Source organism: Mesoplodon bidens (genome assembly GCF_964165515.1).
Source record: "Mesoplodon bidens genome assembly, chromosome: 2".
NCBI classification, from domain to species: domain Eukaryota; kingdom Metazoa; phylum Chordata; class Mammalia; order Artiodactyla; family Ziphiidae; genus Mesoplodon; species Mesoplodon bidens.
The window spans coordinates 23,435,730-23,504,423 of NC_138177.1; the positions used below are offsets into that span (position 1 = coordinate 23,435,730).

Genomic DNA, 68,694 nt, shown 5'->3' on the forward strand with positions numbered 1-68,694 from the left:
CTTTTAAAAGCACTTCTAAATGATTAAGTCAGGCCCAGCCAGGACACGCATAGATTAACTTAAGGTTGACTGATTAAGGACTTCAATCACATATGCAGAGTTGCTTTGCCACAGCACCTAGATTAGTATTTGATTAAATGCCTCAGAGAAGGTGCACGTATGGTATAAAGTGGCCACCGCCTCCATCTGTCCTTCAGCTCTTGAGAGCGATCATCATCTGTAGCCCATGCTAAATGGAAACAAATTAGAAAGGGAATTCTGGGAACTGTAATTCAGCTTTGCCACATTCATACATCAAAAAGCCATCACATCCATAAATTCCTTTTTTCCCCCTCTAAGCTACATTGGAGTTGGGTTTTTCTATCACTTGGGGTGAAAAGGCTCCTGACTCAGTTGCCATTTATTGAGTATCTTGCACATATTTTCTCCCTTAATCCCGACACATACACAAATGAGATAAGTATTATTTACAGTTTTGGAAACTGAGGCTCAGAGAAGTTAAGAGATTGTTTAAATACAGGGAGCTCCAAATAAAGTCTGTCTTTCTACTGTCAAGGCTACGGTGTAGTCTTTTCCAAAAGGAGCCATCCTGGTTGATATATGAATTCCTTGTACAGTTTGGAAGCTGACTTAAGCAAAAAAAAAAAAATTTCAGCTAAAAAGAGGTTCAAAGCTGAGGGACTTTATTCAGCTGATGACAGAACAGGCCAAACAACAGATTTTATCTTCATGACCCAATGCATGGCCTAGATGTATTTGGCTGATGTAATCAACTGTTTGATTTGTTTCCTCTGCTGTATTTGTGTCTGATTTGGGGGGGAGATTATTTTTTAAGGTTTCAACTTTTTTGGAGACCTCTTACTACCTGAAATAGCTTAGATCTTAAACTCACCTTCAAACATCAGTCATGGTCACAATGTCAAATAGATATAAACCCCTTGCAAGAAGGATTAAGAAAAAAGAGAAAGCACAAATGACCAATATCAGGACTGAAAGAGGAGACATCATTACAGATTTCACAGACATTAAAAAGATAATAAAAGGATATTATGAATAACTTTATGCTAACAAATTCAACAATTTAGGTGAAATGGGACAAATTCCTTGAAAATGGGCACAGTAGGTGAGATTTTTGAGCTGGGATTCCAGTGAGCTGAACCTCCTAACAGCCAAATCCAATAGGCACTTTCGGGGTCTTACTCGATCTTTCTATGGCATTTGACACGGCTGACCACTCCTCCTTAAAAATCTTCCTCTTTGGCTCCCATGAAACACTCTTAGTGTTTCTCCTTTAAAACCTCCTTCTCCCTCCTCCTTTCTTTCTGCTTAGTTTCAGTAGCTTCTGGTGAGTTTCCTGGAAACTCTAGTCTTCTTATTACACATTTGCGTTACTCCACAGGGCTTTAAGTATTATTTGTATGCTGAGGGCTCCAAAATCTGCAGCCAAAATAGCTTTACTGAGACTCACACTGACTAACCGACAGTCAAGACAGCTGGTTATAAAATCAACAAGCGCCCACCACCCCTTGGCTGTCCTCAGTCCCTCAAACTCAACTTTTCCACTTTGTCTGCTAATAATATCATTATTATTTGTTCATTTGGGAACTATCCCTTCCCTATTCCCCATCCATGGAGGTCAGGAAGAGTCCTCTCTCTCATGAGCCCTAATTTTACACTGTCAACTGAAGAACAAAAACAAACAAACAAAAAAACCCACAAAAAATGCACAACCTAAAAGTTGTTGGTTATGTTTTATTAGGGGACCTTACCGATGGCTATAGCCTGGGAAATAGCCTCTCAGATAGCTCTGAAGGACTCTTTTAAGTTTTTTTGTTTGTTTGTTTTGTTTTGTTCTTTGCGGTATGCGGGCCTCCCACTGTTGCAGCCTCTCCCGTTGCGGAGCACAGGCTCTGGACGCGCAGGCTCAGCAGCCATGGCTCACGGGCTCCGCGGAATGTGGGATCCTCCCGCACCGGGGCATGAACCCGTGTCCCCTGCATCGGCAGGCCGACTCTCAACCACTGCGCCGCCAGGGAAGCCCTTGAAGGACTCTTTTAAAGAGGTAAGGGAGGAGCTGGGATGTATAGGAATTTTCATTGAAAAACAAACAAACATGGAGTCCAGCATCAAAAGATTACTGCTACTCACAAAAAACAGACATCTCAAGTTAATAATTTTTTTTTTTTTTTTTTTTTTTTTTTTGCGGGACGCGGGCCTCTCGCTGTTGTGGCCTCTCCCGTTGCGGAGCACAGGCTCCGGACGCGCAGGCTCAGCGGCCATGGCTCACGGGCCCAGCCGCTCCACGGCACGTGGGATCTTCCCGGACCGGGGCACAAACCCGTGTCCCCTTCATCGGCAGGCGGACTCTCAACCACTGCGCCACCAGGGAAGCCCTCAAGTTAATAATTTTAGTGCTTTTCTATGTCTGGGAAGATGCAAGAGTCTGGGCTCATTGAAATTATACCTTTGATATACATCTTAACTACCTAGGGCCAGTATCCCGTTTCCCTCCATTCTGAATTCCCCTCAGGGCGCACCGTCACCGTCACTGTGGCTACAGTAATGATGGCCTGATGGAGGGCAACATTCGTTGTTTACTGATATAACGGCAACATTTTTTTTTTTTTGTCTACAACCCCCTCGAATCCATCCTCCACACTGTTGACTGAGTGGTCCTTCCCCCAAACCGTATCTCATTAGGGTAGTTTTAAAACCAGGGCTCAAATTCTTTGACATTACTCCATTGAGAGGTATGGTGTCCTCCATTTGAATCTAAGCAGGTTTGTGACTGCTTCGACCAACAGAGCCCGCAGAACTGACACTGTGTGACTTCTGAGGTTAGGGCAGAAGGTCCACACAGCTTCCACTGGTCCTGCGCTGCCCCCTCTGGGGAAGTTTCTCCCAGAACCCAGCCACCACACTGTGAAAAGTCCACGTCACGTGGAACAACCATGTGTAGATGCTCTACGGAACAGTCCCAGCTGAGCCAGCTGTCAAGTTATCCCAGTCAAGGTATCAGAGTTGAGAATCCTTTTGGAAGTGGACCCTCTAGCCACAGCTCTTCCAGCTGCCACCGTTTGAGTCCTCTCAGCTCCAGACATAATAAAGCAAAGAAGACCTGTCTGAGCTGCACTCTGTCCAATTTCCTGATCCACAGAATTTGTGATCATAACAAAATAGCTGTGTCTGGGGGTAGTTTGTTACATAGTAATAGTGACTGGAATATTCAAGTCATGCCACATGCCTGCGTAAAATGTTGCAGTGGGGCTTCCCTGGTGGCGCAGTGGTTGAGAATCTGCCTGCTAATGCAGGAGACACGGTTTCGAGCCCTGGGCTGGGAGGATCCCACATGCCGCGGAGCAACTAGGCCCGTGAGCCACAACTACTGAGCCTGCGCGTCTGGAGCCTGTGCTCCGCAACAAGAGAGGCCGCGATAGTGAGAGGCCCGCGCACTGCTATGAAGAGTGGCCCCCGCTTGCCACAAGTAGAGAAAGCCCTTGCACAGAAACGAAGACCCAACACAGCAAAAATACATAAATTAAATAATAAACTCCTACCCCCAACATCTTCTTTAAAAAAAAAATGTTGCAGTGATTCCATATAATCCAAATTCCTTTGCCAGTCGTTACTTGGTTCCTGCCCACCCCACCAGAGCCATCTTTAGCCCCTGCCCATACCAGCTTTAGTCCTGCCGCACTTGAATTCCTGAAATGTTCCTACTTTTCTACGTTTCCATGCCTTCATACATGCTGTTGCTCTGCCTAGATGTCTTTCTGACATCCATTCTAGATATTAAGCAAATCCTCTAGAAAACTGGAGGATGTAAATCCATTTCCCTCCCTGAAACCGTTTTAGTGGCCCTAAAACCATTCAGGTGCTTTGAAAAAGAATGTTCAAAGAATATTTACTTAACCTCTCTATGCTCCAATTTTCCCATTGGTAAAATGGGGTAATAAATAATACTTACTTCACAGAGTGTGGTAAGGATTAAATGAGGTAAAATATGTAAAGTGCTTAGCGCCCGGCAGAGTGCTTGGATAAATAAATGTTTGTTTAAAATAAAATAAATCTCCTGCAAGTAGTTAACTGTAGTCTTTGCTCAAATCTCATCCACTATCACCTTCTTTGGGAAAACTCCTGACGCCTCCCCTCTGTAGCTGTTTTCACAGATGGTTCCATGTTTTCTCAGCACCTTCAGCTTACCCAGCTACAGCATTCATCACTGTCTGTAATTCTGTCCCTTGTAGTTGTTAGTATCTATCAGTTCATCTATTAGACTCTTGAAGTCAGGGGCTGGGTTTTACTCCTTTCCCTCTCCCCAGAATCCAAGTCATATTAGGTCTTCCATAAGTAAGTATTAAACTGAATATTGCTTTGATTTTACAATCACAGTAACTCAAGCCCATAAGAGGTTAAATGAGTTCCTTTAAGTCACACAGGAAATCAGCGGCCGAATAGAGACAAACATTTTGGTCCTGCTCACTTCTGACTGCCAGGCCTAACTAGTTACTGTGTGTGTGCGCACCAGTATCACCACTACCCCCTGCTGACCATCTGCTTTTAAAATTATTTTATTCAGAAACCCATAAAATAATACCCATGGTTCTTTTTAGCATCCTTCCTCGGAGTCCCTGGGCTGTTTGGGGATTATTCAATCACCATTTTTCCTGGAGAAACAGGGTTGCTGAAAAGGAAGGGGATTTATGCAGACAATTTGCTGAACATCTGGATAATTCTGATGCCTTGAATCCCTCCCTAACATAAGAGGCGGTTGCTTTCGTTCACTTTTTTCAGGTGTGGAGGTGAAGGTGGCGTTATTCAGGAAATCTGATTACATATGGGGCCTCCTGCTGCCGGCTTGGACACAGCCCGGCCACATCCTTCTGCTTCTACCAATTGCTGCATTATCAACACCAGACGGCGCTGTGTCTTCGCTGGCTTTTTAAACACCAGGTCCAGCTCACAAAAGCCCCAGGTTTCTCCCAGAACTGTTCAGGAGATGGTCCCCAACACCGCCCCCCCTCCAACACACACACCCAGTTCCGCGCAACAGGCTCATTTCTTTTAGCTTTTCGCATCTGTGTGTGTGTGTGTGTGTGTGTGTGTGTGTGTGTGTGTAAGGAAGGGTCCCATTTAAACTAGTCTCATGGAGACCTGTTTGAAAAGCTGCGTCTCCTGCTTTCAGCTCGTTTATCGATCCTAAAATCGCTTTTTCTCTGGCTCAAGTCCATTTAAATCAGAACGAATTTAAAGCGTACTAGACACCAGGCGCGGCGCGTTCCTTGCCTCCATCTCCCTAGCGTTAAATGCATCCTCCGGAGTAAAGGACTCAACCTCGAAGCCTTTCCCCGCCGTGCCAGCCGAGTGCACACGCCCAATTCGCGGTGTCCTTGGCTGAGGTTCCCTCCCGGTTCACCTGTCTGGAGAGTGAGACGTGTGTCCATTCCTCCCAATACCTGGACACCAGCTCCCTCTGCGTTCCTCTTCTACTTTCTTCCCTCCTCCCTGATTTGTAAGTGGTATTTTGGGGGGTGGGGGCAGCGGAGGGGAGGGCGGGGAAGGGGCCCCGCGGGGAGGGGCGTCGGAGCGCTGTCACCACGTGTCACACCGCCCTCCCCGCCCCTCCGCCGGGGGTGTGGGAGCGCAGCGGAGCGCGCGGCAGAGGGCCGGGCGCTTGGGGACTCGGGAGCGCGGGGTTCTGGGCGAGCCGCGCGGCACACCGAGCACGCTGGACGCCTGAGCTCGGCGCGGAGCCCGGAGCCCGGAGCCGGCCGCCCCCCGCCTCTTGTGCACTGGGCGGCAGTCCCGGCCGCGGCAGCCCGGCTCCCGGGGAGCGCGCCCCGCCATGGAGCCTTCGCACAAAGACGCCGAGACGGCGGCAGCGGCGGCGGCGGTGGCTGCGGTGGCGGCGGCGGACCGGGGGACGTCCTCGTCCAGCGGGGTGGTGGTGCAGGTCCGCGAGAAGAAGGGCCCCCTGCGCGCCGCCATCCCCTACATGCCCTTCCCCGTGGCCGTCATCTGTCTCTTCCTCAACACTTTCGTGCCTGGACTGGGTAAGACGCGGCGGCCGCGACCCCTGCGCCCCGGGCACCGGCGCGGGAGGGCGGCAGGGGAGGCGCCGGGGAGGGACCCTCGGGCGGCGCCCACGGGCGGCATGTGCTGCGCCGGCGCTCCCAGCGCCCTCTGGCAGGTGGCAGAAGCGCCTGGAGTGGGCGCCCGGAGGGAGGCGCGGCGAAGGGCTCCTGACGCACCTTTCACCTTCTCCGACCTGGGAGCCAGGTGATCCGGGCCCAAAGAGCCAGAAACTTTGCCGGGAATGTTGGATCCCGCGGGCGGCGGCCCGGGCGGCTCTCTCGGCCCCGGCTAGGTTCCCCTCCAGGCGCCCGCAAATCCTGTCTTTTCCCTCCGCCGCGCGCGCCCCCCTACGAGCTCCTCTCTCGGAGGGGCGCGGGCCCCCAGCCGGAAGACCGTTGGGGCCGCGGGTGGGGTGTGACCAAGGTCCCGGGCATTCGAGAAGTCGGCCGAGCTGGGGAAAAGCGGGGCGAGCCCGGATAGAAGGCCCCCCGCAGCCCCGCCTGCGTTCGCGCGGTGCTGGGCGTGTGTGGGCGACAGCTCTTTAGCCAGAGTCTCCCCCACCTCCTTCCCGAGTGCCCGCGATTCCGCCGGCAGCCCCGCAGGACGCCGAGGGGAAGGCGGATGCTTTTGTTAGTTTAGATGCCTGTGGGTTTGAACCGCACTTGGCCAGAGGTGACCCCATAACTCCATCCCATCACTTCCGTTCCTGAGAAAGTGGAGAGAGCGCGGTTGTCATTCGGTGTCGGACTTTGGCTGCCTGCAGGGTCCTTGATGGCACCAGTGTCCCAAATTTTAAAACCGAGGCCCATCACAGAGATGGGAGTGCCGAAGAGGGCATAAAGGGAGGAAATGCTAGGTTTTCTTGACCCTCCCTCTCCTAACCACACCCCCAAATCTGTCTGCACGCCCTCCCCCCACTCACAGCTTGCCAGCTTGGCACCGGCTGTTCTTCCGTGCTAAGAGCACCCCACCCCCCAATTCCGTGCGGGACTGGAGAAGGCAGGCACCTCTGTGCCCAGGAGAAAGCTTGCCGCTGTAAGGCTCCAAGTTCCCAAGAACAGAGGTCAGCTAGAAGTGGTTTTCTATTTTGCTTTGGCCTTTCTCACGGCCCAGCTCTCAGCCAGCTCTGCAGGGTCCTCTGCAGCGCTGATAGCGAAGATCACACCCACCCACGCAGGTCGCGTTCACTTTCCCCTTCGTGCTCACCTTTCTGCCCCCTGGGGGGAGGTGGGGGGCTGTGGCCAGAGCAGCGTATCTGTCTGAGCAGGAAGTTAGGTGGTACTTAGTTGGGCGTCTGCCTTGTTGGTGCCTTCAGCAGCCTGGTTGGTGTCATCAGGGCGGCTCTCTTAGTACATTTAGACACGGTGGGGACGCAACCGACGTTAATTTAAGTTGTCAGAAATCCCCACCTGCTGGAGTAAAAACACCCTGCCTGTCCATCTCTCCGGGGATGTGAAGATCATGAGCAGGGATGTGTCTCGATTCCACTTTTCTTAAAGTGGTGAAGTAAATGCCATCTTATGGTCTTTGAGGAAAGAAGCACATTGGGGCCTGGTGGGAGGAGCTACGTCGAGTCCCTGCTGGCTGAGGCCACAGCCTCTGTGCACCTGCGCCCGCCCTGCTGGGTCTGCCTCACTAGGTCCCTTTCTCACCCTTAGCCCTGCTGCCGCGCCCCCTGCCCTGGGCAACCAGCTCTTCCCTCTTCACACTTCCCTTTGTTAGATCAGAATCCTATGGGATTTTTGTAAGAAACCTTTCTAAGAACCCAGAAGAAAATAAAGAGGAAAAAAAAGCAAACTACAGAAGTAATAAAACAGGCTGAGATGAGCCATGGGTATACAGACTTAGGAATTTTCAATGACGAAATCCAGGCATTTTATCGTTTCGTTTTGACTGTCATTGTACAGTGGACTGAGTGCACAGGCCCCTGCCCCTCTCCACCCTGAAGGGGTTCCAGATCCTTGTTGGTGTTTCATATCTGTGAGTCAGGGATGCCTGTCTCTCCAGGTTGCTGGGAGGATGAAATGAGATTACGTAAAGCTCAGGGTCTGGCCATTAGAGAGTGTTCCAGAGACCGTGGGTCCCTGTTGCTCTTTGTCCTTCTACAGAGCTGAGCGCTGCTCCCATCTCTGGTATGTGGGGCCGCCCCCGGGACCTTTCTTCTGAGTACTTATTGATCTATCTGTTCCCCTCGACCTGCAGTAGAGTCCTGGATGGCAAAGCAGCCCAGGCAAAACTTGCAGGCTTTTTTTTTTTTTTTTGCACTGCCCCCTCCCCAGTGGTTTGAATGGTTCCAGCTCTCAGAAATTTTCCCCTCAACCCAGATCCACCTCTCCAGGTCCTCCTGGCTTATCTGATGCTCCTGCAAAAACTGAGTATTCATGTCTGGCTCTGCCCTTTGAGGAAGCGAAGCTTCTTTTAATGCATTCAGTCATTCATTCGACAAACACAGAGCACCCACCACATGGCCGGCACTGGGGATGTGATGATGAATAAATCAGTCAAGATGTCGTAGATAGTTGAGGGAAATTGATGCAAACTTTGTTTAAATTTGAAAGTGCTATGATGGCAGCAGGAAGAGTATTTGAGCAGTAATTGATTCTTCCAGGGTTGGGGTGGGTGTTCAGAGAAAGCCTCCCAGAGGGAGTAGTACTGGGTTAGACTTTGCTGAGTGTATCCATCACGAGGCCCCAAGCCTCCTCTTGCCATCCTCACTTCACTCCCACTCTCTGGAAACTGGTCACAGCATTGGCCCAAAGAGCTCTTCTTTTTTCTGGAAGCTTCCTTACCTGCAAGTCCTCTCCTCATTTGCAAATTGGATGAGAGTGCCCGTGTTGGGCTGAATGAAGGCACGGTTTTTCTCTGGTAGAGTGTCTCAGGTCCATCCAGTCTGCAGGACCTGCCATGGAGAAGCCCGGTCCTTACAGTTCCCTGGTGCCTTCTCCACCCAAGCAACAGTGCTGTGGGGATAACATACATAAGAGGGATGTTTCCTTTCCTGGGGAGTGGATGGCAAGGAGAAGTCATTTATGATCGCTCTGACACCTCATTGGAACAATGCAAAATAAATTTGAAAAATGGATGATGGTAATTTCCTATTCAGTGAAAGTCTACTAATAAAGACCATGGACCTTCATAGTCCAACTGGTAGGGCATTTATAAGTACACACAATTACTCATACATGTAATGGAAGTTCACTGTTATGCCCCCAAATGGCCAGAGGGTTTTATCTATTGGTTAGGATCCAAATTATACTTTCATATTTGAAAACTGTTATTTATCTTGATTGACTTGGTGAAATGAAAATGTTGATAACTCAGATAGTGGCAGGGAAAGTTGGACAGAGGAGAACTTCCAGTGACTGTTAACCATTCCATCAGATTAATGTTGGATATTAATCTACTGTTGAATATTCATAAATATTTAATCTGTCCCTAATATATTGCCTATTCTTTGACACTCAGCTAAGGTCTTGCTTCCCTGGTCAGAGCAGCACAGCCTGGCTCAGCTTCTCTCTCTCTTTCCTTTAAGCCTGAGCCTCTAGTTGATGACGAACCATGCCCTACCCTGTGGCATCTTTTGTATTGTTGCCTTTTTATTATTGTTTCAAGAGTATATTATTTGTCTATCTAGATAGATTGTAAGTTCCTTGAGAGCAGGAACCATTTAAAGTTTCTCCTTGATATACTATCAACATGCTATTTATGGAATGCACACTGACCAGAATTTTACTCCTTGAATAGGCATTAGAGATCATCTCGCCCAATGCCTTTATTTTATATAGAAGTGAGGCAGGCCGGAGGATGAAAGGACCAAGGAAGTTTACATCCTATTCAACCTCTTTTTTTTTTTTTTTTTTTTTTTGCGGTACCCGGGCCTCTCACTGCTGTGGCCTCTCCCATTGCGGAGCACAGGCTCCGGACGCGCAGGCTCAGCGGCCATGGCTCATGGGCCCAGCCGCTCCATGGCACGTGGGATCCTCCTGGACCAGGGCACGAACCCGTGTCCCCTGCATCAGCAGGCAGACTCTCAACCACTGCGCCACCAGGGAAGCCCCTGTTCATAGATTTTATGATGATGGTCATTCTGACTGGTGTGAGGTGATTCCTCATTGTGGTGTTGATTTGCATCTCTCTAATAATTAGTGATGCTAAGCATCTTTTCATGCATTTGTTGGCCATCTGTATGTCTTCTTTGGAGAGATGTCTATTTAGGTCTTTTGCCCATTTTTGGACTGAGCTGTTTGTTTTTGTGATATTGAGCTGCATGAGCTGCTTGTATATTTTGGAGATTAATCATTTGTCAGCTGCTTCACTTGCAAATATTTTCTCCCATTCTGAGTGTTGTCTTTTCATCTTGTTTATGGTTTCCCTTGCTGTGCAAAAGCTTTTAAGTTTCATTAGGTCCCATTTGTTTATTTTTGTTTTTATTTCCCTTACTCTAGGAGTAAGGATCTTACTGTGACTTATGTCACAGAGTGTTCTGCCTATGGTTTCCTCTAAGAGTTTTATAGTGTCTAGCCTTACACTTAGGTCTTTAATCCATTTTGAGTTTATTTTTGTGTACGGTGTTAGGGAGTGTTCTAATTTCATTCTTTTCCATGTAGTTGTCCATTTTTCCCAGCACCACTTATTGAAGAGGCTGTCTTTTCTCCATTGTATATTCTTGCCTCCTTTATCAAAGATAAGGTGACCATATGTGCATGGGTTTATGTCTAGGCTTTCTATCTTGTTCCATTGATCTATATTTCTGTTTTTGTGCCAATACCATACTGTCTTGATTACTGTAGTTTTGTAGTATAGTCTGAAGTCAGGGAGCCTGATTCCTCCAGCTTTGTTTTTCTTTCTCAAGATTGCTTTGGCTATTCGGGGTCTTTTGTGCTTTCATACAAATTGTAAAATTTCTTTTTTTTAATTAATTAATTTTTATTTTTATTTATTTTTGGCTGTTTTGGGTCTTCATCGCCGTGTGCGGGCTTTCTCTAGTTGCAGCGAGTGGGGACTACTCTTCGTTGTGGTGCGTGGGCTTCTCATCTTGGTGGCTTCTCTTGTTGTGGAGCATGGGCTCTAGGCACGTGGGCTTCAGTAGTTGTAGCACATGGGCTCAGTAGTTGTGGCTCACAGGCTCTAGAGCACAGGCTCAGTAGTTGTGGTGCACGGGCTTAGTTGCTCCACGGCAGGTGGGATCTTCCCGGACCAGAGCTCGAACCTGTGTCCCCTGTATTGGCAGGCGGATTCTTAATCACTGTGCCACCAGGGAAGCCCACAAATTGTAAAATTTCTTGTTCTAGTTCTGTGAAAAATGGCTTTGGTAATTTGATGGGGATTGCCTTGAACCTGTAGATTGCTTTGGGTAGTATAGTCATTTTCACAATATTGATTCTTCAAGTCCAGGAGCATGGTCTATCTCTCCCTCTGTTTATGTTAGCTTTGAGTTCTTTCATCAGTGTTTTATAGTTTTCTGTGTACAGGTCTTTTGCCTCCTTGGGTAGATTTATTCCTAGGTATTTTATTCTTTTTGTTGTGATGGTAAATGGGATTGTTTCCTTAATTTTTCTTTCTGATCTTTCATTGTTAGTGTATAGGAATGCAAGAGATTTCTGTTCATTAATTTTGTATCCTGCAACCTTACCAAATTCATTGATTAGTTCTAGTAGTTTTCTGGTGGCATCTTTAGGATTTTCTGTGTATAGTATCATGTCATTGGCAAACAGTGACAGTTTTACTTCTTCTTTTCCAATTTGTATTCCTTTTATTTCTTTTTCTTCTCTGATTGCTGTGGCTAGGACTTCCAATACTATGTTGAATAACAGTGGTGAGAGTGGACATCCTTGTCTTGTTCCTGATCTTAGAGGAAATGCTTTCAATTTTTCACCATTGAGAATGATGTTTGGTGTGGGTTTGTCGTATATGGCTTTTATTATGTTGAGGTAGGTTCCCTCTATGCCCACTTTCTGGAGAGTTTTTATCATAAATGGGTGTTGAATTTTGTCAAAAGCTTTTTCTGCATCTGTTGAGATGACATATGGTTTTTATTCTTTAATTTGTTAATATGGTGTATCACACTGATTGAAGAATCCTTGCATTCCTGGGATAAATCCCACTTGGTCATGGTGTGTCATCCTTTTAATGTGTTGTTGGATTCTGTTTGCTAGTATTCTGTTGAGGATTTTTGCATCTGTGTTTATCAGTGATATTGGTCTATAATTTTCTTTTTTTGTGATATCTTTGTCTGGTATTGGTATCAGGGTGATGGTAGCCTCATAGAACGACTTTGGGAGTGTTCCTCCCTCCACAATTTTTTGGAAGAGTTTGAGAAGGATAAGTGTCACTCTTCTCTAAAAGTTTGATAGGATTCACCTGTGAAGCCATCTGGTCCTGGACTTTTGTTTGTTGGAAGATTTTTAATTACAGTTTCAATTTCATTACCTGTGATTGGTCTGTTTATATTTTCTAATTATTCCTGGTTCAATTTTGGAAGGTTTTACTTTTCCTAGAATTTGTCCATTTCTTTCAGGTTGTCCATTTTATTGGTGTATAGTTGCTTGTAGTAGTCTCTTATGATCTTTTGTATTTCTGTGGTGTCAGTTGTAATCTCTCCTTTTTCATTTCTAATTTTATTGATTTGTGTCCTCTCCCTCTTTTTTTTTTTGATGATTCTGGCTAAAGGTTTATCAATTCTGTTTATCTTCTCAAAGAACAAGCTTTTAGTTTTACTGATCTTTGCTATTTTCTTTGTTTCTATTTCATTTATTTCTACTCTGATATTTATGTTTTCTTTCCTTCCACTAATTTTGGGTTTTCTTTGTTCTTCTTTTTCTAGTTGCTTTAGGTGTAAGGTTAGATTGTTTATTTGAGATTTTTCTTGTTTCTTGAGGTGAGCTTGAATTGCTATGAACTTCCCTCTTAGAACTGCTTTTGCTGCGTCCCATAGGTTTTGGATCATCGTGTTTTTGTTATCATTTGTTTCTAGGTATTTTTTTATTTCCTCTTTGATTTCTTCAGTGATCTCTTGGTTATTTAGCAGTGCACTGTTTAGCCTCCATGTATTTGTGTTTTTTCCTGTTTTTTTCCTGCAATTTATTTCTAATCACATAGCGTTGTGGTCGGAAAAGATGCCTGATACAATTTCAATTTTCTTAAATTTTCCAAGGTTTGATTTGTGACCCAAAATATGATCTATTCTGGAGAACTTTCTGTGTGCACTTGAGAAGAAAGTGTATTCTTCCACTTTCGGGTGGAATGTCCTAAAAATATCAATTAAGTCTATCTGGTCTATTGTGTCATTTAAAGCTTGTGTTTCCTTGTTTATTTTCTGTCTAGATGACCTGTCTATTGGTGTAAGTGAGGTGTTAAAGTCCCCCACTATTATTGTCTTACTGTCAATTTCTCCTTTTATGGCTGTTAGCATTTGCCTTATGTATTGAGGTGGTCCTATGTTAGGTGCATAAAAATTTGTAATTGTTATGTTTTCTTCTTGGATAGATCCCTTGGTCATTATGTACTGTTCTTCCTTATCTCTTGTAACAGTCTTTATTCTAAAGTCTATTTTATCTGATATGAGTATTGCTACTCCAGCTTTCTTGTGATTTTGATTTGCATGGATATCTTTTTCCATCCCCTCACTTTCAGTCTGTATGCGTCCCTAGGTCTGAATTGCGTCTCTTGTAGACAGCATATATAAGGGTCTTGTTTTTGTATCCATTCAGCCAGTCTATGTCTTTTGGTTGGAGCATTTAATCCATTGACATTCAAGGTGATTATCAATGTGTATGTTCTTATTACCATTTTCTTAATTGATTTGGGTTTGTTTTTGTGGGTCCTTTTCTTCTCTGGTGTTTCTTGCTTAGAGAAGTTCCTTTAGCATTTGCTGTAAAGCTGGTTTGGTGGTGCTGAATTCTCATAGCTTTTGCTTTTCTGTAAAGATTTGATTTCTCCATTGAATCTGAATGAGATCCTTGCTGGGTAGAGTAATCTTGGTTGTAGGTTTTTGCCTTTCATCACTTTAAATATGTCCTGCCACTCCCTTCTGGCTTGCAGAGTTTCTGCTGAAAGATCAGCTGTTAACCTTATGGGGATTCCCTTGTGTGTTGTTTGTTACTTTTGCCTTGCTACTTTTTTTTTTTTTTTTTTTTTTTTTGCTGTACGCGGGCCTCTCACTGTTGTGGCCTTCCCGTTGCGGAGCACAGGCTCCGGACACGCAGGCTCAGCGGCCATGGCTCACGGGCCCAGCCGCTCCGCGGCATGTGGGACCCTCCCGGACCGGGGCACGAACCGGCGTCCCCTGCATCGGCAGGCGGACTCTCAACCAGTGCGCCACCAGGGAAGCCCTGCCTTGCTACTTTTAATATTTCTTCTTTGTATTTAATTTTTGATAGTTTGATTAATATGTGTATCAGCATGTTTCTCTTTGGGTTTATCCTGTACGGGACTCTTTGAGCTTCCTGTATTTGATTGACTATTTCCTTTCCCATATTAGGGAAGTTTTTGACTATAATCTCTTCAAATATTTTCTCAGTCCTTTTCTTTTTCTCTTCTTCTTCTGGGACCACTGTAATTTGAATGTTGGTGTGTTTAATGTTGTCCCAGAGGGCTCTGAGACTGTCCTCAATTCTTTTCATTCTTTTTTCTTTATTCTGCTCACTGGCAGTTATTTCCACCATTTTACCTTCCAGCTCACTTATCCGTTCTTCTGCCTCGGTTTCTGCTATTGATTCCTTCCAGAGTATTTTTAATTTCAGTTATTGTGTTGTTCATCACTCTTTGTTTGCTCTTTAGTTCTTCTAGATCAGTGTTGAATGTTTCTTGTATTTTCTCCATTCTGTTTCTGAGATTTTGGATCATCTTTACTATCATTACTCTGAATTCTTTTTCAGGTAGTTTGCCTATTTCATCTTCATTTATTTGGTATTGTAGGTTTTTACCTTGCTTCTTCATCTGTAACATTTTTTTTGTCGTTTCTATGTTTTTTGTTTTTTGTTTTGATGGGTGCGGCTGTATTCCTGTTTTACTGGTTGTTTGGCCTGAGGCGTCCAGCACTGAAGTTTGCAGGCAGTTGGATAGAGCTGGGTCTTGGTGCTGAGATGAGGACCTCCAGGAGGCCTCACTCTGATTAATATTCCCTGGAGTCCGAGGTTCTCTGTTAGTCCAGTGGTTTGGACTTGGAGCTCCCACCACAGGAGTTTAGGCCTGACCTCCGGCCTGGGAACCAAATCCCGCAAGCTGTGTGGCATGGCAAAAAAAAAAAAAAAAGAAAAAAAAAATAGGAGCAATACAATAACAAAGAATAAAAAACAAAATAAAATTAGAAAGATAAAAAATATATTAGGAAAAATAAAAATATAATTGAAACAACTGCAACAAGGTAAAATAAAACCACAACAGAAAAAAAAAAAAAAGCCCTGGCTGTGGAGGCGGAGTTTAGGCAGGGGTGGAACTTAGACAGGGGCGGGGTTAAGGGTGGGGCGGGACCTAGGCGGAGGTGGGGGGTGACGTTTGAGTGTGGGGCAGGGCATCTGCTTAGGACCTGCCTGGAATGGGAGAGGCAGCACTGGAAAGGAGGGTGTCTGGAGTGTGGAGTTCTGGAGTTTGGAGGTAAGGCCCTGGGTGAGGGTGTGTGGGTGGGGTTTAGGCCCAGCGCGATGGAGGGGGTCTCCGAGTGTAGAGGTGGGGCCCTGGGTGGGGGTGTAGTGGTGGGGCTTGGCCCCTGCACGGGAGGAGGGAGGCTCCGAGTGCAGAAGATTGGCCTGGGACCCCAACAGGCTCCCTGGTGCCCAAGTGGACAGGGAAAGCACTGGCCGCTTTCCCTTCTGTTCCTCCATGCCCCCCCCAATGGTCTCCCCCAGGGTCTCCTCTGTCCCTGCTTGACCTCTAATGGTGGGTGGGTCCCACTGGGTGTAGGAACTCCTCCCCTCCCCCAGCCACCCCTCAGGGGTGCTGGTCCTGTAGGTCTGGCCTGTACTTTTGCTCCCCCTTCCCTCCGTCCCACTCCCTCAGGACCCACACAGCTGGAGGGGGGCCTAGGTGGTCAGAGGATCAGGCCCGGGATCTCAGCAGGTTCCTGGGGGTCCAAGTGGGCAGGGGAAACCTGGCCACGCTCCCTTTTGATCCTTCACCCTCCCAATGGTCCCCCAATGTTCCCTTCGGATGTGGGATCCCTTCCCCTCCCCCAGCCATCCCTCGGGGCGCCAGTTCCGTCTGGCCTCCACTACTCCTCCCCCTTCACTCCCCCCATGCCCCACGGCCTACCGGGTCACTGGGGGTTCCTCCCGTCCCCTTAGGTGTCAATGGTCCCCCACAGGTGCCTGGTAGGTGCCCTAGTTGTGCGGAGACGCGAATTCCACGTTCTCCTAGTCCGCCATCTTGACTCCGCCCTCCTCAGTTGTTTTCAACTTTTAAAACCAACCACAGGCAAAACACTGAAGAGTACTTAGTAATAGCTATAAAGGAGTGTGAAAGATTTTTTTTACCTTGGCAATATAAATTTTTTTTAAAAAACAGCTTGTAGAAGTTGGCAGGTAGATTGTGACAGATTAAATTATTGTTCCCACTTATCCACTGAAAGATGATGGCACATCTTCACTTAAAGCCCTATGGCTTGCCACGATTCCTGTGGGAGGGGACTACTTCGTTTCCTGCCCATCGATATCAGGCTTGGCCATGTGACTTGCTCTGGCCAGTTGAGTGAGTGGAAGTGGCATGTGCCATGCCTGAGCTGACATTTTCAGAGGTATTGTAAGGTTCTACCCTTGTTCTTTCCCTCTCTCATGAGAATGGCAGGTCTCAGATGGGGGCTGCTCTTTAACCTGGCTCCCAGAATAAAGAGGATATCAGAAGCAGGGCATGACATGTCACATGAGTGAGTAATAAGCCTGAGTTACTGAGATTTTTCTGTTGTTGTGTTAGTGTTGTTATTGTCTCAGCACAACCTACCAAAGCTGACTAATGTGTGGAGGGTAGAGTAGAGATGTGAATACCCTCCTCATGTGGAATGGATGATCAAGACATACTGTCTGTCTGGGGCTTCCCTGGTGGCGCAGTGGTTGAGAGTCTGCCTGCTAATGCAGGGGACACGGGTTCAAGCCCTGGTCTGGGAGGATCCCACATGCCGCGGAGCAACTAGGCCCGTAAGCCACAACTACTGAGCCTGCGCGTCTGGAGCCTGTGCTCCGCAACAAGAGAGGTCGCGATAGTGAGAGGCCCGCGCACCGCGATGAAGAGTGGCCCCCGCTTGCCACAACTAGAGAAAGCCCTCTCACAGAAATGAAGACCCAACACAGCAAAAATAAATTAATAAACTCTTAAAAAAAATTACCACTCTTGGGGAACAACAGCACAGAATTTCTTTAAAAAAAAAAAAAAAAAGACATACTGTCTGTAGTTGCTAGACCAAGAAATAAAGACTACCAAGGAAATCAACAGATGCACTGAAATACAGTAGCGATGTTTTGGGACAATGGGATAATGTGGGAACAAGAGTAAAAGGGAGATGAGGAATGGTTAAGTAAGCTAACTCTTATGTATCATAGCAGAAAGTCAATAAATGATGTCTAAAGTTGATAAAACAGAAAAAGCAATATAAGCATACTCTGGAGATTAGGAAAACACCAGGAGAATTCCCACTCTTTAAGACATCAATTTTCCTTTGTCTAGTGACTCGTTATTAGCACATATACATACTGAAATTGTCTCCCATCATTTTGAAATAGGATCTCTTGATCCCACACCCACCTCTGCCCATTGCCCGTCTCTCTGTTCCCCTTTGTGGCTCAGTTCCATGAAAGAGTTGTCTAGATTTGTTGTCATCAATCCCTCTTCCCTCATTTTCTCTTGAACCCACACTAAGCATGTTTTTACCTCCATCAGTCACCTAACTTGTACTTATCAGTATCACCAGTCTCCTCCAGATTTCCTGAATCCAGTGGTCAATTCTGCCTTCATCTTCCTGGACCTCTCAGTCACATTGGACACAATTGCTCACTCCCTCCTCCCAACACTGTCTTCACTCGGCTTCTGGAACACCACCCTCTCCTAGTTTTCTTTATACCTCGTGACTCTTTCCTTTGCTCATCTCATCAACTTCTAAACTTGGGAGTTCCCCAGGGCACTTGATCTTCTTGATCTTGATCTTCTCTTTGATCTTGATCTCTTTTCTGCCCATACTCACCCCCTGATATTCATGCTGAGTCTCCTGGCTTTACATTGCATCCTTGTGATGATGACTCCCAGATCCAGATCTCCAGCTCAGACCTCTCCCCTGACCTCCGGAGTTTTATATCCAACTGACTTCTCAATATCTCCCCTTGGAAAACAAAAGGCATCATAGACTTCACTTATCCAAAACCAAACTTCTGATTTTCTTCCCCAAACTTACTTCTCCCTCGTCTTTCCCCATCTCACCAAATGGCATCCTTCCAGTAGCTCAGGCCAAAAGCTGGGATTCATCCTTGACTCCTCTTTTTCTCACACCCCACGCCCAGTCTGTCAGGAAACACTTGGCTCTGCTTTCATAATGTAGTCAGTATCTGACCACTTCTCACCATCTTGCGTCTACTTCACTGGTCCAAGCCTCCATCTTCTCCAGAGTGCAGTGGCCTCTTAATGGGCTGCTTGCCCTTACTGACCTCCCGTATAGTCTGTCCTCGACGTGGCAATAAGAGGGATCCTTTTAAAACACAAGTGAATCAGATAATGTTACTTTTGGGCTGGAAACCCTCCAATGGCTCTCATGTCACTCAAGTAAAAGCTCAAGTCCTCATGATGACCCACGTGGCCCTAGGCCAGAACTGTTAAAAAGAAATATAACATGAGCCACAGGTGTAATCTTAAAATTTCTGGTACCTATATTATAAAAAAAAGTACAAAGGAACAGGTGAAATTAACTTTATTAGTATATTGTACTTAACCCAGTATATCAAAAATTTCATCATTCAATGCATTTTTTTTCTTTTTTTTGCTGCGTTGGGTCTTCATGCGGGCTTTCTCTAGTTGCGGCGAGTGGAGGCTACTCTTGTTTGCGGTGCGTGGGCTTCTCATTGCAGCGGCTTCTCTTGAGAGCCTAGAGCATAGGTTCTAGGCGCACGGGCTTCAGTAGGTGTGGTATGTGGGCTCAGTAGTTGTGGCTCGCGGGCTTAGTTGCTCTGCGGCATGTAGGATCTTCCCGGACCAGGGCTCGAACCCGTGTCCCCTGCATTGGCAGGTGGATTCTTAACCACTGCACCACCAGGAAAGCCCTCAATGCATTTCAATCTGAGAAATTTATTTTCTCACAGTTCTGGAGGCTGGAAGCCCAAGGTCAAGGTATTAGCAGGGTTGGTTTCTCCTGAGTTCTCTCTCCTTGGCTTGTAGACAACCACTTTCCCCCATGTGTCTTTACATGGTCTTCTGTCTGTGTGTCCAGATTTCCTCTTCTTATAAGGACACCAGTCATATGGGGTTAGGGCCCATCCTCAAGACCTCATTTTAAGTTATTTACCTCTTTAAAGACCTTATCTCCAAACACGGTCACATTCTGAAGCACTGGGAGTTAGGACTTCAACATAGGAGTTCTGAGGGGACACAGTTCAGCCCATAACACCTTCCAGACGATCTTACTTAAAATTGTGGCTCTCCTCCTCCTCCCCAGACTCCCTATCTTTCCCTAGTTCATTTTCCTTAAGAGCACTCTCAGTGTCAAACATACGGTATACTGCAGGGACCCTGTCCCCTTTGACCTTGCCTCTCAGCAGGAGCACAGTGCACATCTGGGGAGTGATGTGCTGTGTAGTAGGCCCTCAGTCAACTGTCCTCTGCTCAGCACGCCCCTGGGTCTACACTTGATTGCAGCACAAACTTCCTTAGTATCACCTGCTGACTGACCACGTCCACTCCCCACAGCAGCTCCGTTTCTTGCAACATCTGGGAAGAAATGTGGATGCTATTTACATTATTGAACCTGACCTGGTCACCTCCCAAAGTATCGCTGCCCAGGCTGTGACCCAACTCACTACGGGATACGTCACATGGGAGACTCACTGAGCGAGTGTCGCTTGGCACAGTGACATTTATACATTGGCTTTTAAGTGATGCTGCAATATATAGGTAGGCAGGTAGGGTAAATACAGTGGGGTGACCTGGAGGGCACTGGACTAAATCACATCTCCAGTTGCGCATCAGATTCGTGAAGCCATGAGGTGTCGTGGAAAGGGGATGAACTAGAAGTTAGGAGGCCCCAGAGCTAGTTCTGACTTTTCAGATGCGTGCAGCCCTGAGCCCCTTCACCTCTCTGAGCCCATTTCCCCATCTGTGAAATGGAAATAATCCCTGGTCTGCCACCTCGCAGGGTCGTTTATGTTCTGTTTAACCGTGAAGCACTCCGTGGTCAAAAAGGGGGTTATCACTACCAGTTAACATTAACAAAATGTCCTTTGTTCCCAAGCTCATCCTGGCTTTTCCTCACAGTGGCACGAGGGTGAGTGGGAGAGCTGTAAGCAGGGCAGCTTTTTCAGCATCTGGTCCCATGTGGCTCAGAGCCGAGACCTGGGACCTCCTGCTGGGCACTGCTGGGACCTCCCAGACCCAACACTCTGGGGGCAAGGGGGCAACAGCGCACATTCTCTAGGGCTTGGTTTACCATTTACCAGAAGGTTCTGCCCTTATAATCCCCAAACCCTGGGCCTCTGAGGGGGACGTGTCTCTGAGGCCAACTCTACCATTTGGTAAAAGGCTGTGGGGGCTTCCCTGGTGGCGCAGTGGTTGAGAGTCCGCCTGCCGATGCAGGGGACACGGGTTCGTGCCCCTATCCCGGAAGATCCCACATGCCGCGGAGCGGCTGGGCCCGCGAGCCATGGCCGCGGAGCCTGTGTGTCCGGAGCCTGTGCTCCGCAACGGGAGAGGCCACAGCAGTGAGAGGCCCGCGTACAGCAAAAAAAAAAAAAAAAAAAAAAAAAAAAAAAAAAAAAAAAAGGCTGTGGGAGCATCAAACTGGAGAATGAATGTGTGCGTGTGTATTTGGACACGCAGGCACATGCACAAATGCCCCACAAGCTTTACCTGTAGTTATCTTACTGTAAAAGTTAGACAGGTCCTAGGTCCATGTTTGAACTTCCCAGCTCATGAGTCCAGGGAAACTGTTTATTCATCCTGGAGGCCATGTAGGTGGTTTGTAGCCCTGAAGCCCTATCACCTGGGCAAGGGGCAGAGGTCGGCCTTGGGAGGATGTATTTTTACTGAAGTTTAGTAGATTTACAATATTACATAAGTTTCAGGTGTACAACATAGTGATTCAGTGTTTTTATAGATTTAAAGTTACTACAAAGTTTTGGCTATATTCCCTGTGCTGTATAATATAGCCTTGTTGCTTATTGATTCTATACATAGTTTGTATCTCTAACAGACTTGCCCCTAACTTGCCCCTCCACCTTTCCCTCTCTCCAGTGGTAACCACTAGTTTGTTCTCTCTGTGTTTCTGCTTTGTTATATTCATTCATTTGTTTTATTTTTTTAGATTCCACATATAAGTGATATCATAGAGTATTTGTCTTTGTCTGACGTATTTCACTAAGCATAATACCCTCCAGGTCCACCCACATTGTTGCAAATAGCAGAATTTCATTTTTTAAAATTTATTTTATTGAAGTATAGTTGATTTACAGTGTTGTGTTAGTTTCTGCTGTACAGCGAAGTGATTCAGTTATACATAAATATATATTCTTTTCCATTATGGTTTATCACAGGATATTGAATGTAGCTCCCTGTGCTATACAGTAAGACTTTGTTGTTTATCCAACCTATATATAGTAGTTTGCCTCTGCTAATCCCAAACTCCTAATCCTTCCCTCTCCCCCATTCCCCCTCCTTGGCAACCACAATGCTGTTCTCTATTTCTGTGAGCCTATTTTTGTTCTGTAGATAGGTTCATTGTGTCGTATTTTAGATTCATATAAGTGATATCATATGGTCTTTGTCTTTCTCTTTCTGACTTACTTCACTTAGTATGATCATCTCTAGGTCCACCCATGTTGCTGCAAATGGCATTATTTCATTCTTTCTTATGGCTGAGTAATATTCCATTGTGTATATATACCACATCATCCATTTGTCTATTGATGGATACTTATAAGCATTTATTTTATGAAAGGTCTTAAATTCATTGAAGAAGTCATTTTTCTTGAAAAGAATAAAATGACATGAGACCAGGGCTGTCCTGGAACCTGGACTGTGTAGGGGCCATGGCCAGGTCTTCTGTAGGCTTTGGTCTTCACCGACTGAGAAGTTTGACCCCAAAGCCAAGCATAATTTGCTGTTTGTGGACAAGAGCTTGTCACCTGTCCTAAAACCCCAACAAAGAAAATGGTCCCCTTTTCCCAGGGCCAGGCAGCTTTAGGGCCGTCCAACCCATTCACTTTACAGAGAAGAGGTCTCCACCCGGACCGAAGGCTCTTACCCACAATCTCACGTCACTTACCCCAGCCCAAGGTCTTCCTGCTCAGTCCAGCGCCTGCCTTGTACTGGAGGGTTAATTACTATTTGTCGAATTAAATGTGTGTGTGGCTATTATAAAGACCTGATGAGGGCTGCAGGGGACAATACATGACTTGTCAGTGATCACATCCGATCCCACCACCTGGACCTTCTTTTTCTCACTGCCCCAGCCTTTTCCCCTTCATAACAGCTTTATTGAGATATAGCTACATAAAATAAACGTCAGTCTTTCAATGTGTACAACTCAGTGGTTTTTGGCCGATTCAGAGCCTTTTGCTCCTTCCCCTGCCCTGCTTTCCAATTTCACCATTTGGCCCATCTCCTTTGAGAACCTCGGAAGCTTAATGTGACAAGAACACCTTCAGGCAGGTGGTTTTGAGGAAGAGTGATTGTCTGGGTACCTTTATCTCAGAGTTCTGCTAGTCAGGAATCCGCATCTCAGAAGGCGAGGCCCAGGTGGGCGAGCCGCGAGCCGCTTGGAGGCTTTCGGAAGAAACGTTTTTGGGGAGGTTGTCAGGTCTTATTTTCTGTTTTGTTTTCAAAAGAAGCATCTCACCAAGAGGGAAAACTTTCTCAATGAAAAACGTAAAAGCATGGCACCAGTGGCATAAGTTGAAACGTGGGCCATTTCCGAGGTGGAGTGAGCCCCTCCCTCTGGAGACAGATGGGCTCTGGCCCTGGTTGTGGGTGTTGCATTGGCCTGAGAAGAGTCCCCCTTAGGCCAGGCGGCAGAAGGGAGCGCCCACAGCACCTCAGGTGGACGTGGGTCTTCCTGGGCCACAGCTCGGTGCACCTATGGTTTTAGTAGAATTTCTGTACTAGCAGATTAAGCCCGTGTCTGCCCGTGGCTCAGCTCTGCCCATTTCATTCTTCTGCTCTGAAACCTTCAAGAGCTCCCTGTTGTCCACGGACCAAGTTCACGTTCCACATTAGACCCACCAGGTTTCAATGAACTTCACCTATTCTTTCCCTCCCTTGTACTGAATCAAACCGGACGACTTGCTTTTATGGCTCTGCCCCTGCCTTTCTTCTCCTCTGTACCCCCGCCTGGAACACCCTTCTCCACCATCGTGTCCGAATCCTGCCCAGCTTCCAGGCCCACCTCCAGCGCCCTGCCGCTCCAAGCTTTTCTTGACCGTTTCCGTGTGGGGAGCTCCTCCTTCCTGGGGCTGTCAGGCCACTTAGGACATTTCTCTTGCTCCCCTTAAATTCTGTTCTGCTGTTAGTGTCTTCATCTTCTCATATGAATCATCTCCTTGAGGGTAGGGGCCGTGCTTTATCGCTTCAACCTCCCACAGCACCTAGCACGGTCCAGTAAGCATTTGTTGAAGGAAAGATGTGTGTGCAGACTGACTTCCGGTTGTGAAGGTGGAGTCAGGAGCAAATCCTGGTCCCGTTAGCCTAGTGAGTGTGTCTCTTACCCAAGGGACATAGGCTCTCGTGTCACTTCTCAGCCTTCCCGGCTCAGAGGGAAGGATGGGATCCAGTTCTCAGGGCTGAGGCAGGACTGGAGGAGTGTGGTACACGCTGTACCACAACATGTGTGTCTCTGGTGGGTCCTTGGTGTTCCAGCCACTCAGGGGAGGAACGTGGGGCAGGGGAGGGATGTTGGCCGCCCCCGTAGCGGGGCCAGAGGGCTTGCTCTGTGGGGAATTCACTGAGGACGGTCACCATGTGACTGGGAAGAGCTGGGTCAGAATCCATCCTTTCAAGTTGCTCAGCCAACAACTGATAAGTGTGGGCGGGGAGGGGGAGGGCTGAGCAGCGGAGGCGATCAGTCTTCGTAAACCATTTTAATAAAGATTGGTTTGGGCAATAGCCATCAAATGAAATCTAAGGGGACATTTTGATGAGAAGCAGGATATCTGCATGATCTTCAAGTGTCTGTCCACAGAATGCTTATTGCTTGCGAGGGGAAAAAAATCATACAGCAGAGAAAGCAGACTGCATCTTGACTGGGTGAACAAAATAACATTACCTGGACCTTGAAAACGTCATGCTAGGTGAAAGAAGCCAGTCACAAAGGACCCTATATTGTATGATTCCATTTATATGAAATGTCCAGAATGGGCGAATCTGCAGACAGAAAATAGCTGTCGGGGGAGGAGTGGCATGGTTGGCAGGACGTGGGGAATGATTGCTAATGAGTACGGGGTTTCTCTTTCAGGTGATAAAGAATGTTCTGAAATTGATTGTGGTGATAGTGGCACAACCTGAATATACTAAAAGCCACTGAATGATTAAATGGGTGAATGCTATGGTATATGAATTATATCTCAATAAAGCTGTTAAAAAAATTAGCATCACCAAGGAGGAACAGACATCGCATGCCTCCTGATGTGACATCCTGAGAGGGACACAACATCACTTTTGTGGTATTCTAGCCAGGGGTGCATAATCTGAATCTATTCATGAGGAAATATCAGAAAAGCCCCAAATCGAGGGGCATTCTACAAAATACCTGGCCTGTATTCTTCAAAAATATCATCGTTCTGAAAGATTACAGGAGACAGAAAACCATGACCACTAAATACAAAGCATAATCTTCGGGGTATTGGATTCTGTACTGGAGGGAAAAAGAATACCAATAAGGACATTATTGAGACACTTGATAAAATCGAAATATGGACAGTAGGTTAGAAAGAATATTGTATCCATATTATGTTTCCTAAAATCAGTAACTGTGCTGGGGATACCTAAGAGAATACCTTTGTCTTTGGAAACACACTGAAGTATTAAGGGATAAAAAGCCATGATGTATGCAGCCTTGTTTACAAATAGTTCAGAAAAAAAGAGAACACTATGTAAAGAGAAAGAGAGAGAAAAACAAAACAAATATAGTCAAGTGTTAAAATCTGGTAATCTGGGCAAAGGGTAGACACGACTTTTCTATATTCTTCTTGAAACTTTTCTGTAAGTTTGCAAGTATTTTCTAATAGGTTAAAACTTTTATGGTTAAAAGCCGAACGTCCTGGACTCACATAGTTCAGATATAGCAATTGCACCTAAATTTAAACTACTGTGCCCTGTGCAACTGCTCTCCTATCACTTAAAGTCTACCAGCTCTAATTCAGGGGCTGCCTGGGGCCGTGGGAACAAAGTCATGGTACAAGGTGGCATTGGCTTGCAGGGTCCAGACCCCCAAAAGAGATTCTCTCAGGGATGCCAACCATTAAAACCCCGAGGAGGCACAGAAGCTTATTGCAGACATTTGGGAGCGTGAACTGTTCCTCTGTTCCATCAGCACATCAATCAAGTACAACAGGCTTGATTATAACTAAAGTGAATTTCCGGGGAGGCTGGGGCCCGTGGGCAGTGCACACAGCTAGCCCGCCTTGCAGTGGCGTTGGGACTGACCCGGCTGCATTCCCAACCTTCCTTTGGGGCCGGTCAGGCATCTGAACGCTTCAGCCAGAGCTGGAGCAGGTCCCGATGCTGCAGAGCTATTTTGGAGAAGTCTTCCTTGTCTTGGTAATTCCTCTTTTTGACATCTCAGTGAGGAGTCCAAGAATCATTTGTGGACCTCAAAGAAACCAGCCTCAAGCCAACAACCAGTGATGACACCATGCCGGGAGGGCATGGGAGAGCCTACCCTTGGCCTCGGCCACTCTGAAGCGTCATGTGGATAGAACATACAAGTAGAATCTTTTCAGGGATCATCCTCTGGCCTGACTCAGGAAGGAGAAAAATAAACATAACCATCTTAGGCCCTAAAGCTGGGGTTCTGAGGCTCAAGGCAGAAGGGGGGTGGGTAGTGGCTGATGCACCAAAGCTCACAAGTTGGGCGTGGCCAGGTTTCTGAAGTCGAGGACCTCAGTGTCTGTGGCTGGACTCTGAGTCCATCCTGAGGAGAGGGGCCTCACTCTGGGGCTTGGGAATTGATTTGGGCTAAAGGAAAGCAGAGAAAAACAATGGCCTGGGCAAGATCTCCAATTGCTTGGGCCCACAGTTGGGTAGGATGGCTGTGTGTCTTGTTTTTGGTTTTCCTGTACACTTTTTTTTTGGCCACGCAGCTTGTGGGAACTTAGTTCACCGACCAGGGCTGGAACCCACGCCCCCTTCATTGGAAGTGTGAAGTCTTAACCACTGGACCACCAGGGAAGTCCCACGGCTGTGTGTTTTATTTTCCCTGCCGGCGCCTCTGAGCCCAGTGTAGAACCTGCCACAGGGTGCCGTCAATGATCCTGCGTGGGTTCCCCTGAGGACAAGAGCTGGTCTAGCCCATGTCAGGATGTAGGTACTTGGAGATGGACCCACGCACTCCTTAAAGGTAGACCTAGGAAGGAAGGAGTGAGCAGTTACGTCTCCCCTGTGCTGTTTGCATCCCATCATTTCATATTCTGCATGGGGTTCCTCACCCACCACCCCCAGGCATCAGGGGATCAGCACTACCACCAACCATGGGAGAAGCACACGTGGTTCTTAGCATAAGTCTGAAGACAATGAAAACTCACTGGTGGTAGGGGATAGGGTGATGGGTAGAGTATGCCTTAAAACTGAGCATTTATTTACTCTTTTGGATTATCTGGCCTACCTGCTGCTCTAACTTCGGGTTTTCTAATCTATCACATGGGTTCGACTTGTCCCTTCAACTACACCTCTTTTGTGTCATCCCCTAGAGTGTGGTCCAGCGCAGAGCTCTGAGCAGGCTCCCAGCCACACTTGCTGACTGGTAATAAGCTGGGAAGGAGTGTGGCCCCCGCTGGGCTGACTGGCATCCCAGCTTCTCATTCCAGGTCTGTCGCTAGCAGTACCCTCGGCCCGATGGTGCTCACCTCCCTGATGGGCCCTACTTTGTACTCCTCCGAAGCAGTAGTGATTATTATTCTTGCCTCCTTGTTTGCGCTGAGATAGTTAACGAAATAAGATCAAGGTCACATGCACCATGTCCCTTTAAGTCAGGAAGTGAATGGGGCTTCTGCTCCAGCAGCTTGTCTGGCCCGTCCCACCCGCGCAGTCCGGCTGATCTCCTGCTGTCATGCTCTGAGGGCACGAGGCTTGCCCTTGCCGAGGTGGGCAGGAGCGGAGGCTTCCACATCCTTCTCCTGTCCCCCATCCATTCTCAACTCCTCTCTGGCCTCGAGGCTGACCTCTACGTGACCTCACCTGCTCCAGGCGCGTTGGCCAATGGGGAGGCACCGGCAGGGGATGGAGTAAAGGAACAGAGAGGTTGGATGTTGCCCCTCGGGCTCCCTTCGGCTTGTGCGTGGACCATGGTTTCTATCCTGCACCCCCCTTCCTCCACCCAGCCCTCTGGAGACTCAGACAGCACCCCCGTTCCCGACCCTTCTGCTACTAAACATCAGCATTTCACTGGTTGGCTCTCCTGGTCCTGCCCAGACCTCTGTCAATAGTCACTGCCTTAAGACCCTGACCCCCACTGTCAGAGAGACCTGTGTTTCTAGCGCCCCCAGCTGGGCTGTGGGATCCTGAACCACCAGCTTGGCACCCTTTCCGCCGCCCGGCCCGCCAACCCGGCAGTCACGCCCCTCCCCGACCCAGCCCGGTTTTCCTAAAGAAGTTGGTTTCCAACAGTCTTCCTCCTGGAAGCTCTGGAACAACCAGTACACAGAGCCAGAAAAGCGTGGGCGTCCAGCTTCCAAATGGCTCTCGTGCTCGTGAGATGCCACATTCCCAAGAGTGCCCGGGGGAGGGGGCGGCGCAGGGAGGGGGGTGCCTGACACGGTGCTGAGCGGCGCCCCCGGGTCCCAGGGATCTTCTTTCTGTGTTTTCCTTTATGGTTTTTCACGTTCTTGTTTAACGGCAGGCACCAGCCCCAGTTCCTCCCTGGGCAGTTCTGGCCCCTGGCGCCTGGCTCAGAGATCTGTGCGCCGCCCCTCTTTCCCCAGCGGCAGAAGCCAGGTTCTACCCTCCCATCCCGTCCGCTCTGCAGATTTGGGTCGCCGGAAGCATGGCTGCCCCCAGGAGGCGCTGCTCCTTCACCCTGGAGCCCTCGTCTTGACTTGCCCATTGGCCGCTCGGCCCCCTCTCCCCCTCTTCCCCTGACATGAATCCGAGCACCGTCCACCTTTTCAGAACTAACTCACCATTCACAAGCAACTTTTTGCTTGTGATCTTTATGATCATTTTGGAGGATGCAGCATCAGCCCAGGCTGTTGTACTTGTAACAGCTATTCCTCTTCACGCTTCCTGCTATAAATGGAAGACGCTGAAAGCAAATCACCACCTCCATCCAGCGTGTGTTCCTCTCTGGAGGACCCATTATTTTGCATTTCGCCCCCCATTTCCTTTGGTTGTACCCACCACCAGCCCTCCCCGTTGTGGAGACGGAGACCAGTTAGAGAATGAAGTCGTCAGGTGCATGGTTTGATTTTTCTCCCTCTACTCTCAAAAAGAACCCCTACTGTTTGAGTTGTTAAAACCCTCAAAGGTTCCTTGTTATGAGAAGAGTCATCAAAATACGCCTATTACGTTTTAAGTCTTTACAAAAGACACCAAAAATGAGTGCATCATCTACTTAAAAGGATCCCCTTTGATAGCCATACCAATTAACATTTTTAAAAAGCAAAAAGGTTCTGGTTGGGTATCTCTGATCTGTTTTTTTCCTCCTCCTGTGTGATTTGTGTGCAGACTTCTGAGAAGCAGATTTTATAATAGAGATTCAGCCAGGCTAAATCACAGCGGCAGAAGCTTATGCAACTGTTAAAAACCTATGAGTTAAAAATGGAATAGTCTTACAGAGTGGGGAAGGTAATAATATCAGTGATGTGAAAATAGAAAGTAAGAAATTAGTATTTCAGCAATTCAGGTCTCTTATCCACATTTTTCTGCACTAGGAGATCTTGGTGTCATTTTCCAGAATAAATCCAAGGTGCAGCCTCTTATTAGAAAAAGGAAACTTTGCTGTCACAAATTCAGCCCTCTGTCCCCAGTTAATCTAGGGTCAGGAGCCCTTTTTACTGACTTTCGGGCAACATGTCATGAAACATATTTTGTATTTGTTCGAATCTGTGTGTTCACTAATGCCCATAAAGGAACAGATTTTAGATTTTTATAAGTGGGTTTTGTTAATTTGCTATTTTAAAAATACTTGTGAGACCTTTACAGTTGCCATGGTGATATAATTTCCATAAACATGATTTTTGTCGAGATTTTTGCACATTGAAGGCTGCGGTTGATATGGTTGGGGGAAAGTAGGTGGTAAATTTGTCAGCCACCAGTTGCTGCTTCCTCAAGTGCTAGAAATCTGATTCCAAGAATCCATGTTATGACAGAGACCTGGATCTCGAAACAATGCAGTCGACACGAGAGGCTTCTGGGAAGTGGACTTGGTCACGGGAGAAGGAGTCCAGCCTGCTCTCCGGATGAAACCAATGGGTGGTGGACTGTGGGCGCGGTCTCAGCTAATCAATGATCCTGTCCAGGTCTCAGTGACCTGCAGTCTCTTTAAACCTGGGTTTCAGAAAGCCTTTGAGGACCAGACACCCTGGAGCTACCCAAGGTGTGGTGAAGAGCCTGAGGGCTCTTTTATTCCTTTTAACCAGATGTGTCAAAAATAAAAAAAATCCCATTTAATGCACAATACTGCTAAAATGCTGAAATCTATAATGGAAAATAACAGGAGATCAAAATGTAACAATATTAACTGTTAAACAAAGCAAGAAGACATTGAATCAGAAAGAGTTTTATAGTCATCTTGAAGGCCAGCAGTTAAGGAAAAGCAGATTTAATTAGAAGGAGGTAGATGGTGCCAGTGGCACCAGACTTTGTATCAATGATGCTAGATATTTCTTTGGCTCATAAACAGAGGGGCTTCACAGTGAAACTTCATTTCCCAGAAAATGGAATATACAAAGCCATCGAGGGAGAAGCAGAACGCGTAAGAGAGAGGATTTTCTAGTAACTAAAAATGTTTTGGAAAAGAAATGACCCGTAAAAGGAGTTAAAAGAGGAAGTGTGTCAGCATGAGATAAATTCCACCGAGGGCTCTCTAGTGAGCAGGGCAGGCATTCAGTGCCACGAGTTGCTAATTGAGCACCTGGGCCCAGCCGAGGGGTTTGAATCATACAGAATAATGAATCATAAGGAATTATGAATTACTAGAAAGCCATTGTGTTGACTGTTATTATTTATGTAGTGCTGGAAATTTGAACAGGGCCACCCAGAGGATGTGCCTGACTCCCTGTGTGGCGGACTGCTGATCTCTGTTCCTTGAAAGCCAAACTGCGATGCCCGGGAGACGCTGTATGTGCACACCCGGTGTGTGCACGTGTGAGCCTGCACGCTGGTGCCCCCGGTGTGCACAGGACAAGGGCGTGTTCAGAGTTTGCACAAGTTAGAAAGGTGCAGGGCCCCAGCCCTACTACCCACAGTCTCACCCTCACACAGTGGACTATCCAGTCTACAGACTCTGGAGACAGCAGCTGCTGCTGACTTGTTACTTGTTAAGTGAGTTTATTGAAAAAGAAAAAGAGTGTGAAGGAGAGGCGTGAGGCTCCCTTCTAGAGTAGGTGAGGCTTGGGGCAAGGCTCACTGTGGGGGTGACCTGGGCTGGGTCCCATTGTGGACGCCCGGTGGAGAGCTGGCAGGGCTGGGTCCCACTGTGGATGCCCAGTGGAGAGCTGGCACCTTTGCTGCTGGGGCTCCCCTGCCTGGGGCATGGGATGTTCCTGGCTGTCAACCCTGGGTGGAGTGACTTGATTATGACCCGGTGACCAGTTTGCAGTGATGCCTTCCAGGGCTGCTCAGGGCTTCCCAGACATTTTTATTTGCCCTGAAATAGCCCAGAGGAATTTGGCACAGAGAGCTCCTGGAAGGTGGCTCCCTGCCCCGTCCAGAGCGGGAATCAGAACCAGAACAGTGCCCGGAGCACTGCTCCAGCCTCTTCCCTGAATACATATTTAATTTAGAGGGTTTTTTTAAATAATGCATCAGTAGCAGGCAGCATGGCTGTGGCTGTCGGGCAGCTGGGAGAGGGAAGGAGCCTGGGGCCTTTTTTCCTGTTGCCCCCTCTGGCAGCCACTGCCCTGCTGCAGGGTGGAGGCCCAGGCGTGCACTGCAGTGGAGAGCTTTGCCCTGAGGCGTTGCCTTCTGAGATGCTCCTCAATGCTCAGGGTGCAGGAAGGCCAGGCTGGCCCTTGCTCCCCCTGCCAGGAATGGGAAGATTTCATTCTCAGGGTGGGAAAAATTAGTAGAAGCAGAACCACCTGTTACACTGCCCAGAGATGGGGGCATGGGAGGGAGAGGCCCCCTGTGGGCTCGGGAGCAAAGGGGCATTTGATGTGGGGAGTCAGGGATCCCCAATTTTCTGTGTGTGCTCCAATGAATCCTGGTGATCCTTTTCTGGGTATAACTTCTTTATTTTGCTGAGGGCCTGGACTCTACTCTACCATGTGATAGCTGTGTGATTTAACCTCTTGTGCCTCAGTTTCTTCATCTGCAAAATGGGGATAATAATAGTACCCACTTCATAGGACTCTTTTGAAGAGGAAATGAGCTATTACACATGAAGTGCTTAAATAGTGCTTGGAACACAATGAGGACTACATTTTTTTCCCAAGCTCTAAAGGAATTTATTTTTTTACCTCTTCTTTTCCCTTACACCCCAGCCTTTGCTAACCACCATTCTACTCTCTGTTACTAGGAATTTGGCTTTTTTTTTTTTTTAAAGATTCCACTCGTAAGTGAGATCATGCAATATTTGCCATTCTGTGTATGGCTTATTTCATTTAGTATAATGCCTTTAAGTTCCATCCATGTTGTCACAAATGGCAGGATTTCCTTCTTTTTTAAAGGCTGAATAACATTCATATATGTGTGTGTGTGTGTGTGTGTGTGTGTGTGTGTGTGTATATATATCTATATATATATATATAGATATATATACACGGCAGTTTTTTCATCTATTCATCCATTGACAGACATTTAGGCTGTTTCCATATCTTGACGATAATGCTGTGATGAATATGAAAGTGCAAATATCTCATCAAGATAATGATTTTATTTCCTTCAGATAAATACCCAGAAGTGGAATTGCTGGGTCATATGATAGTTCTATTTTTAATGTTTTGAGGAACCTCCATACTGTTTTCCACAGTGGCTGCACCAATTTACGTTCCTACCAAGAGTCCTCGAAGGTTTCCTTTTCTCCACACCCTCTCCAACACTTGTTAGCTCTTGTCTTTTTGATAATAGACATTCTGACAGGTGTGAGGTGGTAGCTCATTGATTTGCATTTTCCTGATGATTAAGGATGGTGAGCATTTTTTCCTGTACCTGTTGGCCATTTGTCTTCTTTGGAAAAATGTCTATTCAGGTTTTTTTGCCTATTTTTAAGCTGCTTTTTTGAAAAATTAAATATTATTCTTATCATCCTTGGAATTTGTATTGGGGTGAAGCTAGCCCTCCCATTCCAGCACTGAGAGCACGGATGCTGTATAAACCAGCAGGGCCTCTAGACTATGGGCCTGTTGAGCACAGGACTGGTCCTCACACTCAGCTCTGCCCTTCCAAGGCTGGTACAATGCCTGGCTCATAGCAGATCTTCAGTAATTTGGGATCAGAATAGCCAGTTGGGGACATGGCTGATGTGTGGTCCTGCACTGTGGTTCTTCAACCTCAGGGTGTATTAGAATCCCCCGGGAAGCTTGTTAAATGTCAAATCCCAGCTTTCATCCTCTGGGAGTTTGGTTTAGTATTAGTAGGAGTGGGGTGGGGCAGAGCCTCAGCCTGTGGCACTCCGTGGTGTCCCCAGAGCCAGGCCTGGAGGAGAAGGGAACCAGGGGTGACTGCTACCAGCAGGGCCTGCCCCAGGAGTTTCTCAAATGGGGTTCTTTTTTTAAAAATGCAAGTTCCTCAGCCCCACCTCACTCCTGCTAATAGGAGTAAGAGTGGGGTAGGGCTGCAAGGGGAAGGTGGTGTTCTTCACAGGAGCCCTTGCTCTGTGCTGTCCGGTGGACACACCAAGGAAGACTGGAGCCTTCTGGGGAAAGAAGTTGTGGTTGAATTCAGTCTAAAGCATGATTAACTTGGAACCGCTCTACAGGGAATGGTGAGGTCAGTGGTTCCTAGAAACCCTCAAAGGATCCCCCAGGATGGGGTGGGGGGGGTCCCTCGAGGCATCTCTGCACATCAGGGCCCTGCTCGTCCCCTCAGCCTGCGCTGGTCCCTCCTAGGAGGCCCTCCTTCACCAGCCACCTTCTCAGAGCCTGCAGGCAACTTTGGCCAGGGTGGTGCCCTTCTTTCTGTCCAAGGCCACCACCCCAAGCTCTGAAAGTAGCTCCCCTGTTTGCATCATTGGAGCAGTTCATTGGATTTTCCTCCAGGCTCAAACTGAGGCCTTTGGAAAACAGCTATTAGTTGAACCTAAGCAGCCAGAGAAAAGACACGCTGGAGTTGAGTGAGGAGGAATGTGCTTTTATGGAGCTGTGTGTTTAAAGATACCTCTGGGATTTGTTTCTTAGCAACAGGGCTCATCCAGAGCACGCTGGCAGCGTCGGAACATCCAATGATGCCCGCACGCACCATTGCAAATACAATAAAAATCTGTAGAGTACGAGAGAAAAGTCTGAGCATAGTGCCTCCAACAGGCAGAAAAACTCAGAACCCTGAACAGATGCAGCAGCTGTTGGTTTAGATTAGAGAGCTCCGCGGGAGAAAAATTCCTACCCAGGGACGCCAAGCCACTTCTTTCCACGAGGTTTCCTTCTGGCCGGTGGAAAAAGCATCACTTGGAAGACTTTCCTCTCCTCACGGCTCCCTCCTTCCCCGGCACCTGGAGACCCAGCGTCCAATCAAATGGCCTTCCATGGTCTGTAATTGAAGAGTGGCAGGTTTGAGCCCTCGAGGAGATATTAGACCCAAATCCAGGGGTTCTGAAACTTGTTTGGTGCCATTGGACCCTTTAGCAGTCTAGTAAAGCCTTGGATCCCCTTTCAAAATAATTTTAATGAATTTTTAATGCATTTACTACATAGACTTATAAAGAAAATGAATGATTTTAAAAAACAGTTATCAGGGCTTCCCTGGTGACACAGTGGTTGAGAGTCTGCCTGCCGATGCAGGGGACACGGGTTCGTGCCCCGGTCCGGGAAGATCCCACATGCCGCGGAGCAGCTGGGCCCGTGAGTCATGGCCGCTGAGCCTGCGCGTCCGGAGCCTGTGCTCCTCAACGGGAGAGGCCACAACAGTGAGAGGCTCGCATACCGCAAAAAAAAAAAAAAAAAAAAAAAAAAATGGCATTCAAGTCAGAGAAGAAAAAAGGGTGGGAGGGAGGGAGATGCATGAGGGAAGGGATGTGGGAACAGATGTATCTGTATGACTGATTCACTTTGTTATAAAGCAGAAACTAATTAAAAAAATAAATAAATAAACTTAAAAAAAAAAAAAAAAAGAAAAAAGGATTCTTTCCGTATGCTAAAAGCCGTAATGAAATTAAATAGACACATGGCGAGATTACACAGGATCAAGGCTCCCAAGTGGCTGCTGTGCGGGGTGTGTACGTTCCCGGTAAAGGCTCACCTCTCACTGAGGCTGCCGACTAGTGAGTTAGTAGAGATCCAAAAGTTACTTTTGTTATCGTGGTAAAATATACATCACATAGAATTGACCATATTAACTATTTTTAAGTGTACAACTCCGTGGTGTTAAGTATATTCACATTGTTGTGTAACCGTCACCACTCTCCAGAGCTTTATCATCTGAAACGGAAACTCTGTATCCATTAAACGGTAACTCCTCACTCCCCCTCACTTAGGCGCTGGTAACCTCAATTCTACTTTCTGTCTCTATGTGGAATCATACCGTATTTGTCCTTCTGTGACTGGCTTATTCAACTTAGCATAATGTCTTCAAGTTTTATCCATGTCGTATCACGTGTCAGAATTTCCTTCCTTGTTAAGACTGAATAATATTCCATTGTATCTATTCTACATTTTGTGTATCCATTCATCAGTGATGCACACTTGGGTAGGGCATTTTTGAAATGCAGTGATTGTGCTGAGGGACCCTCTAGATGTCTAGCTGTGACATCTCACCGTAGTAGTCTCTGGGATTGATTTGCTTGCCTGGGAAGAGGTGTGCCCAGGAGGAGAAAGGAGAGAGGCCCACTGCTCCCAGGTAAAGGCTGTGTGTGGTGGGCAGGGAGGTTGACTCCCAGCATCCTTTCCACCAAGATGACTAGTCCAAGCCAGTCTTATAATTCCAACTCTCTTATGGGTGACTGGCTCAGAAACTGACAGGTGACTCAATGATCATTAATCAGGGAAATGTTTCCTCAAGCGTGAAACAGGGCCACAGGAAGAGGTTATCTTTATTCTTGCAAACATTGTCATGTCTGGATTGAGATCTCTGGAACGGCCACAGCCATCTGTGTACAGACGGAGGTTGAAGCCAGCTCTCAGAGTGGCCGTGCAGGTACGGAAAGAGCCTGGGCCCTTGGGGACACAGTTGAGCTGCTTTAGACTTCCTATCATTTGAGATGATACACACTTCATATCACTCAAGCTCGTGTGAGTTGGCTTTGTGTCACATTCAGCCCAAAGCATACCAAGAGATACCATCTCCAAGTAGCTATATTCCTCGATTAGACCCTCGAAGTGCTTTGGAAACAAAGCATAACAACAGGGCAATTTACCAGCCTCAAGAATGACATGAGGCTGCCATTAACTGTACATATAGATATAATGTAACAAATCCAGTTGCCCTATCCACGCACCCTGACTAGCCCCAGGACCTTGGCTGGTGTGCCTGCCATTCCACCAGGGCGTCTGCAGAAGTGCCGATGCCTCTCTCCATCTGCACCTACTTCTTCCAGCCCTGTGGAGGTGGCGTGCAGCACTGCAGCAGGTGATGTGCTGAGTCTAGGAGTGCAGGGTAGGCCTGACTCTGCTCTAATCTCACCTCTAGAGATGAGCTTGGTGACGCTGAAGGTGGCAACTGTCCTCCAGCATCCAAACCTCCCGTTGCCCGTCCCCACTGGTGAAGCACCGGAAAGGGAACAGGCTTTTGTTTTTAACCATCGCTTGTGTGCTCTGCCTTTGGATGCCATTGCCTTTGAGGGGGTGACTGGGACAGGAAATAAGTTCTCACCTACAAGACACACATTTATGGGTGATGCTCTTGTCCTGCGTGTCATCGGTCTTAGCAGGGCTGCCGCTGCTCAGAAAAAGCTCATGCCCCGGGGATCTGCTCTCAAGGTCGGCAGCACATTTTTTGGAAAATTCTAAATCATTCCCAGAAAGCGCACCCAAGGAGGGTGAAATTAACTTCTGGAAAGAGCCAATCTGCAGCCAAGTGAGGTGAATAAAGTGAGCGATTGAGCCGAGTATTCTGACTTCCATCAGGGTGAACTGTGACCAGGACCCATGAGTCTGAATCCTGGTGTGGGTTCTGAGGGGCTGCTGCAGTGTTCCTGTCCTGACAGTGTGGGTGCAAAGCAGTCACAGCGTCTCAGGGAATGAAGCGTGTACTTTGGGGTGACTATCCGTGTGGAATAATGGTTCACATATCTTGAAATGTTCCTGCCATTTCATTGCGGGGGAGGGGGCTATGGTCCCCCAAACTGTTTAAGGATATTTTCCTTGACGTGCGCTTGGGTCTGTTTGTGTCCACTTTTAGGGTGTGGGACGCTCTGGGACATAAAGTCCTTATGCTGTTCATGTAGCTCCTTCTCAACAGGGCTTTGGTCTCTTGTTGTCAGGCTGTCCCCCGAGGGCTTCTGTCCCTTTCCTGTCCCCTTCTCGGGCCCTGCCAGGCCTGCGGGGAGAGTGGGGAGCTACCTCCTGGACTGCACAGCCCCCAAGAAGCTGGGTCATTTCCATTTCAGAAGGCAAAGTGGTGCCCAGATCAAACATCCTGGGGACTGAATCCTGCTGGGTGCCGATAATAATAACATCAGTAGGGCTTCCCTGGTGGCGCAGTGGTTGAGAGTCGCCTGCCGATGCAGGGGACACGGGTTTGTGCCCCGGTCCGGGAGGATCCCACATGCTGCGGAGCGGCTGGGCCCGTGAGCCATGGCCGCTGAGCCTGCGCGTCCGGAGCCTGTGCTCTGCAACAGGAGAGACCACAACAGTGAGAGGTCCGCGTACCGGGAAAAAAAAAAAAAAATCAGTAATAATAACCATCCCGGGAGTAGGAGGATGCTTAGAGAGGGGAGGTGATGGCCGAGGTCCTGCAGTGAGCGATGAGTGTCCAAGTAGGGCTGGAGGCCGCGATGTGACCCTGCTCTCCTTTACCATGTGGCCTTTCCTAAACAGCCCAAGGGTTTGGAGCACGTGCAGGCAGTCGGTTTGTCTTCCCAGGACCTCAGGCCATCTCTCATCTGTAGGGACCAGAAAGAGCGGATCCGGGTCCTCGGCTTGCGTAACCTTCAGCTTCTCAGCGAAGAGGGTCCCGCGAGGGCACCGCTCTAATGTGAGCTGTGTGCCGACCACAGAAGCGGGTCAGGGCGTGGGATGGGAACCCAGTGGAGATGTAGAAACACACAAATACATCTTGCCCAGTTCTGTAGACACACAGATCTTCAGGCCTTAGCTGATGCCTCTGTGGAGATCTATTCATTTAATAAACACTTACTAAAGGTCTGCCACATGCCAGGCATTGCACCAGTGTCTGGAAGATAAAGGGGAGATAAAATGCAAACCCTATTTCTGGTGTTCTAATAGTTAAAGCATGCACTTCCATCGCACTTATTGGGTGCCCTGTACTGTTCTAAGCACCAAACACCTCCTATAATGTTGATGACAACACAGAGCAGTAGAGATGATTGCTCTCATTCTCAGATGAGGAAACTGAGGCCCAGAGAGGTTAAGTGACTTGTCCAAGGTCACCCAGGTGGTAAGGGGCGGAGCCAGGGCTCAGACCCAAGTAGGCTGGGTTCAGAGTCAGCTTTCTTACCTTTTGGCTGCACCCCTCAAAGGGCTTGTAGCTTGTGTGGGGGGCAGAGTGTAACTTCTTGGGACCACTCTCCAGCCAGGAGCTGTCCTCACTGTGCTCCATTCAGATTCATTAGACACTTGAGTACCTTCTATGTGCCAATTATGCTGCTAGGCAATGTAGGGGCCTCAAAGGTGGACCAGACAAGGCCAGGGCCCTCGAAGGCCTTGCACCGTGGTGAGCGACCTACCTGCAAATAGTACAAAGCGGCGATCGGAGGTCCATGGTGCCTGGGTGGAGCATGGGCTGCTTGTGGCACCACCTGGGCTCCGAGCTGGAGCATTCAGGTGGGTTGTACAGTGGGAGGGAGTATAAGCGGAGAAGATGGTGGGGGAGGACGGATGGACTGCCAGCTTGTGGGTGGGGAGAAGAATAGGAAACTAGCAAAACTGGCTGAGAAGAGGTGGCTGGTGGGTAGGAGGCCGGGCGCTCGGGGAGGAGCTGGTGCTGGGAGACTTACCACCCGTTAGTGAGTTCCCTCCTGAGCCCAGCCTGGCGCCCTCGGGTCACCGAGAAGCAGCAGTGGCTCGGGCAGAGCCATTCTCTGGACTGACTGTGGCCAGTCTCCTTGGGTAGTGATGTAGATGTCCCCTTCGCAACTGGGGTTCCACTGAAATCTTCTTTTCTTCCATTTCCAACCGCAGACTACCCAGCTTCTGCCTTCCCCTCCCTCCCCACTCCTGTATCTGCCCCGTTGAGCATCACAGCTTCCGCGTCCCTCCCATGTGGGCCCCTCGGCTGAGTCACCCTGCAGCCACAGTGGAAGTTCCCAGCCTCCTCCTGGAAGCTCTCGTCCCAGGGGTGCTGCCCCGGCTCCACCAATACCGAGGCTGGAGCTGGGACAGCTGTACGGCCCCTGTCCTATAGAGATCAAGTCCCAGCCTTCCAGACCTGAGGGAAGGCCTCCATCAGGACAGCTGGTTTTAATTCTTGGTCCTTGCCTGAAATAAGTAGGTTTATCAAATCCATTCTGCTCTTGGCCCCTGTAAGAAATCAGCAAGTAGATGCTTCCCCAGAGGTGGTCCCTCTAGAGGGCAATCCATGGGGAGCCAGACCAATTTTGTTTGGCTCCTATTTTCTGAAAAGGCTTTCTCGGGTCCCAGGATAGGTTCTGCAGCCAAAGCCTGAGTCCACCCCTCCCTCCTGTTCTCTTGATGGAGCTGAGGGCCTCCAGTCTTCCGGCCTCTCGTTCCCCTTTCCTGGCGGCCACTGGGTTCTGAAAACAGACACAGTTGATGCTTAGTTAGCTTTGGCTGCATAGCAAACCTCCCCAAGATGTAGTGGCTTAAAACAGCAGCCATTTACTTAGTCCGTGGGTTGCGATGTGGGCTTGGCTTAGGAGGGCTAGGCGTGGTTGTTCTCAGCCAGGATGGCCGGGTGGCTGGAGTCTCCTCCATGTGGCCTCATCCCCCAGTGGACAGGCTGGACTCGTTCACACGGCGGCTGGCCGGAGCTCCACGAGAGCAGGTGAAGGAACGCGTTGCCCTGTGGCCTCGGCCCAGAACTGGCACGATGCCACTTCTAGCACATGTATCGGCCCATGAAAGTCACAAGGCCAGTCTGGATTCAAAGGGTGGGGAAACAGATCCTTTTCATGGGAGGAGGTGCAGAGTCACGTGGCGAAGGATGTGGGTACAGGGAATAGAGAATTGGGGCCACTTCTGCAATTGACTACGGTTGGTTAATGCACCTTTTATTCCAGGTCTTGTCTGTTAAATGAGGAAAAAGACGTGGCTTGTTGTGGGAACTGGGTGAGGTAATATAGTAAAATGTCAACCTCTAACGAATGCTCGATACCTTATAGATCCGTAATCAGAATCGTAATAACGGTTATACACATGGCCGTTGGAAGGGCGGGAAAGGACCTTTCTGTAGACATCAGGCACACGTATCTGGCAGAAGGGACGGTAGAAGCAGTTCCCTCTTCTTCCTTCTCAGTGAATTATGAGTCTGTCCCTGTCTACCTGGCACGGTCCTCAGGGACCCCCTCCTCACTGGCCCCTTCCTCTCTCTTTCCCCATAGCCCCGGGGTCCACTGTAGTGCTCCTCGATGGAGTGGGGGGGGTTGGAGGGGGAGGCGAGGGCATCAGTTCACTGTCCAGGAGACACAGAAGTCAGAGTGGCCCAGCTACAGGGCAAATGAGCCTCTCTTGTCCCCGGCTGCCGCCTCCAGTTGTGTGGGTCCACGGTCATACCATACGTGGCCGGCAGCCCTATGTTTTGACGGTATTGAGTACTTCTAGTAACATTGCTCCAGTGTGGTGCTGTCCTAACTGAATCCCTGACCGTCGGCGGCTGTCCTAGCCCGGTGTGGAGGTTGGGAGTAGGCGCCCAGTACCCAGGGGGCAAAGCAGAACTGGCCCTCTAGGATTGGAGTCAGGTGGTAAATGAGCGCTGTAAGAACCAAACAGCCTGGCCCACTTCCTGATACCCTTCCTTCCCCACCACTGACATGTTGCTCAGTGACACCCCTGTTCCAATGATCTATTGCTGTCCAGCAAAACTTCCCAACATTTAGTGGTGTGAAAAAGCCTTGTGGCAGGCTCATCAGTTCTGTGGGTCAGGAATTTGGACAGGACGCACTGGGCATATTTTATCTTTGCTCCATGATGTCTGGAGCTTCAGCTGCAAAGACTCAAAGACCAAGGTGACTTGATGGCTGGGGGTTGGACTTATCTGGAAGCATCTTCACTCACATGTCTGGTGGCTGATACTGGCTATCAGCTGAGATCTCACCTGGGCTGTTGGCTGGACTCCTACACACCTCTCCACGTGGCTTCTTGAGGAGGCTAGTTTGGGCTTCCTTACAGCATGCCCATTGGGTTTAAGGGTGCAAAGGTAGAGATTCAGGAAGTGGAAGCACCGGTTTGTTACGGCCTGGACTGGGAAACTAGCATAGTGTTACTTCTCTTATATCCTGTTGGCCAGCCACAGAGCACAGTTTAAGAGGAAGGAATTTAGACCCCACCTCTTGATGGAAGAGTGTTAAAGAATTTGGGGTGGTCTTTTAAAATCACCACACCTCCATGTAGAAAATGATGGTCCAATGTGTCATTTCTCTGCTGGATTTTGTAACACATTTCTTTTTTTTTTTTTTTTTTTTGCGGTACGCGGGCCTCTCACTGCTGTGGCCTCTCCCGTTGCGGAGCACAGGCTCCGGACGCGCAGGCTCAGCGGCCATGGCTCACGGGCCCAGCCGCTCCGCGGCATGTGGGATCCTCCCGTACCGGGGCACGAACCCGTGTCCCCTGCATCGGCAGGCGGACTCCCAACCACTGCGCCACCAGGGAAGCCCTTGTAACACATTTCTGTTAGCAAACATCACAGACCACTTACCAGCCTCATTTTACCCTCTTCTCACTTCCCCCCCAAACTAAGATTTTCACTCAGGAATCGACACCTCCTTCACGCAATCTGGGCGTTGTAGGGAAATCTGACCCTATGTCTCGCTCCAGGGGTGGGCCCGATTGCTTAAGCCAGTAAGTACCCTCCACTTTCTTTGCCAAATCATTGGTTCAAGGGTGGGTATGTGACCTACACAGTCCGATCTAGGTAGATCTCAGGACTCTTGCTTGGAACACTGGGACAGAAATGTTCTGTCTTCTCTGCACAAATGGTATGTAGATGTGAAAACTGGAGTTGCTGCAATCATTTTGTCACCATGAGGGAAGTTGGTCTTGCGATACAGTTGATACCATGGAAGACACAGCAGAGATGGAAGATGTTGGGTCCCTGTTGAATCACTGAGTCATGGAATCAAACCAATCTTGAATTCTTATTAATAATAAGATAGCATACAGCGGTTAAGGACTTAGTATGTTCCAAGCACTTTAAATGCGTGATCTCTTTTAAGCCTTACAAAGAGCCCTGGATAAGGGTATTATTATAACTCCTACTTTACAGATGAGGAAATAGGTCTACAAATGTTTGATGAGGGGACAGGCCTCCAGAGGCAGAGTGATTTGCCCACGTTCCCACAGCCAGTAAATGATAGTCAGGAATCACCCTCAGCAGTCTGACCCTCGAGCCTACATGCCTAACCACTGCCCCACACCGCCTTCCTGGACTTTTCCAATTATGTGAACCAACAAATCCCTGTGTCGTTTGAGCCTGTTTGAGTTGCTTACTTCCAAAATAAAGACCACAGCTGACAACCCCTCTCTGCCAGCGTGGCATGCTCCTGTGCCATGAGCTGCAACATCAGCCCTGCTTGGAGCGAGCCAACCTGAGCCGAGTCCCAGGAGCCCCGGCAGGAAGTTGTCCCTGTCACGGAAGCGCACACACACCGGCCACCCTGCAGGGCACGGCTCCAGGAAGGAGCAGGTGTGTCTGCTGGGCCAGCAGGGAGTCCCCAGCCAGACAGGGAGCATCTGAGCACGAGCCCCACACAGGCCTCCTGCCGCCCTCCCTCCTTCCTCCCCAGTCCTCCGGGAGGCTGGGGTACCCGCCCAGCCCAGCCACCTCCTTTCCTGCCCTTGCTGTCGTGTGGCCTCCTAAATGAACCCACCATGGCTCCTCCAGGTCTCTTGGGACTGGAGTTCTTTCCTGGCTTCCAGACAGGAACCTGGAGCATCCTCCCTCTCATCCCACCTCCAGCAGGTGAGCCCAAGCCTCCCATTTAGCTTGATAGCCTGGCTTTGCCTGCTTAAGTGGGAAAGACGCCGTAGGATTGGGGGCTGCATTCCAGAGGTGTTCCTGGAAGTTCAGGGGATTTTGTCACAGCCCTTACGTGGTCACACAACATCATTTATTTTCTGTGTCAGGTGTCTGCATGCCATCTGTCCCCTAGTTTGCTTGACCGCCCCATGGTTTTCTCTGTCACCAGTAAGATGCTGTTTGGCGGACAGCAGAGTTGGATCTTGACAGGTGCCTGAAACTTTTTTTAACTGAAAAGAGAATTTGTTTTTGAAAAAAGAGAAAAAGCCACCTCTAATTCTGCCATGGCAAAACAATTCTCAGGCTTCCCTGGTGGCGCAGTGGTTGAGAGTCCGCCTGCCAATGCAGGGGACGCGGGTATGTGCCCCAGTCTGGGAAGATCCCACATGCTGCGGAGCGGCTGGGCCCGTGAGCCATGGCTGCTGGGCCTGCGTGTCCGGAGCCTGTGCTCCGCAACGGGAGAGGCCACCACAGTGGGAGGCCCGCGTACAGCAGAAAAAAAAAAAAAACCCAACAATTCTCATTTTGCTTTAATACACTCCAGTCCTTGTCCACAGTGTAAATATTTTTTAAATAGTCCTCTGCACAGTATACATACTGTTTTTGTAATTTCACTTAAAGCACTGGCCTGGCTTGCTGTGTAGTTATCATAACTATAATTTTTACTGGCTGCGTGGTACCGTGGCGCATGGATGCGTGCCGAGCCTCCGGCTCCATGAGGCTGACAGTGAACTCGGCAATTGTAGTAAACTTTGTTTTAAGGTGGAGTGAAGAGTAGAACCATTGGCTACAAGCCGCTAGGAGAGCAGGATTCACGGAGATCTTCCGTTTCACTCATGTTCACTGAGCATAACTCCTTATTCTTCAGGGTTCTGCTCCAACGTTGCCTCCTGGGGAAGACTCTGGGTCTCCCTGGTCGGGGTGAGGGCCCTCCCCTTGCTCCCATGAGGGTGTTCCAAGTACTTTACATGCACGGATTCAGTCCTCACATCCCTATGAGGCAGACTACTATCATTACCTTAACTTCATAGATGGGGAAACTGAGGTCTAGAGAGGTTAGGTCACTTGTCTAGGCTTCTGGGGGGGCAGCCGGAATTCTGACGCCAGAGCCCCCCTTTGTAACGTGGGGTCACCCTGCCTCTGCCCTGTCCCCTAGGACTGACCACACAGGTTGTGTTCCGTGGTTTCTTCTCTTTCACCATCCTGTGACATTCTTGAGGGCCGGGACACTCCTAGCCCTGGTCATTACATAGCCGCCCTCCTGGTCCTATCCCCACTTCCTCAGTTTACCCTCTGCCGTGTAAGCCAGAATCTGTCCTGACAAGGCTCAGAACTGGGGAACTGAGAAATTCCACGTGGTTACATTTCTGCTCAAGTTTAAGATCCCGGGGAGATCTTGGGGCCTCTCTGGGGTCCCCGAGAGACCTAAGGTGTCCAGTTCTGTCCTGCAACTCGTCTAGGGCTGGGGCCACATCTTGGAGTGCACCAAGGATGTGGCAGGGGAGGCTGAGGGCAGAGGAGATGTGCTGACAACCGCAGGGAGGCTGATGCAATGCCCAGTGCCATTAAAATTAATTATCTGCTCCAGTCAGCCTGCCCCTCCGTGGGACAATCATTCTGATGTCACGGTGGAGGCAGTAAGAGGGACGGAGGAGGGAGCTGGTCTCATTTTCTCTGCCCTCCAAGGCAGGATGCAGATTTATGAGTGGCAGCCAGAGGGGCTCCTGTCCTCCTTCCTTTAAGCCACGGAGCCTTTTCAGTTGGAAAATCTAAGGCCCCTCCATGGCTGTGGTCTCGACCCAGGACTGTTACCTGCCGAGGTCTCCCTTGCAAGCCCCCTTATCCATCTGAAGGCTTCTTCCTGCTGCCTTTCTCCGAGCTCCTCCATCCTCGGGTCCCCATGTGACTCCTCAGCATTTGCCTGAGGGCCAGGGAGGAATACAGAGAGGGTACCCCGAGCTGGTACTTTCTGACTAAGGAGAGGGGAGAGGAGAGGGGGCACCGGGTGTGGGGTAGCAGCTGGGGCTAATGGTGAAGTGGTCCTGGGTACCTTACACCTTCTCTTTACTGGGGGCACAGAAGGCCCATCTCTCCACCCTTCATTATTTTTCTTCCATGAAATTGATGCTTGGAAAGGTTTAAGTCGTAATAAATTCAATTTCTTGTCTCTAATTGATCAGAGGTGGATAGAGCAGCCCCTAGGAGATGCTAACAGCAGGAGAGAACCCCAGTCACTGCACTAAAATGATGAGCTTCCAACCAAACACTTCGAAGCCACCTTCTGATGGGCTGCTGTGAACTCATTAGGGACCTCTGCGCTGTTTAGAATGAAGAGAACAGTTCACAAACCCTGTTGCCACTGGTCCAGGATCTATGGGGCAAAGACACTAGCAGATTTTTAAAATATATTTTTATTCCAGTTTTATTGAGATATAATTGGCATACAGTACTATATAAGTTTAAGGTGTACAGCATAATGGTTTGACTTAGACACATCATAAAATGATCGCCTCGGTAGGTTTGGTGATCATCCGTCATCTCATGTAGATACAAAATTAAAGAAATAGAAAAAGGGGCTTCCCTGGTGGCGCAGTGGTTGAGAGTCCGCCTGCTGATGCAGGGGACACGGGTTCGTGCCCCCGTCTGGGGGGATCCCTCATGCCGCGGAGCGGCTGGGCCCGTGAGCCATGGCCGCTGAGCCTGCGCGTCCGGAGCCTGTGCTCCGCAGCGGGCGAGGCCACAACAGTGAGAGGCCCGCGTACCGCAAAAAAAAAAAAAAAGAAGTAGAAAAAACTGTTTCCCTTGTGATGAGAACTCTTAGGATTTACTCTCTTAACAGCTTTCATATATAGCATAGAGCAGTTTATCATATTTATCATGTTGTACATTACATCAGTAGTACTTATTTATCTTATAACTAACCTCAAGTCCCCTTCATCCAGTTGCCCTTCCCTGTATCCCCTGACTCTGGTAACCACAAATCTGATCTCTTTTTCTGCAACTGTGTTTGTTTATTTGTTTTTAAAGTATAATAGTCCTATGACACTATTTTAGTTACTGTTACACCACGTAGTGATTCGATATTTCTGTATCTTTCAAAATGATCATCATGATAAATCTAGTTACCATCTGTCACCATACAAAGATATTACATAATTATCGACTGTATTACCCACACTGTACGTTTCATACCCATGACTCATGTATTTTGTAACTGGAAGTTTGTACCTCTTAATCTCCCTCACCTATTTCTTTCCTCTCCCACCCCTTCCCCTCCGGCAACCACCAGACTCTGTTTTATGTGTTTATGACTCTGTTTCTGTTTTGTTATGTTTGTTCATTTGTTTTGTTTTTCTTTTAGATTCTACGTATAAGTGAAATCATACGGTATTTGTCTTTCTCTGTCTGACTTATTTCACTTAGCATAATTCCCTCTAGGTTTATCCATGTTGTTGCAAATGGCATACTTCATTCTTTTTTTATAGCTGAGTACTATTCCACTGTGTGTGTGTGTATATATATATATATATATATATATATACACACACACACACACACATACCACATCTTCTTTATCCTTTTATCTATTGATGAACACATGTTGCTTCTCTACCTTGGCTACTGAAAATAATGCTGCAATGAACATAGCATATACCTTTTCAAATTAGTGTTTTCGTTTTCTTCAGATAAATACCCAGAAGTAGGATTGCTGGATCGTATGGTAGTTCTGTTTTTAATTTTTTGAGGAACCTCCATACTGTTTTTCACAGTAGCTGCATTTACATTCCCATCAATAGTGCATGAGGGTTTCCTTTTCTCCACATCCTCGCCCACACTTGTTATTTGTTGCCTTTTACTGATGGCCATTCTGACAGATGTGAGGTGATACCTCATTGTGGCTTTGATTTCCATTTCCCTGATGATTATTGATGTTGAGCATCTTTTCATGTGTCATCTGTATGTCATCTTCGGAAAATTGTCATCTGTGTATCTTCTTTGGAAAAATGTCTATTCAGTTCCTCTGTGCCATTTTAAATCGGGTCGTTTGTGTTCTTATTTTTGTTTTTGTATTGATGTAGAATTGTATGAGTTCTTTGTATATTTTGGATATTAACCCCTTATCGGATATATCATTTGCAAATATCTTCTCCCATTAAGTATGTGGCCTTTTTGTTCTTGAGGAATGCAGTTAGCTTTGTTTTGCAGAAACAAGGCAGATTTGTTTTGAAGATGTTGAGGGTGGTGAGGATGACAAAAGTACTAGAACTGTCCATGTTTTGCCTGCACTCTTCTTCTTGGTTTTATAATTTGTCTCCTCTTTGCAAGTTCCTTGCGGGCCAGGACATGAGAAACATGGTGTTGGGTCTACGAAACACTTTCTGGATGAGGACACAGTCGTCCTCACAGACCTCCACAGCCTTGGACCTTGGGCTGACTGTCCTTTGGCTCACAGCGATACCCCTCGTTCTCTGAGACTCACGAGGTCCCACTTGTAGTGGTCTGGTGTGCCTTCCTTGCCCACCTAGCACAGCCTTCTCAGACTCTGTTCGAGTTATCAAGCTGAAAAAACAGACAGTGCCTTCCCACAAGCACATGTGAACACACAATGTCCAAAAGCCTCTCCACTTTCTGCCCCGTCGGTTAAGAAATCAGAACCCCAGGAGCCGGAATGACAGAAGGAGCATGCAGAACCACATCCAGGACCAAGACCTTATCTTCTGCAGACCGACCCTGGCTTACTTAGGCCACAGGCACTTTTATTTTATTTTTAGTTAATTTTTACTGGAGTATAAAATTTTTTACTGGAATATAATTTTTATTGGAGTATTGATTTGCAATGTTGTGTTAGTTTCCACTGTACAGCAAAGTGCATCAGCTATATGTATACATATATCCCCTATTTTGGGATTTCCTTCTCATTTAGGTACCCCAGAGCACTGAGTACAGTTCCCCGAGCTATACAGTAGGTTTTCATTGGTTATCTATTTTATATGTAGCGTCAGTAGTGTATATATGTCAATCCCAATCTCGCAATTCATCCCACCCCCTCCCCTTTCCCCTGTTGGTGTCCATACGTTTGTTCTCTACGTCTGTGTCTCTATTTCTGCTTTGCAAATAAGATCGTCTATACCATTTATTCTAGATTCCACATATATTTGTTAATATACAACATCTGTTTTTCTCTTTCTGACTTACTTCACTCTGTATGACAGTCTCTAAGTCCATCCACGTCTCTAAAAATGACCCAATTTCGTTCCTTTTCATGGCTGAGTCATATTCCACGGTATATATGTACCACATCTTCTTTATCCATTCCTCTGTTGATGGACATTTAGGTTGCTTCCATGTCCTGGCCATTGTAAATAGTGTTGCAATGAACATTGGGGTGCATGTGTCTTTTAGAATTATGATTTTCTCTGGGTATAAGACCAGTAGTGGGATTGCTGGGTCATATGTTAGTTCTATTTTTATTTTTTTAAGTAACCTCCATACTGTTCTCCATAGTGGCTGTCACGGGCACTTTTAAACCCTCCTGATTCTGTCTTCCTAGGGCTTTTGTCCAGAATCATTTGTGAACTTGTAGTCGCTTCTTTTCCTTTCCTTTTCCATTTCCCATTGAAATGATTGCACAATGATGAAAAGATGATAACCAGACCCACTGAATTACAATCTCAGGTTGGTGTAGCACAGGAAGGTATATTTTTAGCACAGTCTCCATTGCTTCTTATGCCCCCACCTCCAGGTTTGAGAATTGAAATCTCACAGGGCTGAGTTTGACCCTGAACGTGATCTCCCATTTATCTTATTCTGGCTGTGAACTGGAGCACACAGTCAGCAGTGGGACGTGTTTTGAATGGTGTGGCTCATCCTTGCAAATTGGCTGTGAAGTCCGGGCCAAGCCTTCCCTTACATTTCCTTCCCATCCCCCGAAGCTCACGTTCAAGGTTGTGCTGGTAGGAGAGCTGTGCTCAGCCAACCCTCCCTGGAGGAATGATGGAGGGGGTCCAGGTATAAGTCTCGGCCACTGACGAGTAGCACATCTTAATGACCGCAGAGCCAGCTGCAGGTGATGGCTGGGATCCAACTGGACTTACTGGTCTCTGTCCCGGGGAGTGCATTTTCTGGGGAGCAGCTTCTTCAGGGGACAGCTCTACCCTTCTCCCCCTGAGTTCAAGAGGCCTTGAGAGGCCCCCTCGAGCCCAGAACCTTCTACTTCTCTCACGTGAGTCATGTGACAAGCTGAACCTGACAGGGCTCATGAAGGACAATTTCAGCCCGCAGGCTCCATCCTATAGAGCAGAGCCAGCCCTTCTCCTGATGGGAAACTGCCAGCCCACTTTGCGCTGCTTCTCTTCTGGCGCCTGACAGAAGGGTGGGGGGAGGGGGAGCGGCGGGAACCAGGAGCCCTCCCCCAGGACGCTTTGGGATATCCAGGATGGGAGTGGAGGGATGCTTTCCCCTCCCCACTGCCTGCGCCTGGGGCCTGAGCCCTGAGCTCCTCGGGGAAGCCAGTGATCTCGGCAGATCCATGGTGGCCAGAGAGGGCTATGGCTGCAAAGTCCTTGGGGGTCTTTGCTGTAAGTCTCTGTGCGGTGAGGGTGGGGTCCTCCTCAGGCTTCTCCCACCCTCCTCTCTCCCTCAGGACCCTGTAGGACACGCAAAGCACACGTCCATGCCTAAGTTGCAGGTGTCTTACAGCACACTGATTTGGGTGGTCGACAGTTCAGTTCATTACCATCCTTTTCCTTTGTACCAATTAGTGGTGGCCGGGCCTTGACACCCCCAGAAACATTATGGCCCGGCCCCTGCCTCTGCTGCAGAGGGTAACCTCCCTGACTCAGCGCCGGGTCACGTGGCGGATGCTGTGGGACAGTGAAAGGCCGGAATCACGGACTAATTTCCTACAAGGTTCTGTGGTGTTCCGGTTCTGTATCCAGGAAGCCAGTCTCTCCGCCCCTCGGAGAAGGATTCTCAAACCTGATTGTGAGTTAGAATCAGCTGGGGGACTCTTTCTTTCATCCTTTCAAACAAGCAATCCCTGCACCCATCCCTGGATGCGCCACTGTGCCTTTGGTGGTCCGGAGGTGCAGCTCTGCGACCTGCATTTGCATGAACTTCAGTTGGAGAATTCTAATGCACAAACCGGTTTGGGGAATCTGCTGTAGACACCCCTCTCACCCCTCACCTTCTCACCTTGTCGAGAACCTCACCACCCACTTACTCTCTATCTGGTTATGGCCTCATCCTCTCCCCTCTCTGGCGGCTTCGCCTCAGCAGACAGACAAGCTGAAGTTTCTCCCAAGGACTTCTTTTTTTTTTTTTTTTTTTTTTTGCGGTAGGTGGGCCTCTCACTGTTGTGGCCTCTCCCCCTGCGGAGCACAGGCTCCGGACGCGCAGGCTCAGCGGCCATGGCTCACGGGCCCAGCCGCTCCGCGGCATGTGGGATCCTCCCGGACCGGGGCACGAACCCGCGTCCCCTGCATCGGCAGGCGGACTCTCAACCACTGCGCCACCAGGGAAGCCCTCTCCCAAGGACTTCTGAGAGAGTGGTCCTAGCCTGTGTTCTGAAACCCTCACCTCATTCTCCCCTCACACCTCTGACCTCCTGCTCCCTCCTCCTCCTCCTCTCAGACCCCCTCTGAGGCTGCTCGTGACCTAATCAGACCCGGGACCCACCTGTCCCTTCTCCGTCTCTGCGGTGAGTGACCCTGTCCACCAGCTTCTCTTCCCTGAGACTCCTCTGTTTCTGGGACACTCTCCCTCACCTCTCGGATCGGCCCTGCTCTGTCCCCTTTGTGGTCGTAATGTCCCCCTGGGTCTTTCAGAGATCTTTCCTTGAACTCCATGCCCTCCCGGGTGACATCACTCGCTTTGGTGACTTGCGCTACCCGCAACCTCTGTCTCCAGCTCGGCTCTGCTCAGCCCATGGGCACAGCCCTTGCTGGGCTCCAAACCTGGTTCGTGGCTCCACCCTCATCACATAGTGTGGGAAACCAGACACCCAGAGCCACCTGTGCCCCCTTCTCCCTTCCCCGACATGTAGCAGGTCCCCCAGTCCCTGGGACACCATCCCCCACTGGGGGTCCTTCTCCGCCTCCCCTCCCCGCTGCCACGCCTCCCTGCCCCCCTCACCTCATCTCATCTCCTAGCCTCGGCCTCACCCCTTCTGCCCCATCCTCCCCTTGGGAGTCAAAACCCTGGTCTGTGATTCCCCAGTGAAACCCTTCCCGGGGCCGCGTGTGGCCTAGAAGAGGAAGTCAGGCCCCAGAGCAAGTCCCTCGGGGCCCTCTGCAGTCTGACCCCTGCCCGCCTCCAGCCCCGTTTTTCATCCCTGCCCCGAACGCCGCACCCTATGCTCAGCTCCCTGTGCTCTCAAAGTCCCCTGCCACCCTCTGAGCGTCCGGACAGACACACTGGGTCATCTCTGGGTTGCTCTTCCCCTCCTCCTCCCCTTGAATGTTTCCCGTCAGCTTTCCAGACCTCTCCCCACTTCATGTTCTCTTCTGTGAAGCCTTTTCTGATAAACCAAACAAGATTCGTCACTGTTCCTTTTGTGACCCAGTGTCCCCACCAGAATGTGAGCTCCCGGAGTGGGACCCGGCCGAGCCCCACCTCCTGCTGCACTCTGTATTCCCAGGGCCCAGCACGGGCTCGTGGTTGGTGCTCATGCAATAAGTTAGAACTAACCCGTCGCTGTTGGAGAGGGTTCGTTCTTTAGCGGGTAAGACTCATTTAAAGTAATTAACACCTCTTCATATGAAAGGGTGCTAAAATCATTAAAAAAAACTTCCGGTTGAATAGGTTAAAACGTTGTTTTTATATTATAAATCCATTCACGGGACTTCCATGGGGGCGCAGTGGTTAGGAATCTGCCTGTAAATGCAGGGGACACGGGTTTGAGCCCTGGTCCGGGAAGATCCCACATGCCGTGGAGCAATTAAGCCCGTGAGCCACAACTACTGAGCCTGCGTTCTAGAGCCCACGAGCCACAATTGCTGAGCCCGCATGCCACAACTACTGAGCCCGCATGCCTAGAGCCCGAGCTCTGCAACAAGAGAAGCCCCCGCACCGCAGCGAAGAGTAGCCCCTGCTCTCCGCAACTAGAGAAAGCCTGTGCGCAGCAACAAAGACCCAACACAGCCAAAAATAAATAAATAAATAAATTTTTAGAAACCAAAAAAAAATGGACTGTCCATTTGGTGAGAGTGGAAGAACAGCATTTGCCTCCCCAAATCTCCCAGAGGGCCACCCCCGGCACTGTGTCAGGAACACAGAGGGGCTGTTTAGACTTGAATCTTGATCTTGAACCTGTTTGGTTGATCTTGAACCCTTGGTAATTACACTTTAGTGAGCATTATCATTATTTGAGTGGAAGGAGAAACTTGCTTAGAAATGCAGATTCCTGGGCCACCCCTTAGACATCCAGCTCTCAGACGGACCCCCCAGGCATCTGCATTTTAAACAAATACTGAAGGTGATGATGCAGGTAGTCTGAGGATGAACTTCACACTGGTTGCATTTCTTTGGGTGTCCGTATCCCACCTGCTGTTCACCAGGCGCTGTGCTGGGCTGGGGGCAGAAAGGTGGATGGGATGCCACCTGGGACCTCAGAGGAGTTCTCAGTAACTCAGAAGGCAGAAACACTCACAAGCAGTGGCAGTTGTTCGAATGAGGAGGAGGACGGGGCAGGGTTGGGATCAGAAATCAGCCTGGTCGACTCAGGGGTCGGCCTTGGATCTGAGGCACGATTGTGTGGGCTGAGGGAAAGGCCACATTAGGAAGCCAGTAGGAGCCACCAAGTTGGGGCAAAGAAGGGCCAGCAGCCAGGGTGCAGAGAGGGAGGGAAATCAAGGCTCCCCCAACTCCGTCCACCCCAATCCCCACCTGCTGAGCAGCTTCCTCAAGGAGCAGGAAGTATGAGAAGTAGGAACATGAGAATCATGGGCTGATTTCCCACGTGGCTTGCATTCTCGTCTGGACCTGCTTTCCCAGGTCACTCCACCTGTGAGGTCAGGATGACAGAGCATGGCCATCAGCATCAGACAGCAGTGGGGTCAATGCCCACCTGTGAGTGTGACCTTGGACAAGATACTTAATTCTTGATTGTGTGTGTGTGCGTGCTTGAAAATGTAGATTTTATTATGAGTTAGGTAGGGTGAGGCCAACAGATCAGGAAATTATGGCCACTGAAAAGATAGTCTTTTTCTCTTTAACATTCCTCTTTTAAAAAAAAGTGTTATTGAAGTATAGTTGATGTACAATGTTGTATTAATTTCTGGTGTACAGCAAAGTGATTCAGTCATACATATATATGTTCTTTTTCATAGTCTTTTCCATTATAGTTTATCACAGGATACTGAATACAGTTTTCTGTGCTCTACAGTAGGACCTTGTTGTTTATCCATTCTATATATAATAGCTTGCAGGAAAGATGGTTTGTTACTCACAGTTCCTACGAGGAGGGGGCACCCTGCACTTTGGGGGTGGCAAATGAGGAAGGCACAGTTAGGAGGCAGAGGGAGTGAGGGGAAAACGTGGGGAGGAACCTTTACTGTGGTTTCCATGGGAAGGAACGGCAAGACAGGGTAAGCAGGTTTAGGATTGGCTGGTTTGAATCATTTCAGTGGTCTCTGGGGTGTAGGGGCTGCCCTAGTGGTCTGGTACCTGGCTCTGGGTGATTAGGGTAGCGGGGGAGTGACCCAGAGTGTGAAAAGTCCATAAAGGAGGAGTCTGGGTGTGGGCTCTGGATTGCTTGGCTTGTGTAAGAAAGCCATTTAGTATCTCTAGGACTTGGCTAGCTCTGGGAGTGGGGTCTCTCCAGGGTCAGCAAGGCCCCAGATATCAAAGCATCAGAAACACCTGGTTAATACAATATGTAAGATAGTGTGGTGGGCAGAAGGATCCCCCCCCCCGCCGCCAAAGATGTCCATACCCTGGTCCCCAGAACCTGCAAAGATGGTGCCTTACATGGTAAAAAGGACTTTGCAGATGTGACCAAGTTAGGATCTTAAAATGTGGGAATTACCCTGGATTATCCGGTGGGCCCAATGTAATCACAAGGGTCCTTATAAGAGGGAGACAGGAGGATCAGAGTCAGACAGAGAAGATGTAAGGATGGAAGCTGAGGTCAGAGAGGAGAGAAGTGCAGCTCCTGGCTTTGATGACACAGCCACGAGCCAAGGAATGCAGGCAGCCTCAAGAAGCTGGAAAAGGCCAGGAAACCAACTGTCCCCCAGAGACTCCAGAAAGGACCCAGCCCTGAGGACCCATTTCAGACTTCTTACCTCCAGAATTGTGTTGCTTTAAGCCACTAAGTTTGTGGTAACTTGTTACAACAGCCATAGGAAACTCATACAAATAGAAGGAAGGCCAGCTGCCTTGCAGGGTCATTGAGGGGCTCAGAGCCTGTGTAGAAAAAAACCTGGCTGGAGAGAAATGTCAGTAAATGTAGCAATATTACCCACAGGGCTCTGGGGAGTTTGGGACGAGGTAAAGACCATGGACACACCCACCACGTTGCTCTGTGCCTTGTGGCTGCTCAGTAAATCTCGGGCTCTCTGTCCTTCCCCTTTCAGGTCTGGGGTGCTTGGGGGAGCCCCCTCAGGGAAGGGTTCCGGGAGATATGCCCTGGCCTGTGCTCTCTCCCCTCTGCTGGCACCCCCAATCAGCGTGTGTGCTGGGGGTCATTTCCTGAATCTACCCTGTGGGTGGCTTCCGTGTCACCTCAGCGGCAGCAGCTCCTACCTCTGAACTCTTAGGCCCTAAGGATCTTTGCCCCACGAGGTCGGTGCCCTTTCCACCCGCTGTCTGTTGTCCTTGCAAGTGGCTGCACCGTTGTTCCTGAATGGCAGGGACCAACTGTCATGCGACATCTGTGTTCCCCCAGAGGCCTCAGGACTGTGCTGGGTCCTTGGCATCTCCAGGCCGTGCCTCCTCCAGGCTGGTACATTGGCATCTCTAGTATGGGCAGCAGAGGTGGCCTGAGCCGGAAGGTGCCACACAGGCCGCTCTCTCGGAGCTCCCGGAGGGCGAACCGCTGGGCCCCAGGCTAGTGATGAGCCCACGGGCCGCCGTGTCTCCCAGCGCCCTCAGAAGGCTGTCCCCTCCGGCCTCTCACAGGGACGTTCGTCTCGGCCTTCACCGTGCTGTGTGGTGCCCGCACTGACCTCCCGGACAGGCACGTGTGCTGCGTCTTCTGGCTGAACATCGCCGCGGCCCTCATCCAGATGCTCACGGCCATCGTCATGGTGGGCTGGATCATGAGCATCTTCTGGGGCATGGACATGGTCATCCTCGCCAGTGAGTAACCGCGGGCGCCAAGCCTCCCTGAGGGGCTGGAGCCGGGCCGGCATGCGGGCAGCAGGGCTGGAGGAGGGGCGGGGCCAGGGTGGTCTGGGTGTTTGCGATGCTTCGGGGCATGAGGGCTTGGCAGGGCGATCTGCCTCCGGGACCCTCCCCGCAGGCCCAGCCCCGAGGCCTGCATGGAATCTGAGTGACCTGAGCCGGAGGGGAAGGGCGTGAATAAGGGAGGGAGGGAGCCCCCGTTCAGCTCAGAAACAGCCCGGCTGACAACCGGGGTAGCAGGGGTGTGGCCCGCCTGAGCTCAGGTCCCCTGTGCCTCCATCATGCCGTTTCCAGAAAGAAGGAAAAGGCCACGGGGTATGTTTGCCCTCAGGAAACACTGTAACATTTTTTACAACTAGAACAGCATAATTTCAACTTCTTTTAAACTAAGCTCTTTGTTCCTTGATGCTAAAGCCTTACTCTTCCTAATTTGTATGCAATGGACCTTCACCAGACACTTAACACAAACTTGATCGTGACACAAAACTACCAGAGAATACTTGATTAACATTTTAAGAATAACCTAGTGAGATCTTAAAACAGACACCTATTTTAAGCAGCCGTGCTCGTCACCCTATGCCCCTGTGCATGTCCCTGTATTGTCACACGTTCCTCGCTAGCAAGGACCACGTCTCCTCGGGCACTTTGCCCTTCCCCCCACACCCCACGCTCCTACTGTGTCCTACACCTGACAAAACCATTGACAGGTGGAATGTCAATGCCAGAGGTGAGCTGTGCCAGGTAAGGACAGCAGAAGCAGGAGTGGAAGCCCAGGGGTCGGGGGCTCCAGAACGATCTAGAATGATTCCTAGTTGACTCAGTCTGAGTTCAGGATCCTGTGAGGATCCAAGATTCAGGGCACACACAGATGCCAGGGCCCAGCAAGGCTCGGGTCAGTGACCAATTAAGCCACCAGGCCGGAGGAAATGCAGCTCCCTAAGCCTGAGCGAGCTCGGCAGAGACCGTAGATTGGTCAGACAGGCTGCTTGGAAGCAGCTCCTCCCCTGCCTGGGATGCTGGACTGCCAGGGAATCCCAAAGTTAGAGCTGGGAGACAGGAGCAGCCAGAGAAGAGGGAGGGGGACACTGGGCAGGGAGAAGCTGAGGAGCCGTCAGAAGACAGTCCTTCCTTGCTGGGGAGAGCCGCTCTCAGGGCAGGGGCTGCTGTCAGGGAGGACGTCGGAGAGTGGGCCGAGCAGGCAGAGGCCAAGGCAGGCCCCTCATGGGAGCCTCGCCCCATGGGCCTGTCCACGGACCACTTGCATTTGTGGGGAGGGGTGCAGAACATCGCTAATTGGACAGAAGTGCTGCCTGTCATCCTGTGAGTCCTGAGAAGCCAAGTCTGACAATTTCCCAAGGGGCGTTGGGTGCTTCCCGAGAGGCCTGTGTAAGCTCCTGACCTTGGTCCCAGTTAGAAACTGGAAGGGGCCTCTGCTCTCAGAGGCTTCCTCAGCGGCACGTGGAAAGCCTGTGACGGCTGCCCCATCTCCACCCAATATGAGCCCCGACCCCTCTTACTACATCATCTCCTCATCACACAACTGTCTGGCCAGGCACTGGGGCATGCTAGTAAGGAAATTTCCTGTTACAGCGGCACAAGCCTGTGTCACAGGGTGGGTCTCAATAAATGTGTTGATGCCTAATCTGATCCCTAGAGATTTCTGGTTTTCTTTTTCTCGTCATGCTTGATACCAGGGCCCACAGGGTCTGGATCTTAGAGATAGCTTCAAGAACTCCCCTTATCACCTCCTAGAGGAGGAAACAGAGACCCGAGAAGGGCAGGTGGGGATTTGTCACTTCCTCACCTTCCACCACCTTAGCTGTTGATTCAGCAGAAATCCCTCTTCTGTGGCTGGTGTCGGGGCCATATTTGGGATGCAGGCTAATCAAGTGCTGGAACCCACCTCCCCACCCTTCCTACCCTCTTCCCGCCTGATCCAAGCTTTCACTGTGGGTCACCTCCTTGGTTCCAGGAATGCTGTCTTTGTGTCAGACTTTTTAGAACATTGTTTGGGAGATGGACTTGATGGCTGCACCAGAAAACTCAACACGCCTCACCGCTACCCACTTACCCCGCCTGGCCACCAGACTTGCTCACCCATCTCAGCAAGGGGTGCCTTTGCCCTTTCTCCAAAAAGTAAGCCCACCCTCAAAGGATGAGTAATTGCCACTGTTGAGATGGTGCTGTGGGCTGGAACTGCCCCGAGCAACAATGCAGTGTGTGTATCCCAGGATGACTACACAGAAGAGAATAGCCACAATTGACTTATTTGTCCTGGTAGATAGTTGGATAAGGGGCTGTTCTTTCCAGTGTCACTCCCGCCCCGTCCTGTGAAAATGAAGGGAACTTTTCAACTATAACAATACAAGGTGATTTTTTTTACCTGGCATTGCCTGGGGTGTCATCAAGAAATGTACCATCAAGAAAAACCTCCTAAGAGGGGAATCCGAGAAATATAGATCAAAGTAGAAGTTAAAATCAGGAACTTACAAGGCCGCTGCTCTATTTCTATTAATAACAACAAATAACAGTCAACAACAGCCTGTATTGGTTGTGGGTCAATAAATATTTGGTAGTTGTACGAGAGCCTCTCTCTACTGCCATACCCATGACAGACATTGCTAATCAATCATGACACTTTCTGCTGAATAGTCTTACATGTTCTTAACACAGGGCTTCAGGCAGTCACTATCAATGGATCCAAGATGTCTGCAAGATAAAGTCTGTTTGCCATCCCCCACCTGGGTCTTTCCCAAAGCAATAGGTTTTATATATGTGGCTCCTGTCCACATAAAAGGCGAACCCCGTGGCTCAGACAGAGCTGGGCTGGGGCCAGGATGGGTCACTTCAACATCTTTAGGTTGTCACAGTTAAACCTGTCCTGTACCCGTCCCTCTTGGGCTCCATCCAGAATTCATCTCAAGACAAACATGGGTTGGGGGTGGAAGAAGAGTTAGGGGCAGGAGATGAGCAGAAGGGTGGCCTTGGCTGAGATACGAGGGAAGGGGAGAGAGCTTCTTGGCAGTGTCTCACCCAGTGTGACCCCCAGGGAGGGGAGGACGCTCTCTGTGCGCTCCTGCAGCCAAGTCCACATGCCTGCTGGGCTTGGCCACTGGCCGCAGTGGCTGGTCACTGCGAATACTGGCCACAGCCCGCTTCCATCTCCTGGGCCCCACTGTGCATCCTCCCTCTTTTTATATTTCAGGCAGTCCCTCTGGCCTCTGTTTTCAGACTGTCTTCTCTTTCTCTTTTTCTCCTCTTCCTCATGCTGACTCGTACCCCTGTGTTGCTCCAAAGTTTCCCAAGGTGAGTCTGTTGGGGGATGACAGGCCTCATGCCTGGGCTGCCTTGGGCCCCCCCTTCACTGTCCTGCCCTGCACCCCCAATGCACACAAACACCCCCTCTCCCAGTTGGTCAACAAGCTTCTATTTTCAGAAGCTTCTTTATTTTTTTTTTGGAAAATGTTTAAACACTGACACAAGTAGAAGGCCTAGTACAATGAGTCCCTAAACACACATATTGGCTTTAACCATTATCCACTCGTGGCCACTCTGGTTTCATCCATTACTGCCTACATCTTCCTCTACCCCGAACACCTAAATTTGATGAATATCTGGTAAATAAAGAGAAAAATTACATGTAAGTCCACTGATGCTCCTCTGTGGGCTGAGTTACCAGCTAATGGGGGTAACCACTCAGCAAATTCCAGACTTATAATTTCACCCTTAAATATTTCAGTAGATGTCTTTTTTTTTTTTTTTTTTGTGATGCGCGGGCCCCTCACCGCTGTGGCCCCTCCCGTTGCGGAGCACAGGCTCCGGACGCGCAGGCTCAGCGTCCGTGGCTCATGGGCCCAGCCGCTCCGTGGCATGTGGGATCTTCCCGGACCGGGGCACGAACCCGCGTCCCCTGCATCGGCAGGCGGACTCTCAACCGCTGTGCCACCAGGGAAGCCCAGTAGATGTCTTTTTTTAAAAAAAACCCACAATACCCTTTCATGCTCAAATAAACTAGCATCAGTTCCTTAATATCAACAGTGGTCAATTTTTTCCCATGTCCTCATAATCATCACCAAGGCTTTAAAGGCTCGAAGCCATCCGTCGCCTTGGCCTGTGTCAGAGGCGTCCAGTTGATGGAGCACGCACGCTCGGCTCCTGCCTTCTGTACGCTGTCTTCCTTTTTAATTCTTTCCTCCTCTCGGTCCACATGTACCAGATGCCCATCACTTGGGGAAGCCTGCCTGGTACCTTCTCCCAAGGCTCCGCATTGGGAAATCACAGCAGGCCAGTCTGCTGGGGCCACTTTCGTGCAGTAGCTTCAGGGGTGTGGATTCAGGAGCACAGTGGTAACCTTCCAAGCCCCACCAGATCTGCAGCAGACACCCTCCTCTCATATATCCCCCACTAAACCCAAAGATCCACTGTTCTCCATTCATCCCTTTGTTTCCCATTAAAAGCCAATGACCTTGGCGGTCATTTACACCTCTGTGTGAATAAGTTCTAGCATATTCTAGTCTGGGGGCACTGCCTGGAGAAGTGCTGAGGGAAGCGGGTGTCTGACCATCTCTCCTCTGCTTCTTCCTTACAGGCTACAAGGAGCAGGGCATCCCACAGCAGCTGTGAGCCCGGGCAAGCCACTGAGAAGCCCGGTGTCGCGGAGGGCCACGTCAGGCAGAGGCGGGCACGGGGTCTTCACATATTCTCTTCTGCCGCTTCCCGGGTTCGGAGTGGAAAGAGGGGACTTAAAAATATTATTTATTTTGAAAACGCATCTGCTTCTCTCAGCAGCTTCTAAGGGCTACCAGCTCCTCCCGCTGCTCCAGAGAGCCCTGTAGTGCAGACACCCAGAGCATCTGGGTTGGGTGGGGAGTGGGATGGAGATGGGAATGCCTAGAGAGAGGCAGGAGCGCCCCGGCTCGGCCCGCTTCGCGTCACCCGCCGCCCACTGCGAGGGCGCGAGGGGCCGCCAGTCCAGGCAGCAGTGGCCCCGTCCAGACGAGCAGGGCTCGTCAGGGGGCAGGACTGCAGTGGACACCTCCTCCGGGTCCCCAGCCCCTGCCAGATTGGTCTCCTGGGGGCAGCGGGAGTGAGGATGGACAGACTCCAGCCCAGTGTGGAAAGGCCTGCTGTGCCCTCAGCTGTCAGGGGGACAGATCTCCGCAGGTGTCTGCTGACCCTAATCGCAGCCCTCACCTCCTTGCCCCTGAAATCTCCAGGCCTGGGTGTGTTTGACCTTTGTTTCCCTGGGAAGGAGGGCAGTGGCTCCATTCCCGGGGCAAAACTGCTGGAATTGCCAGATGTTCATACACATATTTACCAACCCAGGTTTGCATGGGCAGCCTTTCCCATTATACTTAACACCATTTGGGGTCCACACTCCCTCTTCTGAAATCCTTGGGGCCGAATGGGTCTCTGACATGACAAATTTTGGATCTGAGGAGGAGAATAGAGATATTTGTCATACATTTCCTTACAGCCCGGCAGAGTCTGGAACAGCTCACCACCATCAAACACGTGACCATTTCTGCAGAGAAACATGTGAATAGTCAGACTAATTAGGATCAATAAAACTGTAAATAGCCTTACCTCAGTACAGGTCAGATTTTGCCACTTAATAAGCTGTGGGAGAAAACACACCATTTGAGAGCTTTGGCGGTTTTAGGATTGCAAAAAAAAAAAAAAAAAAAAAATTGTATGGGGTGCTGGCCCTCTCTCTGAAAATCCTTCTTGCAGACAGATGCATTCAGGTGATGCTGTTGGTGTTACACAGGGATTTCTCCTGTTGCAAAGGGACTGTCAGGCCCTTTAAGACACCTCTGTAAGTGATTGTTACAGAGCCGGAGCCAAAAGAAGCTGTCTGATTCAAGATCAATCAGAAATTAAGAGAACGGAGATCTACATGACAGTGACAAGATGGACATTTATATGTCTGTTTTCTTTTCATTTTCATTCTAATGTAGGAATCACTAAAATGTGGGACTGGCCCAAAGCCAAGTGTTTGGCCTGACTGGACTTTGTGCCATTGGGTGTGTTTCTCTCCAAGGGGCATTTCCTATCCATCAGGGGCTCAGTCAGAATTTGGCCAGGGCTGGAGGAGTGGCCTGTCCTGCCTTTTTCCCCGTGCTAGATGGGAAGGCTTGGGGAGCTGGCCACAGGACAGGTCCCTCGCTCCACCTTGAGCCCCTTTGCGAGCTGCTGCTTGCATAGTCTCTGTTCCTACAACCCTCCACCTGGGGCAGTGGCCCACCTACCCCATCCACTGGGCTTTCTAATTACAGTCCTGCTGGGAAGTGGGCCTCAGGGTCCCTGTGGCCCAGAGAGCAACCCGGCATCCTGGGAGAGACAGAATTCCTTCCAGCCACTTGCTCCCCTAGCCCACCCTGGCCCTGACTCAGGGGTGGGTTCTCTCCTCCTTGGCCTGATCCTACCCCGCTGTCCACTCCTTAGTTCTGATGAGCTGCCTGGGGCCGGGTTGCACTTTCTGGACACCTGGCAGTGTCTATCTCTTCCCCTTCCTTTCTTCCCGGCCCCAACCTGGGCCTTTGCTGCTTCTTTCACGTTTGGAAGCCTCTGTGTTTTCAAGGTGTGGGCTCAGATCTGGTTTTATCCAGAAAGTCAGAACCTTCTGCTGTGTGAAGACAGCATCCTCCAGGTCAAGAGCAGAGCAGGCTGGCGGCTGGCTGCTATCGAGGAAGCGGCGTCAGAGCATGGAGCCTCCCCTAGAATCAGATAAAAACAGCTCCGGCTGAGGGAAGTAACTCCAGCCCACGGCCCGTCACCCCAAAAAGCTCCCCGATTTTGCTTGACTCCCCGGAGAGATGACAGGTGTCAGGAGGGGACTGCCCCCACAGGGAGAGGGTGGATCTTATTTTCCTGGCGTGGCCGGGGGTGGCTGCTAAGGAGGTAGAGAAGAGAGAGCAATTTATGTCTCGTGTTCAGTGACACATTCAGACACGGGTGGAGTTTTCTTGAGTGACAAGTGTCACCATGTGTCCCAGCGTGGGATGGCTTCATGCCAGGGTTTGTGTGCTTGGAAGGACATCTGCCCTCCTATCCCCCCCGTTCCCCGGATCCTCCCCTCACCTGCGGCTGCTTCTCCAAACTTGAGAAGACACCAGCCTCAAGAGGCAGCCCCTTTCCAGGTAACTGACGTGCAGAAGAAACCAAGAGGACCCCAGCCCGTCTTCTGAACAATGAGTCTATGAGGATTGCCAGGCGGGTGGATCAGCTCAAAATAGCTTCTCTCTGAGTGAGACCATGGTCTCAGCAGCATCATCATCGTTAGATAAGGAGCAATGGCTGGTGTACTGCTAGTCCTCTGAGATGGCCACTCAGGCTTTTAGATGGCCAAAGTTAACTTATGAAACACCAGCCAGCTGAAAAGCACGGTTCTCTGGCCAGCAAGAGCTTGGTTGACACACAGCCCTCTGCTGACAGATCTGGGCTTACCTCAGTGGTACAGCGGTGATGGTCCAGAAACACCAGGGTGCATTTCAGGTCCAGCCATTTATCAGTCAGAATTCCGTAGGGCATTCCTAGGCCACGGGTGTTCAGGGCAGGGATCCCAGGCACACAGAGAACTTCACAGTGAATGAGATACTCCCAGAACCTAATTATGACACTTGGAACACAGTGGCAATTCCCTTGGGCCAGAGCAGGATCCTGGAGCAAGAATGAGCCACCTGGCCACCTGGGAGTGTCTTATGGACAGTGGACACAGCTGACCTGGATCTTAAGATCTGAGCCCGAGCCAAGACTTCGGGCCGGGAAGGCCGGGGTCCCCGTGGGGAGCAACAGGGGCGGATGGCTCCCGGCTCCGGTCCGGCACCCTTCCTGCCTGCTGTGGCGCTGAGGCTGCAAGCAGGAGCCCTCCCGCAGCCCCTGCCTGACGAGCAGCAGGCCTGGCCTCGGAGCCAGCCTCTGGCTGCGCTTGAGGGAACACAGGGAAGGGACACGAGGCCCTCTCTCTGCTGCCTCGGACGCACGTGTCAGCCCCAATGACAAGGGCAACCTCTAGATGCTGGGCCCTTGCCAGGCACTGTGGGGTGCATTTCATCTCCTGTGACCCTTACCGATAGCCTGCAGGGAATCAGAGGGGGGAATATCAGTGTGCGGGGATGGGAAGGGGTGGGGTGTTTTTCAGATGTCAGAACGGAGGCGACAAGACAGGGTCCTCTAGGGGGGCAGTGCCCGGCCCACTCAGAAGTAATAGGGTGCCACCCTGCCGCCGCGCCGCCGCCATCCTGGGTGGCCCTCAAACCTGCGCTCCCTCGATGCAGGCAGGCAAACCTGCCTGGTCCCAATACGCAGGACCCCGCCCAGGGGCTCCAGTCCCTGACCCACTGTGTCTCAGAGGCACGGCAGTGATTTCAACCTCGTCTGGGCGCCACCAGGGCTAAGGAGCTGTAGGGGGTATGCAAACAGGAAGGAGAGAAAGAAAGAAAGCCACGGGGCAACGTTTCCCCCTTGGAGGAATGGGACCCAGATCTCAGAAACAAAAACCAAGCCCTGAGGCCAGCGAAAGGAGGGACCGAATCCACAGGACCAGGAGGATGGCTCCCAAAGGCCTGGGGCTCCTGAGGAGGAAAGCGAGGGACTGGCTGACAGTGGTCTTTCTGGGCCATCTTGGCTCTTTAAAATTAAAAAAACAAAAAAGACCTGACATGTTTTCTTTAGTGAGCCCCCATCCCTACCCAGACAGATGAGTTTGTGAGGGTCACTTCAGTTCTGGCTAGATCCACCTCCTCTGGGCCACTGGGCCCCAGCCAGGGCGGATCCTACCGGGGAGAAGCGCTGGGCCATGGGCTCCAGGCCCACCTCAGGATTTAATGACACCGGCTGTTTTTATCCTGTTAGTGATGTTGACAGAGAAAGCCTCCTCCGCTGTGTGAACAGCCTGGGGATATGTAACTGAGATGTAAATCCTCCAGTTGTTGGCTGCAGGGGCTGTTCACTGATACTGCTACTCCCTCTGGGCGGCTTGCTTAAAGGGCTTTCAACAGGGGCATCGGAGGTGGATGAACACTTTTAAAGCACCAACTGCCACTTCAGCCACACTGACCCTCCCCAGGGACCATGACCTTGTCTGTGGGACGAGCAGTTTGAAGCAGTTGCTGACCCTCGGCTGACACACACTCCCCCATGGAACCTGGCCTTTGTCTCTATGGGCTCCCTGTGCTGGCCTCTAGCAGTCCCACCAGTGGAGGCTCCCTGTTTGGCTTTTATGCATTCAGCAAGCGCTCAGTGGGCACTGAGTGGGCCAAGCAGGTCCTGGGCGTGGCCTCGGAGAAGCAGCTCAAAGATACCACTTCCCTTGTGAGCAGCATCACTAGCATCCCCACCTCCACAGGTGGAATAGCAAGGTGAGTGGAGGTCCAAGAGGGGAGATGCTCTCCAAGGCCTGGGGCTGGAGCCTCTCCCCTGCAGAGAGCTCTGTGTGTATTGGAGGAGACAGGAGTCCAGGCTGTCAGGGGAAGGGAGGCTGAGGTCAGCCTGAGCAGGTGGCGATGCCCGGGGTCCTGTATTTTTCATCACTTTTCTTCCCGTTGGATTCTTAGAACTTCAGACCGCTCTTGGGCTCAACAGAGGTGTGGAGGCTCATGCTCAGATTCTCATGGATCCGCCCCAGATCCCACGTGGAGACAGGATGAACCACTCTGGTGACGGATGGGGGAAACCCCAACCAGAGTGACCCCGAATGTCCCCCGAGCCCGGGGGGTGAGTTCCAGCCTCAGCGCTATTCGTCTCTCCCAGTGTCTTGTGCCTCAGTTTAAAATCTATAGCTTGGGTACAAGGAGGGGCTTGGGCAACCGTCATTCTTCCCACTTCTCTCAGAGCAAAGGGCTTGGACGATGAGCCTTGTCAGGCGAGGGACAGGGCGAGGGCCAGGGCCAGGGAGTAGCCAGCCCCATGGACTTAGAGGCCAGGACTCCTCCTAGTAAAACAGAAACACTGGTCCCCCACTTCCGCTCTCCCTTCCTGATCCTGCCCCAGAGAGGGGAGGTTGACCACAGGGTCCCACTTGTGTGTCCTAGTTTATGGTACAAGTTGTCTCCCGCTTTTGATTTAGCTGTGGAATCTCTGTTCCTAACCCCTCTTCCTCCCTGTCTGGATTTGCCAAAATGCCAACCACCCAGGCTGGTCCGGACTCCACGGTCATCCCCGACCCCGGACTTTCACCCTGGAGTGAGCAGAAGCACAGACACATGCACACCCCCGCCTGTGCACACACTCACACCCACACACAGCATGCATGTGCACGCTCACAGCCCCTTTGATGCTGGGAGAAGTCAGGCCAGGGTCTGTCTGGAGACTCAGGATTGGGACTTAACGTCTCCAGAGGGGCCCCGTGCCCCATCCAGGAGCCATTTCCCTTCAGCAGGGCCTCTGCCTGGTGGCACTTTTGCCATCATCACTCCCATCCGAGGCCCAGATGCCCACACTGTTTCCTCTCCCTCCAGGGCCCCTGGTCTTGGACCTCTTCCTCCCAGGGTCCATGGGCTTAGCACCCGCACCCCACCAAACCTGGCTGTGCTCAGCCCCACACCCCAGCTTGGCCTTCTGTGGGAGGGGTGAGAGGAGTCTGCCCAGAGAAGAGGGGACAATGGTCTCTTTCTGGGCTCTTGTAGGACTGCAGACAACCCTGTCCTCTGAGGTCCTTTTCTGTTCCTACAACCCTCCCACCAGCCCCGGTATAGGAACCAGTGAGGAGAGAAGGGGCACAGAGGTCACGACCACCCCACTTTCTGGGTTAGCGCTTGGCCCATGTTCCAAGCAGAGAGAGGGTGACGGTGGCTATAAGTGGCCTGGGCGCCCTGAGGGAGCCCTTGGCCGGCCCCCTTCACAGGCTAAGCTCCATGCTGTTGTACATGGTGCCATTTTTTTAAAAAAAAACAACATACATAGAAACAGGACTGGTTCTGTTGTGTATCAGTTGAATTTATATGTGGATGAGTATTGTGATTTACAGTTTTTGATTCCGTGATTGGCTTTGTTTGGGTCGCTCTTCTTTATGTTAAATTCTGTTAAGTTCTGTTGTTCTCTGGCAAGACCTACTCCCTGATCTCCAGGACTTTCTTGTCTCACTTCTACCCTGACCATTGGGAGCCCACCCTACCTCCACAAGCTTCCCCTGGGATCCAATCCAGCCAAGGGGCTTTTCCAACCCATGGCAATGACTGGAGCCTTCCTCGGTTCCAAGAGAGGAAGGAACTTCTAATGTCACAGACCAGGGAAGCTTCCAGACTTGCCCTGGCCCAAACCTTGCAGCCTGGGGCCCAGGCCTGCCTGCAGCTTAGCTCCCACAGACCCTCAAAACCCAGCCCCCATCCCCAACCCTGGCGGACCTGCCCACTGCTGCTGGGTCTCTACAGTGCCCTCTAGGCACTGAGCAGGGTTCCAGTTTCTCCAGCCTTCTGCCAGCTTTCAGATGCATAATTCAAGCACCTTTACTGTACATGTCATGAAAAATACCATGTATGACAATAAAAACTTGTGTACATATCTCCATGTACATATTTATATATTCCTATTATAAATATAGAAAGCATGGCATCTCTCCGACGTTCCAAGTTTGTGTTTTTTTAAATCCCGGAACTATGGCTTTGGAAACCTTTTCTTCCTTTCCGTCTTTTCTATGTAATAAACACCCATGTGACCTTTCTGGTGGCTTCTCAAATCCCTGTGTCCTCTCGTTTTCAGAATTGGGCAGATCTCTGACTGGTCCCCGATGCCTCCCTCCTTCTCCCTCGGCAGCATCTGCTGTTGGTGTCCTTCCTGTTACGAAGGTTGCCCTTCTCCAAGGCGGGCCTTGCCTTCCTTCAGACTTCTTCCTCGCATCCCCCTTCTCCTGGGAGGCTTGTACAAGTTACTCCTCAAAGGCCCACATGTTTGGTAATCTGATCCCTCCTCAACCTGGAGTTTGCCCGCGCTAAATCGAGTGTTGGGCCCAGACTGGGTTTTCCAAAAATAAGTGTACAGATGAAACTCATTTCCTTCTCTTGATTGCCAGACGGGTTGATGAGGGACATGTGTATAGCGTACTTATTTGTCCAAGTCTCCTGTGTAAATGAGAAGCTGGGTAAGGGTGGCTAGGAGAACTTATAACTAGCGGTTCAGTTGTAACAAGGGACTGGTTGAACTGATGTTACCTTGGAGGGAATTTCAGGGCATGGCCTGTGGCCCAGTCGGTGTTCTCTTTAATAACTGAATGAAGACCTAGAGAGCTTATCAAATGTGTTGATGAAGGGAACTAAATATATGAGACCAATCAGAATTCAAAAAGCTCTTGAGAGGCACAGGCCATCTAACAAGATGAAATCTAATAGCGTGAAATGAACAAGTCGTGCTTGGAATTAAGAAGGCTCCAGGCTCTCCCTCGTGCCAGGGAAGCATCTGACAGGCGGCTTGGCACTCAGCAGCAGTGCGGTGTAGGTGACAGAACAGATCGTCTGACTTCCGATGCCTTAGGAGCAGCAAGCTGGGGTCCAGAATGAGGCCACATCTGCAGTGCTGTATTCAGCACTGGGGGCTGTGGGAGGTGAATCCCCACGTGTCACCCCAGTACTCACACCCCAAGGGAAAGGCCTTGCCGCTCACTGCTTCCTCACGTCAGCCTGGGACCCCTGGGGCCCGCCATCCTCGTCCACTTGTCGGGGGCGTTTTGGTGTGTCTACTGAGAGATGGTGCCGTCTCAGGGCCTTGATGCTGCTGTGGCCCCAAAGAGTGAATCTGCTGCAAGGTACACCTTCCAGGGAGACTTCAGGCTCAACCTCAGGGACTGCTTCGAGGCCCCAGAAATGCCATCTGTGCCTAAGGATTGACTTTAGTCTCTGCTAAAACCAGGACGCAAAGCTCGAGGCAGCGTAAGGACCGAAGACACATCACGCTTGCCCAGACACCCCAGGGAGCATTTCTTGACCGTGTGCATCTTCCAAGTACTTACTGTGCTCAGGTTATTCCAGGAATGCTTTTGGCTAGAGACTTCTTCCTGCAGAGGGTTCCAGCTTCAGAGGGGCTGGTGGGAAGGCACAGTGGGAAATGAAGTTAGCAGCACCCTCCAACCCTGCTACGTGACAGAAAAGAACCCTGGGGGACACCAACATCTCCTCTCCCCTCCCCGCCACCACCTGCTCATCCTGAGGAAGGTGACATGGTTGAACCTTCTAGTGCTTCTCCTGGAGGGTGAGGAACAGTGTCCCCCAAAGAGACAGAGAGTTCTCCTCAGACCCAGAGGGAAGGGGCTGTGAAAAACACAGAGCCATC

General features: G+C 49.8%; 1 protein-coding gene across 1 annotated transcript; it reads left to right on the forward strand.

The window, feature by feature from the left end:
- Positions 1-5,845: 5,845 nt before the first annotated feature.
- STUM (stum, mechanosensory transduction mediator homolog) lies at positions 5,846-60,054 on the forward strand (the record flags this gene model as incomplete). Its single annotated transcript, XM_081225023.1, has 3 exons — positions 5,846-6,053; positions 55,207-55,386; positions 60,020-60,054. The coding sequence occupies 3 exons, from the start codon at positions 5,846-5,848 to the stop codon at positions 60,052-60,054; spliced, it is 423 nt and encodes a 140-aa protein (XP_081081149.1).
- Positions 60,055-68,694: the final 8,640 nt, after the last annotated feature.